The sequence below is a fragment of the Phalacrocorax carbo genome, chromosome 17 (genome assembly GCF_963921805.1).
Source record: "Phalacrocorax carbo chromosome 17, bPhaCar2.1, whole genome shotgun sequence".
Taxonomy (NCBI): domain Eukaryota; kingdom Metazoa; phylum Chordata; class Aves; order Suliformes; family Phalacrocoracidae; genus Phalacrocorax; species Phalacrocorax carbo.
Window position 1 is genome coordinate 7,260,316 of NC_087529.1, and position 72,089 is coordinate 7,332,404.

General features: G+C 45.2%; 1 protein-coding gene across 3 annotated transcripts; it reads left to right on the forward strand.

The window, feature by feature from the left end:
- The first annotated feature begins 2,702 nt into the window (after positions 1–2,702).
- On the forward strand, positions 2,703–36,368 carry WSCD1 (WSC domain containing 1). 3 transcript variants are annotated; one of them, XM_064467735.1, is made up of 11 exons: positions 2,703–2,842; positions 2,931–3,121; positions 3,367–3,411; positions 12,423–13,119; positions 18,066–18,180; positions 19,943–20,127; positions 23,275–23,396; positions 29,816–29,981; positions 31,497–31,661; positions 32,508–32,708; positions 34,659–36,368. In XM_064467735.1, exons 4-11 carry the CDS (start codon positions 12,693–12,695, stop codon positions 35,009–35,011), a joined length of 1,734 nt encoding a protein of 577 aa, XP_064323805.1. In that variant the 5' UTR covers positions 2,703–2,842; positions 2,931–3,121; positions 3,367–3,411; positions 12,423–12,692; the 3' UTR covers positions 35,012–36,368. The 3 variants fall into 3 exon arrangements, with proteins under 3 accessions (XP_064323805.1, XP_064323804.1, XP_064323806.1); XM_064467734.1 differs by having other exon boundaries at positions 2,703–3,121; XM_064467736.1 differs by lacking the exon at positions 3,367–3,411 and having other exon boundaries at positions 2,703–3,121.
- Positions 36,369–72,089: the final 35,721 nt, after the last annotated feature.

Consider the following 72,089-nt stretch of genomic DNA (forward strand, 5'->3'; position numbering starts at 1 on the left):
CCCGTAATGCCAAGCAGGTCTGGCCGCCGCCTGCAGAAGCCTGCCAGGCGTGTGCAGACCCGAGCTGCTGCTCACTCTTGCAGCAAAGGTCCCGAGCGGCCGCTCCTGCCCGCATGCACCTCCAGAGACCCGCGCTCCCAAAGTGTGCCTGCTCCAGCGCAACCTCGGCTCCTGCCGGCACCGGCTCGCTCCTGGCAGGGCTCAGGCAGCCCCTCAGTTCATACCTGCTACATCAGGGAAAGGGCTGCTTTGCTGGTGCAGGTGTTTGGGGGGGGGAGGTTCGCCTTCATGGCTACGATGCTGAACAATGCCACATCATGGGCGCGTGTCTTGTGCTGCTGATACGCTCTAGTGCGAATCCGGAGTTTAGTATATTTTCAGCATCGTTTTTCTCGCTGATAATGCTGGACTTCATTTCCTGCCACTGCTTCACCTGGGCAGATTCCTGTAATTCTATTGATTTAGGCCCCAACCCAGCATAACATTTAAAAACGTGATTACATTAAACATTTGATTAATTAGATTTCAGTAAAATTAAATTAATTTCAGACTTTTACAGCCTTAAAGCTGTACGCACACAAAAAGATTGGATGGGCTGCAATCTAACGGATGCACAACTTCTCGGGGTGAGAACACATCTCCAGCCACTAGTATTTTAAAATTTTAATGTTACATTCCTAAGTCTCAGGGTTCTCCATTAATCTAAATTCTCAAAATCATAGTACAATTGCAGCCCTATCAATACATTGCGTCCGAGAAAAAGATTTGTTAAGAGCAAAAGCATTTTAGCTGTTCATTTTCACATCTTACTGGGTCTGAAGGATTGTCAGATTTATGCGAATGCTGTAACAGCTTGAAATCCTTCCTGGATTTCTGTATATGAAAACTATTTGCAACTATTGCAAATTTGTTCATAGCGAGATCTTCTGCCAGAAACTGCAATTCTTTTCTCATAGACAAAGATAGGCATATCTTGTGGCTAAAAGGATTTGCAATTGTCATTATGGTTTTATATTTTTAATTCTATCACACGGCCCAAAGTACGTGCTCACAGCACTGCGGCACGCAGCCGGACGCAGCGAGGGACGTGACGAGCAGGGCGAGGCACGTGGTGCTGGGAGGCACGCCGCTTGCCCACGGGCACCAGGACCTTGGGGCAGAGCTGGAGGGAGAGCCCCAGGCCCCAGCGACCCCCGGCCAGTGCCAGTGACTGCCTCACCCGCTCCCCTCGCCCCCTGGAAACGCCGCATGCGAAGGGGCCAGGCACAAAGCGCCGTGGTCACTGTTTGAAGAGGCGCTGCCAGGTGCTGGGTGCCGGTGGCAGCAGCCTGGGCTCTGCCTCCGCTGCGCAGTGCCCGCACGGGCTTGCTGCCGGGCTGAGGGGGCTCTGCTGCCCACCCAGCCGCCGCTTCCCGACTGCCGCCTGGGCAAAGCTGCTTGCAAAGGGATTTTGGGGAGGTCAAGGATCTGGCCCTCGGAAGGTAATGAGCAGAAATGCAAAGTCCTTCCTTTTTGATCTGCCATGACTGCAAATTATTTCCCATGTTCTGTAGCCAGAAACAGAAGTTCCTGCATTTGTTAGCTTTTAAGGCAAAACACAACAAGACAAAACAGCCTTCAAAAAAGGAAAGAAGTAGTAAACTGACCAACTGCAGTAGCCAGGCACAGCACAGTTTGCTTCCATAGGTCTAAGACAAGAAACACAGACGTAACTAAGGCAATGCAAACACAAAAGTGGTAAAATTCATCCTTTGATGTTGGTGCCAACTAAAGATCGGACCTTTCCAGCACCGCTGCGCTATTTTTGCAAGGTGGTGAACAAGTGAGATTAGTCTAATGCTCCCATCTCTGTGTGCGTTTCTAATCCAGGTCTGCTTCACAACTAGAGTATTTTGAAATTAGCTAGCACGTGTGCAGAGATCTCAAATGAACAGCCAGGTCCCTCTTCTCCTAAACTGTGTGGGGATGGGAAAACTAAGAGTAACTTCAGTAGCGTTAGCGTCGCGTCGGCAGTTCAGATGCCACTCACGGGACACGCTGTGTGGAGAGAGATCCACGCACACAGCATCACTGAAACCCGCGAGGCTAAGTACTGTGCAGCATACAGAAGTGAAACGGGATCAGTCCCCACGTGACATCCCAATTCCCTCTTTCCCCTCAGATCCCAGAAAACCCCCGAGTGCTGCTTTCTCACAGCCAGGCAGGTGCTTGGTCTGACATCACTGGCCCGCACTCCTCAGCACAGGGAGTAAACGACGGTCCCCATAACCGCATCCAATTTTGGCTCCAAGGGACAAATCTCCACAGGTTTGATTTAAATATGCAAAGACCACGGGGTGCTTCAAAACCACAGACAGTTACAAGTGTGCAGCCTACTCCCATTTAAATGCAGATGCTTTCAGAATAATTATAAATTGATCAATCTCCTTGTGAACCAGTAGCAGAAAGGAGTCTGTATGTGCAGTGAAGACAGCAGGGCAGGCAGTCCTAAGGACACCGAGCAAACTGCCTTTCAGCTCTCACATTTATAAATAATTTACTTCCATCCACCTGTGCCCAGAATAACAATTTGCTGCCTGAAATCTCCAAGCTGGTGTCGGGAGGCTGCCAGGGACTCGCTTTCCCGGGACCCTCTGGACCTGTTGGGAAGGGGTCTGGGTCTCCAGAGGAGCAGCTCCAGAGGGATCTGCCCCTAGTGGGAAGAGGCACTGAGAAACAAACACAGGAGCATCCGTTCAGCTGATCGCATTAGGTCTTCACGCCGCTGCTGCCGCCACTTAGATATCTGCCTATGCAGCCATCCGTGTGTTCAGACAAATATATAGACAGATAGAATGTAAGGGTAGGTCTGGAAACGTCTGTAGCTGCGGAAGGCTGCAGAGCTCTCCCGCGAAGCAGACGTAAAGGAGAGGCTCTGTTTCCCCGAACAGGGGGAGCGTTACGAAACACGAGTGTACCGACTGTGGCTGAGGATTTTGGCAGCGCAGCGCTGAGGCTGCTTCCATCCTTCTGTTGGCGCAGGAGGCCATGGAGCGTTTCTCTCCCGCCAGCCCCTGCACGGTGCAGGACGCCGGTGCCCCGGCCCGGTGAGCCGCAGGGACGCCGGTGAGGGACCGCGACGGTGAGCAGGGAGCATGTGCGGGGCTGCGTGGCGGCTGGGTTAGTTACTGATATAAACAGCTGGAGGGACCGGAGCGCCAGCAGACACAGGCAGAGCACAGAGGGGTGCTCAGGAGGATTACGGCTCTGCGCGCTGGAAGCGGGAGCCAGGAGCAGGATTAGTGGGAAAGGGCAGAGGGAGCAGGATTTATCAGCTTTTCAGAGATGCATTACAGCTTTTTTATAATATTTCACTGGATTGTCTAGGACTTTGCCTGGCTACAACAGCAGTTCCTCGACCATAAAAGAAAGGTGAGTTTTTTCCTCTTTTTCTTATACAGTTGCATTATCTGCTTCTGCAAGCTGTTTGTCAGCTGGCCTTGAGACAAGTAATAACCAGACAACTTTTTGCAGAGGCTGAGGTATTAACATTCATTGCAGCCTGAATGGCTGTTTGATGTATTAAATTTATCCGTGGCATCAAAGTACACAAGGCTTAGCTGCATTATTTATAAAGATTGCAGTTTGCTCTCGAGACGCCCTTCTCTGAGCACCCACGAAACATTATACTTGAAAAGTAGGCATGGATGATGTGAGTGTGTTTGTGTCACACAGCCTGGTGAGGCAGACGAGAATGCTCGGCTTCTCTAAACAGTTTCTGAAGCATCATCGTGCTAAATAAATAGGCTCTAACTATTTTTGGTAGGTGGATGTTGCAGGAATTTGGATGTTGAGGGGTTTATGACACTTCTTAAATACCTATGATTTAGTTACAGGTCTGAATGTTATTTTCATTCCAGTATATTTCCTTGCACCCAGGAAAAGATCTCATCTCTAGCTACTGTGGGCTGAGGCAAAAATCAATACATGGCACATATTTTTACTATAATCTCTCACAAAACTTCAGCCTATAGCCACAGAACTGTATTGGGTTTTCTGGAAATTGCAGATAAAGCATCATTTGCTGGGTGCTTGAGTTCTCAATATCAATGTACATTATGCATGAATGGTTTATTATTGATCAAAATACTTTCTAGGTTCAAGAATACTGTTTGCTGATAGGTCTCAGTTTATCACTGAACAGTGACAGCAGATTGTATGTTTTCTTTTGAGTACGCATCCCTCTGTGCAGAATGCATACACATATACATATATACGTGGCTGTATGTACACATACAAAATGTAGGCATGTATATGTCAGCATCTTTTCAATACTGGCATGGAATCAGCCCTCCTGATAATTACTTTATTGCTAAGCTAGGTAAAAAGTATTGGATTGATGGAAAAAATACCATATTGCCATGGTATGCTTTCTGTTACAAGCTGTCACCGGAACACTTTCCAAGTCAGCACTCTCTCTCACAACAAGCCTTCCTGGACCAGCTGCCTCCTGCAGGCTCTTCTGCATCCCTCAGCATAGGCTATTGCATTCACCAAAAAAATTATTGCCTAGATTTACACCTACCTATGCTAGAAAATTGGTCTCAAAAAAGTGGAATATCTAGCAAAAGAGCTGCTGTGACTGAATTTGCACAAGTTAGCGCTGACTCTCCAGCCTCAGGCTGTAGCTCTGTTCTGTGCCATCGCCTTTCACTTCAAAATTATCTGAATTATCTGTTAACTGCAAAACACCTCCCATATTGTATACAGTGGATATCATGTATGTTTTTACCTTGTGCATTTTCAACTTGATTTGACTAGTTTACCAACTACGTAGATTTTCTCCAGCTTCCTGCTATCCCTGCATAAAGACTTTTTTCTGCTTTATTTACCACAGTTCATCATTATTTAAGAGTTTTAACACGATATCAGCATCAAAGATAACTTTGCAATCTGATTACATCTTGCAGCAAGTACACTTTCAACACAGTGTGGGAAGGGAGGGCAGGTGAGGGAGAAAATGCTAAACTGGCTAGAAAGCACTCTCAAGCTGCAATGTTTGCCGCTACAGCATGTGGAAAAACTGTGGTGCTTTTACCTCACTTCTAGTTTGTTGACAGACTTTATGTTGTGCTTAAAGTAACACTCAAAGCAGCACAGTGTCAGGAAAGAGTTGCCCATGAGGAGAGCATGTGCGTAGAGTCAGCAAAGGTCCATCCTCTAGCAAGTAAAAGTTTGTAAGTTGGAAGAAGTGCTTATTGCTTCTGAAAGCCCAGAGAGTAAGGCCAGATCTTTTGGTAGGGAAGCTGGCATGACACGTCAGAGCTTCAGTGGTCAGGACAGGTTGAAGGTCCCTTCATTTATGTCTCATTGGGCACCTCATTACTGAAAATATCTAGATTATAAGCTTCATTTTGATGGTAAAGGGGTTGAAGAGCTAGTTTCTAGTTAAAAGCCAAATAATTCTCTAAATCAAACGATTGGAAGTGACTTGGAAAGAGATGGGGAAGAAACCCTTCTTTAATATTTAAAACCAAACCCTCAGCAACTTCTGCAGCAGAGGAACTGAATGATGTGATGTGTTTCACATGGAGGGTGATGCAGGATGCGTACGACCAAAGCATGGGCACTATCTCACCCTCAGCTCATGTGCCTGAGCTAGACATCCTGCCTTGGACCAAAGAAGAAAAGCAACCTGAGTTTTCCTCTTGCCCTGCAGGAAGGGCAGGGATGAGAAAACAGGAGAGCAACAGAACCGGCACAAGCTGCAGCAGCTGCTGGAGCCATGCGGTACCTCGCCATGCGAGGCTTGAGCCGCGCCAGCGCTGTCTCCTGGCCGTGCTCTGTGCAGGACAGCTCGCGCTGCTGGGACAGTGGCTGCGGTACTCCAGGGCCTGCGATAAAAGCCTTGCCTGCAGGGTTGTTGGAAGAGCCCAGGGTGAATGTCTGCCCAGGGCCAGAGCTGGAGAGTGTTTCTGCCTCTTCATCTGAAGCCAAATGCTCTGGGAAGGCCAGGCTGTTGGATTCTAGATGAGTCTTGTCTGAGCATTGCATTGTAACTGCCAGAAAGGTCAATGGTCAGGTTATATTCCTTAGACTTGTCTCACAGAAAAGTACATGTTTAAGTTGGTGAAGGAAATGAGTAATTCTTCATCGAAAATTTTCTTTCTGCTGAAAGAATATCCTAGGAAAGGTGACGGAATTATGAAATCACCTCTTTTTCTTTCCTTTGCATAAATCCCTGAATTACATTGTTAAGTTAGTGAGACAATTCCAGATGACACTTTCTTAAGAAGATAGAAGAAGTAACAATGGACCAGAGCCAAAATCCATCAGCGTGAACCTATGTCTTGACCTGAGTAGATTTTGGCTTAAGACAGTAGAGCACCAGGATACTTCTTTTAAGCTTTATTTTTAGCATGTGCTACTTTCCACACAAACGTGATCCACGGTTTCATTATTCTTTCTTATGCTATGATTTGGAAACTGGGATAATGTCGAATTTCTCTGTTGATTCCACTCGAGGTATGAGGGGAGAGTTCAGACAGCTCACCTTTGTTGTCTTTTCAACCCTTTTCTCAAAACTCAAGAGATGGCTCTGGCCACATATGAAAGTATGGCTGCGAGAAGCACTTGCTGTCAGCTGTCTCGGGACTGACACTGGCAGATACTCAGGGCTACTCAGGGTGCTTTTAGCTGTCAGAATAAAGGGAACTGCAAATATTTGACAGGAGCCCAACATTAAATTTACAGCTTCTCAAGAGTTTTTCTTCCTACGTGTATTCACACAGTATGATGTTGGCCTTGACCTTCCAAACAGCCTCAAGAAAATGGCAGTGTGTATCCCAAAGAAAGGCTGTGAGCCAGAACCCTTCAGCTGGGTCCTGACTACATTCATCCTCCAAGAAAGCTGACAAAAGAGAGGAGAAATGTGGAAGAGGGATGGATTTTTCTAAAAATAGTGTTCATGAGTCCAATTCCCTTCAGTTTACAATAGAAAAAGTAGTCTTGCTTCTGTGCCAAGAACTCTGAATTTGCAAAATCCTGCTGGTCTTCAGACAAGATCAACTATTGATGAGCTGCAACCATCAATGCGGTATTGGCCTAAGTTTCTGCACTGAGCAACCTATTAAGGGACAGTCCTCAACTGGGCAACCCTTCTCCTGCAAGTCTGGGACTATTCTTTAGTGTCTTCAGCCTTTACCAGCTTTCATAACATCACTGAAAGTATTCAGTCTTCTCTTAAAAATTTTGTAACTACTCCTTTAGCTTTGGGAGTAGAATTGCTAAGAACAATTTTTCTTCTACTTCTCTTTACAAATATATGAATGCAGCTGCCTAGTGTGACATCTTCTGCCACACTTTGCGAGATCATTTTGGAAGCAAGGTACTGACCTGCTTTTCCTTATAGCAACTTTTTAATGGCAGTTATAAATCTGGTGTTATATATATAATGAAAGAAAAATAAGGATTAAAAGAAAACCAGCAGTTTAAATTGGAAATGCCTTGGGTCTGGTGCTTAGTTCTGTCAGTGCTCTCTGAGACACAACGTGCTGAGCTCACAATCCATGCTCTGGCATTTCTCAGTGCTGTACATAACCTCGCAGCATTGCAAAGACACCAAGGGAGTGGTACATTTCTAGAGTGGTCTGAAATGAGTAGCACATGTAGAGTAGGACAAGTCCCTTCTCTGCCTCCTTCCAAAAAGAGCTTCCTACAGTCACATCAGTGGTGCAGGTGTTCCCTGCCTGTTAACCGCATCATTTCTATGAAATATTAATAGAGCTCTACAAAGATACAATATCCTTAACCAGGCATAGCTGCTGTTCCTAGCATCTGCAGTGAGTTCAACCGGGGGGCTCACATCCCCTCGAAAACTGCCTGCTGACGGACATGGTCAGAGGAGCTGGGCATTACATGGCCGCCAGAGCTCATTTCTGAGGATACCACTAAAGTCCCCTCAGAGATTGCTGCCTCTGCCACCCCAATCTTCTGGGCAAGTCCCCACGGGAGCAGGCTCTGGGCGATGTGGCCTGCAGGAAAGTTGCGGAAAAGAAAAGCAGCTTTTCCGTGGGTGCCCGTAAGGCCATGCCTTGTCCAAGCATTGCAGATCCGTGCAAAAACACTGGGAGAGCATCTCTTACAGCTGGCACCCAGCACCACACACGCTGAAGCCTGACAACACCTGAATAAACAAAAAGCCCACCTGCAACAGCACTCGGGAGGATTCCCCAGCACTTGTACTGTGGTCCGAAAACTTGGCTACCAGCCAGCAAATCCACTGGTGATCAAGTCATGCCAGATTTAGAGGAACCTTTCTTTTAAGATGTTGGCTTTCCCAGAGACACTGAGAAGAATCGCATCATTGCCCATTTTAGGAAACAGATTGGAACGGGTGAATATTTTGGGATTCTAGGATTTCAGGTAACATGCGTTTTTCAGCTCTGCTTTCAGTCCTGCTGCTATATAAAGGTCTTACAGAAAAAAATCCTCAAACTATTTTTCCTAATATTTCCAGACAAAAAATTTCAGGCCAAACAGCTAAAAATGCTGTTCGAACAACTGATGGGTTATCCAACTTCTGAACAGTTAAAAGTTCACCTGTCACTAATAAACTGAATAAATACATATTTTACAAAATAAGATCACTCACTGTTTTTCTGAACCCCATCATATTCTTGCCCTCAATAACCAGAAAGTTATCCATTTTATAAAAACACAGCCACCAGACACATGACCCTTTTAGTGGTACAAGGGATCCTTTCCTTGCTGAAGGCGCAGCACCCAGCAGATCTCTACTACCACTGACCATCTCCAACGCTGACCCTTACCAGTGCTAATTATTTTCTTTTTTTTCTGTTGCAGCATTAACCCTTTCATTGTTCTCTTCATCTAGAGTTCTCCTCTGCTGTTTAGCAGTTCTCACTGCCCATCTCAAAGTCCTTTCAAATATAATGTTATAATTTTACTAACTCAACTCTCAATTAATAGGTTCCTAAAACCCCTTTGGCTGTGAGAACTGATAAATAGGAACAGAAGATTCTACTTTTCTTCTATTTCACTTCATTCATTTTAAGTGAAAAATGTATGAAAAAGACAAATGATACATTTTCTATTACCAGATACTAGTTCGTATCTTCCTTACTCTTTCCTTTTTAATATCATCATCGAAAGTGATGCACTTCAATTCTTTTAGGCATACTTTGATGATACTGCAATATGCAGTTTATGGAAAAATCAAATGACATTTTTTTATCTCAGCAGCACTCTCTGCTATTTCCCCACTAAAAAGCAAGATTTAATTTTTGAGTTGCACATTTGCAGCAGTTGCTGTGGGTGGAGAGTCTGCTTATTTATTTGGTTGGTTTTTACTACAATGTACTGTCATGGCAACTGTAGTGAGGGCGAATGCATCTGGAGGTAATTTATATATGTCATATTGACTGCAGTAAAATTGGCTTGTACAATTTAAACTTTGTCAACCACTGGGCAAAGGCAAAGTTAGCCTTTTGAGATCCAGAAGCAGCTTCTCCTTAGTAAATAAATAAATAAACTAGACAGAGCAACAGGAGCAATGCCAAATGTTTCGTGGTGTTCGGAGGCAGAGCTTGCTGCATACTTAAATTAGGTCGATATCTTGGGCAGTTTACCCTAGTTCTGCTGATGCATAGTAGGCTTTTCATCCTGCTAACGTGGGAGGCAGCGATTGCACCCCACACAGGCATTGCTTGGGCAAGCGGTGGCCTGCCTCCTGTCTCCCCTGGCATGAGGGGGCATCGCCGCATGCTGCCCAGACAGAGGGCAGGTCCTCTCGTCATGGGGACGATGCAGCTTCCAGCTGCTCCACTTTACATCACTGCAAACTTGAAAGAAGCTCACCTGAAGCCCGCTGAAAGACTCAAGTACACAGTGGTTTTAAAACGGACTAATTTGGGCCGCTGATGCAGTTTCAAGCATAACGTGCTCGACCTCTGCTACACAGCTTTGATGGCCCTTCTCCAGCTGAGCTGCCACTCTCGGCATCGCTTATTAGCAACGCCTAAAGGTTCCCGGCTGCCGCAGCGCTGCCTTTCCAATGCAAATGACTTGGACACACTTGAGAACTTTGGCTAGAAGCATTTCTTGATATTGTAACTTGTGAGTAAACCAAAAGAGCTGTGAAACCCTGAATTAGAGTTGGGCAAAAATGATTGCAAGTCTGATAAATTTATCTAGCTTCATCTTGCTGCTAGGGGGAAAAAATAAGTCTTAAACCTTTTGAATACCTATGTGATTGCAGCCATTATCATCTCACTGATGAGGCTTTGCGGCAGCATTTTATTAAGAAGGGCCATCCCTTTGCGTTATAGATGGCAACTCAAACAGTGTGCTGTCTGCTCAGCCGCCAGCCGCCGTGGCGTGCGCTGCCTCCTCCGCTGGCCAAGCCTTGCCTCAAAAAACTGTATGCGGTAAGGAGCATGGTAATTTCCCCATCAGAATCTCAAATGGTTAACACATGCATGTGTCTTTCTTTTAGATTAGACAGCCTCTTTTGGGAATAGCTCAAGTTTCCAGTAGCCCCATTTTAGGAACAACTAGTGAATCAAATCATACCTATGCTGATAGACAATATTTCTTCAGAAAAATTAGCACAGTAACAATCTGCAGTATCTAATTATGGCTAATTTCCTGTTCATCTGTCTGGGTACTTCTGACCCTTTTACTGTAATTCTTGAGCACTCACAACGTTGATCAGAGATTTTCAATAATTTAACTTTAAAGGTCAGCTCTTCAGCTGGTGTAAATCAATGCATTTTCTTTGGCTTTGGAGCCGACCAGGAGGGAGTTGTGATAACTTTTACAGCGAAGACAGTGGTCTTAATTTACTACAGCATGCTATAGCCTCATAGCCCTTTGCACCTACTTGCTCTCTTGAGGTCACTGGCTGCTAACAGGCCCACAGGTCCTGGTGGAAAGAGAGTAGTAAGTCCTTGTCAGAATGAGGTCTTGGAGAAACTGTAGAGATAAACACATAGAATATTTTTGGATATTTCTCAGCCCTGTACAGTTCAGACCAGCATACATGAACCTATCAAAAAAGAAAAAGCATCTAAACCAGGTCTTCAAGACCACCTGATTTATAAGATTAGAAGATAGGGACTCCTGCCTTATGCCAACCCCATTTAGCAATCCAGGCTGAAAGGTCACACAAAAGGAATTCAGGTTCAATGGACAAAAGATTCCACTGAGCTTTAATATATTTTCGGTCCAGAAATTTTTGGGCTTTGTTTTTGATTGCTGCCTAAGATAGAAAGAAGTTGCACTACTACATGAGAAAGGGAATGAGTGGAGACTTAACTGGTAGCATCTATTTTAAAAGGCATAAGTGAATACCCATGAGACTTTAAATCAGATGCTGAATCAAGAGATATAGTGAACGGATGTTTCTTTGCCATGACTGTGGATTTCAAGAGTGTGCCCACAATGCAAGTGAAGCAAAAGCCATAATATTTTCTTTTCTGGAAAACACTGCATCTTTTCTCAACACTTGCCTGGCTCCACAGAGAAGTGATTGACTGGGAAAACAGGAACTTATGGGGAGATGCCAGCTTTTATTTGCTACGGGAGGTTAAAGGTTCCTTAGAGCACAAAGGAGCTTTTACTGCCCAGACAATCCCATCTTGGTGTACAACAGCACAACTGAAGCCTGCAAAGCTCAGAAGCAATCAAGAGAGATCTGGTGAAACTTGAAATTAATTTTTTTCAAACATTCGCTAGTTTTTGTCCATGCATCTACACGTCAATATTTGGCAATAGAAATCTATTAAAAAAAATAGGAGGATCTCTAGTTTCTTTTAAAGTGACATGCACAGCAACTCACACAGCTCTGTAACTATAGAACCCCCAGATATCCTTCCAGCATAGAGCCTGACTTTATTGTGCTGCAAAGAGATTAATAATTATTATCTTATCTATTGTGAGTTGATGTAATTTCTTCTTTCCCCCCACCCACACTGCTGTTTCCTTCTGATCTGCTTTTGTAGCTTAGCTACTGTTTCACTGAAAGGAAGGAATTTGATAAAACCTTCCTAAAAAGATGCCTATACTGTGGCTGCCCATTCCAGCCAGTGACAAAGAATGGAGATGTCGGCTGTTGACAAAAGAAAATAAAGAACTCTTTTTTTTTCCAAACATCCCAAGAGAAATAACCTCATCAAAAAGGTATTTCTTGTGCATTCCAAGTTAAAAGAAAGAAAAAAAAGCAAAAGTAAGGCTGAAGATCTGAAACTAGCTTCTGCTTAATCAATCATTCTCATGGATTATAGTTTTTAAAGTGCATAATTATAAACAACAGATGGAGAAACACTCAGCTGAAAAAAAAAGCAGTGGGTGGGGGAAAGTCACCCTGATGATGGGTATTTTCTCTTTGGATGTAAACCAACCCTCCCCCCTTGGTATTTCAGGTTTCAGCATCGGCTGTTAGGCAGCTCGGCAGAGCACGGGGATGGCGTCGCCCCGGGTGCGTGCAGAGCCCCTCGGCCAGCCGGGTGCCTGAGGCTGGCGGCTGTGCCGCCCCAGGCTGCTCTCTCTGCCACAGCCAACCCGGGAGAAGGCTTTTCTTTGGCAGAAGGCACCGAAGTGATGGGCTGAACTTATGGGAGGAACCAGCACCCGGCCAGGTGGAGATTCAGGGGCCCGTTGGGAGGCGTGAAGGGCCCAGTTTCAGTAAGGGCATGGCCAAAGCTTTCTTCAGGCTACAGAAGTTTCTCCGTCGGACCCAGTTTCTGCTCTTCTTCCTCACAGCAGCTTACCTGATGGCTGGCAGCCTCCTGCTGCTACAGCGGACACGCTTGGTTATCCAGCAAGGTTCACGTGGGACCTCTGCTAATCAGGCCCTGCCAGTGCCGGATGGGATGGCTGGGGTTGGGATCATAGACCCCAGGATGCTGCAAAACCCCCGCCCCGGTCCCAGGCTGTTGGTGGGCATGGACGCGCTGCAGGAGCCGGCCCTGGACCAGCGGCACAGCCCGCGGTGGCTCGTGTCCCGCAACTCCGAGCTCAGGCAGTTGAGAAGAAGGTGGTTTCACAGGTTCATCAGTGATCAGGAGCCCGTGCAAACAGTGGGATTTAAAGCAATGAAGCACACTGCTGAACACAAAGGTAAGGGACATACCCCCAGACCCATTCTCTGGCACCCACATAAACTGCACCTCCTCCTAGGACTGTCCCAGGCAGTGACTGGCGAGCACCACAAAAAGTCTGCTGGCAGAAATGCCTTCCTCCTGGCTCATCAGTACTTTCTAACCAGTCCTTAAGCGTATGCATAGGCCAAAGTACGATCCTGACATCCCTGGTCATGCTGAGCTGTAACTTCCTCCAAAAATTTATTTTTATTGATTGAATGGAAGCCCAGACAGTGAAATATGCTTCCCTAATTTAAATTATTTTCTCTTCAAGCAGGCAGAGATGAACACTGTGTAATTGATTTTCTTTCTTAGAACAGGGAACACTTTAAATGTGGGTTTTATTAAATTAACTATCCAAAACCACACAACCCTTTAAGTCTATGAGTCCCTCCTCGCTGCTACAGCATTCTAGTGTGTACTAAATTCTGCTATGGTAAACACATTCGCTGTTTGCATGACCTGCATTCTGTGACCATCTCTGCAAACACACTGTTGTTAAGGGGACAAGATGTGGGCCATACAACCCTTCTTCCCTTACCGAGGGCCAAACCTGCACCACAATGAAACAAGGACTCCTGGAGCAGAGACAATTTCCTGGTGTTTGGTGAAATTGCTGGAAATTTGCAAGAGGCCAAGGGGGACGCAAGGGGAGTTCACTCTGCTGCACGGGTGCAGCCCATCAGTGACCAGAGCAGAGGGTACAAAACCGTACATTTTCCAATTCAAATGGAAAGCCATTCGGGTTTGACAGAGATCTGCGTTCACTTCACTGTGAGCCTGCTTCTGCTGCCCTAACTGCTGCTGATAAATACGTGCATGGACACGTGCTTTGGTTCGTTCAGTAGGAAAGCTTTTAAGAAACTATTTGCTAGACCAAGCAAAGAATCAGAACAGGAATCTGTAGATGTTCACATTTCCCGCATGGGTTTATACCCTTACGACCCAGCACAGAGAGCTGCATCATCCCAGGCTAGTTTGGGATGGCACCCCCTCGCTGGGCCCAGGACACGCTCCGGGGAGGTGCACAAAGCTGGGCGCCCACGGTGTTGGGCTTTACACAGCTGAGCGGCTCACTGCGCCGCGGGGAGCTGGAGTCCAAACTCTGCAGTCACCTCCGCGGGCTGAGCAGCCCCAGGGAGCAGACAAGCTCCTTAAGGAGCCCAACGCAGAAAGCATCAGGATTCAAGCTAGGTGACTGTCCATGCCCTTGAGGCTGCAGCATCAAATTACAACTTTGCCATCTTTGATCCACTGCCTTTTAGAAGAACTAGCTGTTCTTGGAGATATTTTACTGATAATAAAAAAAGGAATGGGAGCTGGATGGCTAGACACCACATCACTAAGCCACTCTTTAGTTTATTACATAAATTTACACAAACAAAGGGGCACCTTCTGCAAAAATCCCACAAAATGGGTGCCACCTCATGACTCCTACTGAGAGAATTGTTAGAAATAGGAACAAGAAGGTGATAGCGATGGTGTATGGGAGATGAGTCACAGCATGAGTCAGGCAAACTGTAACCGCTGGAGCTTCCAAGAGTGCTCCACAGGCGCTTCATAACACCCCATTGCTAGCAGGTTTTGGTGGCAAACAAGAGAGGCTGCAAAGCACAGATGTCCCCAAGAGAACCCCACTGCATTTCGTGACTTGGTCCAAGCACAACCTGCACGCTCAGAGCCAAAGAACAGCCCCCGTGCTGGCATGAAACATGAGGTTGGAGCTCCTCCATCCTGCACGCCAGCGCCCAAGCCTGGTGCAGGGGAGTGGAGAGCTTTGGGGAGGGGCCCTGTTCCTGCCAGGAAGGGCTGGATGCAGACACTACCAGCTCTCTGCAGGAGGGCGCACCTTCAGCAAATACATCTTTGGCCAACGCTACCTACTTTAATAAGCTCTTCATGGACAGCTGCAGAAAAGAATCACATGAACCCTCCAGGCTACCACTTTTGTACCTGTGCCTCATAAAAACAGCATTTAATATTCCCAAAGTATTCTTTTTTCACTCTTTTTCAAGCAGCAGACACCCTGGTCTCAGCTGCTCAGTAGAAGCCGACAGCTTAACCAGGAGGGGCTCAGGCAGGGTGCTGCCTGGGCAGGCTTGCTCTTCCATGCTGGGAGATTTGAGGGGGCAGGGAGGAAAGCAACACAATAAAATAGGGCACATTACATTCCCTTGCTCCGGATGCCCTGTGATTTATACTTCCATGCTGCACATGCTCTGGCAGCATGGATAGTTTTGGTGGGTTCCATGTAAAGTAGTAAAGAAGTAAACATGGCTCACTGAACTCAGTGAGTGCCCACAAGCCCTTTGGCTTTGCCTCTTCCCCAGTCCAGACCTGTAAAGACAGCACGCCAGGTCCTCCCTTCACAGACTGCAGCTGCTTGGGCTGCTCTAGTCCCCTTCGTGTTTGGTGATTTCCCCCCCCAGCGAAAGAAAGAGTAGATAAAAAGTAGAGAAACATGGTGAGTCTTTATGAGCTGCTCTAATGCCAGGCAGAGTATGAACCTGTTCTTTAAAAACTTCAAAGAAAACAAAAAATATTAATTTTGAAAATTACCCATAAAGTTAGTTGAGGCTAGTGGCTGTATCAGCCATTAAGCTAGTGCCTTGCTCAAGTTCTAACTGCTGACTGAGAGGAGCCAGAAGGACTATTTATTGCTACATCCCACTGAATTATGTTGATTCAAATATGCATCATTTGAATATCTGACTGAACATGAAGCAACATTATTAACAACAGTATTGTTAACAAGCATTGGAATGCCTTTGAAAATTAAGATAAATTAAAAACTTAACTACCTACATAGAGCATGTTGTCTTCCCACACCCACACTTCTAGTAAACTTACAGGCTCGTTATTTCATTATGGATCCCTTCCAAGATATAATGAACAACCCCGTGGTTATGATGCATGTGAAAGTTTCAGCGCTGCCCTGTGGTTCCCGCTCAGTAAAGCGGGACGTTGCCTTACCACGGAGGCTGTACCTGCGCTTTCCTCATCAGTGCCATCCCAACAGCGGCCGGGCTTCCCGACGCAGCATGGCTGCTCCGCCCCTGCTCGCGCACGGGGACTGCAGGCCACCCCTCGGCGGGCTTCCCGGGGCAGACCCTTAACCTGAGAGGAGAGCGATGGCATCTGCTCCGGCATATGTGAACACCTCCTGGCTCTCTTTGCCTTGCTCTCTGTCCACCCAGGATCACGCAGCCTTGGGTGAGAAAACTCATGTCCTTTTTCTTTTCATCTCCACATCAAGCTATCTTGCCTGCTTACATTGCAAGTGGCTCAGGGTGGGGACCACGTCTAATCCTGCCAGGAAGACTGGCAAATACTATTAAAGCAACAAATAAAACCAGGAATTCATTAGGGAAAATATTAAAAAGTTCTGTTACGAAGGCTTCCAGTGGATGGGGTGTTCCATACTGTTTCCCCTGGCCTGGTTATGCCATTGCGCAGGACACAGAGGTGGCGGAGGCTGGACCGCTGGCATGGTGTTCAGCTCTAAGACCACGGAGTCTCTCCATGACTCATTCACAGGAGGACGTGAATGAGCTATTGATGCCAGGGCGGCGGCAGCAAGGCAGGGACGCAGGGAGGAAGGGGAGATGCCGCCTGTGTCGGCTGGCCTACCCGTGCCTCCCGACTCGGGCTCTTTGGCCCCACACGTGGAGTTTTCTTCTGCTACTGGTTTGAATCAAAGAACCGAAATTGAAATTCTCCAGTAGAATGTAGAACATCCTCATTGCGGGTGTGTGACTCCCATCTTGTTGACAGCGTGCTGTGGGTGTACATTCACAGCTTGTGAATTTTCTAATTGAGTGTTTGCAAATTGCCAATGTGCAGGTCTTTGAATCTGCTGTTGTGGTTGTAATATTTAAGTGTTTGATTTATTATTCCTAGATCAAAAAATCTGTTAGAGTAGCCTGAACCTTCTTTTTCTTGTGGATTATTTTATTGTTAATATAATGCTTTTTAGTTTCATTTTTCATCATATATTCTCTTCCCACCCACAGTTCATGTTATTTAATTTCCCTGTGTTATTATCTCAATACTGCTACTTCTAAAATAAATTTTCCTTTTTTCCTTCATATTTTAATGATAAAATGTACTTATATACAGACAATTGTTGTTTAATAGTGGGTCTCTACATCATCCTTCCAATCATTTATTAAAACACGGGCTGGATTTTTATAGTATTTTGTTCATGGCAACAAAAGAGAGGCTTAACATAGGATGCAGTCTAAGAGAAATATTTATCTTTCATATGCTAAGTAAAGCAAGACAGTCTAAAAGATTCATTTGCGCTGCAGAAAAAGAGATAGTTCAACGCGATAGCTAGACAGTACTGCCTAGTTAAGACTGAAGTTATCTTTCCATTATAGCTTTCATATAACTCTATGTACCCAAAGAAAATTGATTTTCTTAATATTTCTCTTGTACCATCTTATTCTCAACTGGAGATTTTCAAGAGAACTTGGGAGAAATCCAACAAGATTTCTCAAAGTTTATACCATTTTGAAGACTACCTTCTCCTTTATTTAGAAATCCGCCCTGCTTTGTCACTGAAGGGAGTCGAGCAGGCGGCAGCTGCCCGCCCAAACCATAGCACCTGGGCGGCTGCAGACTCTGAGTCTACAAAGACAGACCTGCTTAAAGCAACCTGGGTAAGGGAAAAGTCTCCTTTCCCTTCTGTTCATTTCCATTGGACGTTTGAGCCTACCCCTTCCATAGCACCTACAAAGATTCAGTGCCAGCAGACAGGTCTGCAGAGCAGGCAGGACCCCAGACAGACTGTGACTTGATCGAATACAGCCCCGCTTGCAATTTATGGCAGTGAATTGCCACTGGATATTCCCCCCCCCCCCCCCTTCCCCCATCTCCATCCTGTGCGCGCCGCCTAACTGTGGTCTTGCATGCACACAGGCACCTACATGGGATGCTTCAGCGATGATTCCAGGGAGAAGACACTGAAGGGAGCTGTGTTTTATGACTTAAGAAAAATGACAGTATCTCACTGTCAGGAAGCTTGCGCTGAGAGGTGAGTGGTATTTTTTTCACGGCAAGTTTTCTCTTTTCTGACAGTAAGTGGAACTGAATTTGAAATGGGAAAAGCATCCATATGTTAAACATGTAGCATCTCTGAAAACTGTGATTATCTCATACCTTCAGGCATGGCGTATCTCTGCTACCTTGCTTAAAGTAGACTATTTCACTGCTGCCTACCCTATCCTCTTTATTATAGCATGACTACTTGCAATATACTTTCTCTTGTCCTGGTCAAAAATTACTGTTTTGTTAGATAATCTCCATTAGATATTTGTTAGATGTTGCCCTCTAGCACAAGCCTTTGATCTAAAATATTTAAAAAAACCCCAACCTATGAATAAACTAGCACTCCCAGAACCAGGAGAGAGACGATGACCGGGTGCGTGGTAGGGAGCCAGGCTGTTCCCAGCACAGCCCCAGCAGCTGCTGGCCATCGGGGAACAGGCAGGCACAGCTGCTGCCGCTGGTCTGCTCGCCCTGGTCAGCCAAGGCAGGGTGCGGGCTGGGGACAATCTTTAGTTACTGGGGCAGGACTGTAAAGAAATATTTATGGAAAAGACTTCCTGTTGCTCCCAAGCACAAGAGAAAGCAGAAGAAACAGTGCAATTTAGAACTATTCCTGAGAAATTTGCTCCCTTTGGTCTGCAGGGCAACACAGTACCGATGGAGCCCTTTGCTTTAGGGGTGCCTGAATTGCAGCTTAACCCCATGTCACCGGCTTTCAGACCCCCCCATTCCAGCCCAGTCCCCTGCAGCCACACAAAGACGACCCAGACAGAGCTGTCCCTTGGGTGAAGGAGCAGTACTCTCCTCTCAGGTGGACAGGCCGTCAGGCCTCGTCAGACAGTTTTTGAAGGACACAGCTGGCGTGGTGTGGCTGGCAGAGGGGTCAGCTGTGGGGTCTGGCTGGAGGGACCCTCACGCACCCCACACAGGTACGATGCATGCTTGCCTTTGGTGTGAGAGGCCCAAGGGAGCGCTTTGCCCTGCAAAGGGGACTCAAGCGTCTGCACACCATGACCGCAGGCTGCCGCCTCCATGCAAGCGCTGGCTCCCGCACTGCGAGCCCACCCAGGCCGGGCGGTGGTTTCACGCGGTGTAGGAGGCGTTCATGGCCTGCAGCGATGGATCCTGGAGCCAGCGTGGTGGTGGGAAGTGGGCCATGGCTTGGGGACCTCAGGAGAGGCAGCAAGCCCTGGGTCTGTTGTTTGAGCAACAGTGTCGCCTTGGTCGAGCATTTGAAAATTGCCTGACTGGATCCAAAATGTCCAGCTCTAAATGCCAGTTAACAGAACCTTTGCAATGGGCTTTCATCTCTGTCACTCTAAACCATCTTAAATATTTCTGACCAAAACCTCAAGCCTCTGGGTGGGGGTGGCATCTCCCCCATCAGTAAGGCCATCACATCTGTGGTGCCAGGTAGGAGCTGTGGCTCCAGTGGGAATGGCACGAGCACATCCACGCAGACAGAGGTGGGGTTGTTTCTCAGATACCCACAACGGGAGGCAAAGCCCACCTCCCCTCCCGAGGACTGCCCTGGGCAGGCTCTGACCGCCACCACTTCGTGCCGTTGCCTGTGGTACAAGGTGGCTGCCTGCCTCGAAGAGGCTGTGCTGGCCCCCGGGCTAGCTGCATCTCCGGAGCAGGGCAGAAGTGTACACCGTGCGTGGGGACAGGCCTCTCCCTTCGTTAGGTATAAACTCAGGAATAGGCAGGGTGCCAGCACTGACAGCGCCCGGTTTTGTTCCCTGCAGGGCTTACACCTACGCGGGCCTGGCGTACGGAGCAGAGTGCTACTGTGGGAACAAGCTCCCAGCGACCGCCTCGAAGCCTGAGGAGTGCAACAGCGAGTGCAAGGGGGAAAAGGGCTCTGTCTGCGGAGGGGTGAACCGGCTGTCTGTCTACAGGGTGGAGGAGCTGCGAGCAGGAGCGAGACGACGTAAGTGGGTGTGCGACCGGAGAGAGGAGGCTGCTCTCCCCAGGAGTGACGCTTGCCCCACAGGGAGAGATGCCATGGCTGGGCTGAGCATGTGGGCTGCCCTTGCTGCTCATCTCACTCTGTTTGTCACCAGAGTTTGAAACGGCAAAGGCCAAAGGTGCCCATGGGGCATGGTGTCCATTTGCTGCTGGGTCCTGGCTCCTTCCCCGAAAGAGCAGTGCTGCTCACTGCCTTGGAGTGGCGAGACGTGTCTGGTGCAGCTGCCTCTGGGCTGCCAGATAGAAAGTTAGTGTCACCAGGGAAGAAACAAAATACAATGCAGAGCGTTTGCAACCACAGCAGAATTTCAGCTGAAAAACTACTCCCTTCCACATCCATTGTGGGGGAACAAGCCCACGTGTGTTTAAGAAACACCCTTGAAGTGGGTGCCATAAAAGGAAGGGCAGAAAAGCACTCGTATCAATACCACCCTAAGCTCAGAAATTATCCTAAACAAAGTGCTGTGTGACTGAAGCAGGAGAATAAGTAGAGGCCAGAGAGAGAGGCACACCGGTCTGTCTCCTAAGTGAGAGAAATGAGACCAGAGTTTTGCTCTTCCAAGGACTTCTGTTCTAGCAGTGGTTGGGGCTTTTGTTTCATCTTTAGATGACAACACTTACTCTACTTGTCATTCAATTAGCTGCCATGGGAGATGTGTTTTGCATTGACCTTTGGGCCAACACAAAGCACATATAATATCTAAACAGCTGAGCAGTCTTTACTTTTGGCAAGCTCACACAACCTCAACGGATGTTATTTGCTGAGAAGAAGCACCAAGACCTTAGGCTGCGCCAGTATTGATGCTACTTCATTTCTTCTTAAAGACAAGTCAAGGTTTGTACAATAATCCACCCAGCTACATATAAATTATATATCAAAGGAACACAGACCTAAATTGCTAGTGTCAGGCTGACAGGCACATTGTCAGGTTTCCCGGGACATGCATCACTGTTTAAGTCTTCAGCATAAAATATATATACATATTTCAGAAGAAAAAAATTAATGCCACCTTTTCCTAAGCATTAATGAATTAGTCACCAAATTAGCCTAGCCTGGAGCTAGATTTGTATTTTGTTTGCCCTTAGTAATACCTGATATTTGACTGTTTGAAGAATCCCACAGACAAGCTGAGGGACCAACAGAAGCATTAATCACGATGAACAAGTATATTGGAAAGTAACTCTGAAACTGTAATGGCATCCATGATTTACGCTATGTAATATAGAGAACAGACCTTGCATAAGGCTCCTCCTTATGCAAAACAGATCCAGAGGCATCTCTATTTAAATCTTCCTAGACATGGGGTTTGCCGGCTCCCCTCTGTTCCCACCTTGGCTCCCTGGGTGCCATGAGGTGTACAACTCCTGTGCTGTTCAGCTCTTGTGCTGTGGGGCTTGTGCCCCCATGTCCCAGTCAATCCAAATAAGCTCCAGTTTGCAGCTTTTGCAGCCCGGGGACCATTGTGGCACAGAGTGCTGTTTTCCTTGGAGCAGGATTCAGCCACCCTTCCTCAGAAAGCAGGCAAACAGCATAAATACAGCACATTTCCAGTGCGGTCTGTGGGTTCTCTGCAAACCCTGCTCCCTCCCAAGGGCCGGTGTGGTCAGTTCAAGCTTTATTCGTGACCTGCTGAGACAACTCTGAACATGTTCATAAACCTTTTGTTTCAGGAATTAAATACTAGTGTGAGATTTAGTAGGAAGTCTTTCAAGAGCACCCTGAGAAGCCAAAAAACTTGTTTCTTTATCCTTTAGTGCCATGCTTGCAGTGATCTTGTCCCAGGGAGACTCCTGTTTCCCCCCCAGCTTGCATGAAGTTATTTTATTTTCTCATCTCCTGAGTGATCCCAAAGATACAGCATTGCTTTTAGTAACTGGTCTGAAGAGTTATTAGAACATTTTTTAAGCAGCTTCTCCTTAGATTTTGCTCTTGGCTTACACTGGAGAATCTGGGCGCTTCTACCAGGAAATTCATGCAGAACCAAATTTTTCCTTCAAAACTGCACTGCATCTCTCCTATCATCTAACACATTTCCCACATCAGTTCTGGTGAGTATTAAGTTAGCCACTGGGTGTGGATCTGGACTCAGACAACCCAACTCATTCCCAAATCCACCTTTCTCCCTATTGAGTCATGCTAGCCAAATTCTGTCAATAGAGAGCACACGGCAATGAAGTAAACATATTTTCCACCTTTGTGGAGCCCACAAAATCCCAAGAATTACAAAAGTGTCATAGAAGAAGCAGACTTTTCTTTCTGTAACCCCACACAATGTCATTTTCTTCATTACCATTAGTTCGTCCTTGCAAATACATGGCCTTATTTGGAGCAGTGAGTTTCCATGTGAGCTTTGAGGTTTTGTTTCGTTCTTTCAGGGGACATTTCTCTCTTAAGCAGGAGGGAAAATTGTATTGCTGCTTGTAACAAGTAATTGGGCCAAATCCTGACTTCAATCACAGTGATGCAAAAAATGGAGCAATTCTGCCAAGCTCACTAGCATTTATACAGAGGCAGGTGAGATCAGAGGCTGTTGCTAAAGACTTGAAGAAAGCTGTTCTCCCTGAACAGCTTACAGAAGCCTAGTTTAGATTTTGAAGGCTCCAGCAAACTCCCTTGCCCTGAAAAGAAAGAGTGGGAAGAGGAGAGGGATAGCTCAGCAACTGAGCAGATGTGCAGGAAGGTGGCTCCCTGTGGGGGCTTTCAGGATTCGTTTAAATTCTTTTCCTTTTCCGGTGCAGATCATGGGAAGCTTTGTAGATTTTTATCAGGGCTTTTAAGTCTTTCAGGGGAAGGCACGTCTTCAAAAGAAAACTTGGACTTGCGAACAATAGCAATGCCCTCCACTGGTGGAATTTAATTTAAACTCTCTGCTGCAGCCCTGCTTTCAGTGGTTAGTACAAAGCTAAAGGCATGTGCTCCTTTCAATACCACAAGATTTGGTACACATTTTTCTAGTGTATATCGTGGTTTCTCTTATTTCTACAGCATTTGGAATATAAAATTTATTTTGTTATTTTTATCTTCTGAACCTAATATTGTTCTTTGTGAAAGAGGCAGGATACTACGGACATTGTTTTCTCAAGAGAAACCTATTTCATATCCCTGCAGGGAGGAATGTTATCTATCGAGGATGTTTTAGAGCTCCAGAAAATTTAACAGACACCTTTCCAGCCTCTTTGATACAGCCCAATTTGACGGTGGAGATGTGCTCTGAATTTTGCTCCAAGAAAGTAAGAACAGTTCTCATTTCGCATCCTTTCTTCTTTTTTGTTATTTTAAATTTTGATCTACCAAGAGAATAACAGAGATTAGTGCCTTAGAGCTTTGAATTTGTAAATGAATTTCTAAAGGACAAAACCCATCAGAGTAAATACCCAGTGATGCATCTGTCTGGTCCAACTGCTCTCTCGATTGGGGAAGGTGGGAGGGAAAGCCATCAGAGTGATGCCACTAAACATAATGCACAGAAAAGCCATTCCAAGTGACGAGTATCAACCATGAGAAAATCGATACCATTTCTGTGCCACATTCAATCTGAGCCCAGAGCCATATTTGACCCCGGGGGAGACCTGGGTGGATGAAGCTCATGGGGAAACACGCTGCTGGAGGGTGGATGTGGGCTGGCAGCACCCAAAACGTAGCTCCAGTGCCCCCTCGGGAGCTGGTCCCCGTTCAGCTCTCAGGGAGCCACTCGAGGGTGCTGCAGGGAGAAGCGATCCCCAGCACCCTCCATGTGTGCAGCCCTGCGTGCTTGCTTCCAGGGTGGTTGTTGTGGCCTCAGGCTCCTTGACAGTGCAGCAGCAGGCACTGCCATAGCAAATGGGGATTTAATGCTGAGGTATCTACACACAATTTTTACACCGCTAGGAACACGATACAATCTTAAATATAAAAAAAAAAAACCTGCCAGAGAAAAATTTTAGCAGATAAGCACACTGAAATCAGGTGGACTTTCCTGGTACTTTTATACCAATGTGTCTCTTTCCACACTGGACAAATTTATACAACTTTCACTGGAACCTATGTAATTCAAATCTAACTTATTCTAATTTAAAATGAAATTATTGTAGAACTTCATGTGTATACATAAGACTAGAAGAAAACAGTGAATGAAGTCAGTTGTGTGCTTACTGCCTTTTGGACAGAAGGCAAGAAGGGACATACCAACACCTGTTGTCCTTGCGCACACTCTTGGCCTGAAGCATCACCTTGGCTCATCCTCCACACTTATCGCAGAGTAAGACCACAGATTTGAAAACTGAAGGAGTTTGACTCTGACAGACTCAGGTATCCTCACAGGCAGGAACGTTTGGCCCAGGGCACCCTCTGCTTTAGTGGCTGTTGCTGTGTTTGGCTCCCTTCCCTTCCTCCCCATTCCGATGGGGCTTATTTTCTTTTGTACGGAGAAGGGTTCACTGTGTGGTCAGATTTAGCCTGCAGCCACGTTCAGCCTCATGCACTAAACAGAACCTTCAATTACTTTGTCTTCTAACATCACAAAATTGATTAAAACTATTAAGGCATGAACAACAAATCTTCTTAATTACTAGGCAGAGTGGGGAAGATTTTCCCAGTCAACATGTCCTCTATATCAGCTCATCAGTGTTTTAAGCATGCATCACGGAATTAACTTTGTGCAGCGAATTGCAGTGAATCACCCATATACCCTGTGTATGGTACCTTACAGACATGCATACAAACACACCCTCACACCCTCTATGCATGTAAGTGCTCAGTAAAGCAGGAATTAATGAGCAATTCTTCCCAAGCTCTGCCATTAATCTATTGTTTAATGGTTGAAAAAAGTATCTTGATCTTTCTGTGTCAGTTTACCCACATGTAAAATCATTGTATTAATAGTTACTGAAGAAGTGCAATTAATTATTGTTTCTCTATCTGGGAGAATGGTATGAAATATCTGGAGAACTTGTTTCCAGACATGCTCTAACATGTGGTTGATGTTTTTAAGCACAGTCATGCCATTCTGGTTTTGGGACATGACTTTTTTAAATAAGTAGGTTTTTCAGAAATGTAGTACCTTCAAGGATTTCTGGTCATGGAGCCAAAAAGTGGAAGCATCTCAAATTACTGGTGACTGAGAAGGACAGGAACAGGACCACAACCGAAATGTGCCACATTAGCATGACACTCTGCACAGAGGGCATGGAGAGGGCTGCAGAAATGTTAATGTTAAGAGGAAAAGGTACTGAAAGCAAGTGAAGAAAAGGTTTGGTACTGCCCTCATTCCTTCCCTAAAACGGTGCAGGTAACCCCTCTCTTATCCTCCCCCACCCCCACTTTAGCTCTGCTAGGCACCATTGCTACCCTTTGGGAAATAGTAGTCTCCAAAAATTTTGGAATATGACTATTAGAGAATATTTTCCTACAAACAGACTGGCAAGGTCTCCCTCCACTTAAGCAGCAGCAACGGCGTATCCGCAAGTCCAACTGTTACACACCGATTGCGCTTTAACTCTAGATACCACGACAAGTCCTGTTATGACACTACAAATGTTTTTTCCAACTTTGGTTCCTTTCCTTTCAAATATAAGATGGACAGCTTCCTAGCCGATAGCAACATACTCAGGCCTCCTGAAGGGAATTATCCCACCAATTTCTATGTAGTCTGACAAAGCCAGTGGGCTTTTTAAAAGGAACTAGTTGGATGCTTAAACACATGAATAAGTCTTTTGCTCTTTGGGACTTAGAAGAAAAGCAGATTGAGGCACACCATATTCGTTTGTTAGCCCTGCAAATTGCTTTGTGCATACGAAATGGTAGGGCCAGCCCCTGGAAGCATTTGAGATATGAATTTGAGGTAACAACTTCAGATGAAACCTTAATTATCAATTTCTTTCTTAATTAACAGAGTGATGACATGGCTTAATAGCAACCCATTATCACACCACAACACAGATCCAGGAACGTGTTTCTGTGCTAGGTCCCTTGGCCAGAAACCATAATTTTCATATATGCTTTTTTATAAGCCAACCTGCATACTAAATGAGCTGTCTCCATTTGAGTTTGTATTTTTAAATAAACAGTCCTTTTACGACTCAGCTGCCATATGCCATTGGTGACGATAAGAACACAATCCTGGAGAACACTGTTGAGGAGAGAACCCCAGTATCTCAAAGCATCCAAAAGCCATGCCAGCAGGTTTGCATACCTGAACACTACTAGCTCTAAAGTGCTTTTTCTTTTCTTCATACTGCAAGATACAGAATACAGCAACCTTTTAGTTTCAAAAACAGACCTGCTGTTTTGGATTCCAGATGCAGCTACATGCCATTATTTACCCATAAACAAAAGACTCCTTAGATTTTGATCCATATCCCGTTGTAGAATTCATACAAAGTGTTTCCATACATTCATTTTGATTTTTTATTTTTTAAAACACAATAAAACAAAGGTAAGTAGGCCAGAACCTCAGCTGGCACAGATAACCACAGCTTTATGGCAGCAGTGAGAGAGGAGTATTTCAGATGAGGGTCACACTGGGTGTAATAGTGCACTGAGGAATTGTCCCCTGACCTCAGCAGATCACAGCGTAAGACAAGGATGTGATTGCCTTTGTGGGATTTATTCTTTGCTCTTAGAATAAGCAGTTCAATGTAACCTTCAAGAATGTCTTCCAGCTTTGTTGCACAATGAACGCGCCCACTTTTAAATAAACCAAACCCATTGTGTTTACTTGGGAGACAAATCTCCTTCCATGATTAGCCCCCCATCTCTCACTCTTTTTGGTAGATTCAGAGAAAAATTTTAGCTGCATCAGATAGGAGAGATAGTATAGGAGTTGGAAAAGAAAGGAATTCAGCAGAGTGATTAGAGTAGAAACAGATAAGTGTATTTTTAATCTATCCATAATTCTTAATTTGGATATGATCTAATAAAAAACAGTGATTGTTGTCATGTGTGTTGATCATGTATCATCACATCATCTGTGTTGTTACTGGAGAACAATTACTTTCCTTACAGCACTTAAACTACCTGTTGAGGCTTCATCTAATTCTTATGTAAATCATTCCACTGACATCAACTCTCACTGAATGAGAGTTTGCAGGATGGGACACCTGAGCCTGTCAACGCATGCTCAATCCAGAAAAATGCTTATCCACAGACCTGCAGATTTCTCTGGTGGTCCGCCTGTGTTTAACTGAAGCATCGCAGATTTGGACGCCTGCTCAGTTTAAGGACTAGCCCTGAACTTAACAGTTACATGGTTGCTTAAAGCCATAACCATGCCTTGGGGCTTACATAAACGCAGAGGTGAGCAGAGTGGATGGCTGGTAGTTTTGATTAAATACTGTAGGAAAGTCAAGACTGAATACATTACTTTGCAATTACTTTGTGCACCGCGTCAGGTAGATGCACAGTCCAAATAATCAGCCAGCTGATTACAGCGCTTTGCGCCGGCACTGTGGATCCTGGTGTGATCCCCAGAACTACTCTCGTGCTGCTTTCCCTGTCTGTGCTGCCACCACTGAAACTTTCCCTTGTGAAGCCTGCTCCCTTTCTCCCCTTACCTCCAACCAATCGCTGCCCGAGCAGCAGAAAGGCTGCGCAGGTGGGGGGCAGCCCGACCACCCCGCGTCCCGAAGGGCCGAGCACCTTGCACCCCCGTTGCCCCGAGCCCCAGGCAGGGCGGCTGCAGAACAGCTCCGTATTGACCCGTGCTTCCGCAGACACACAAGTCCGGGGAAGCGTTTGCTTAGGTCTCCACAAAACCTCCAGCCTCCCAGAAAAGTCGATCGCTTGCAGGCGCCACTTGGCATGAGGTACAAGGAATATTTTTATTCTAGGCTGTGTTTAATGGCGGGGACACTTAATTTCTCAAACTGAGAAACACTGCTTTATTGTAAAGGAAAAATTTCTGTTTGCAGGCAGAAACAGAACTATTTTGCCCTTGGATCAAATCTGTAAATAGTTTTTGACAATGTCATATCTCATTCGCTAAGCAAACGTTGGCTGTTTGGGCACAGATGGCACATGTGTTGTATTTGACTCCTTATCAGAGGATGAACACGTGGGGAAGAGTGAGAGATAAGCTGCTCAGCAGTCCTGTCATGCAGTCCCAGACTCCAAAAGACTTTTAAAAGGCAAAAAGTGTTGATATGGAATAGGCGGAACTGAACGCTCTGCGCTCAAATAACCCCTGAGCTTCCTCCAGCCATTCTGTGGCTGCACCAAGCCCATCTCTGCATGCCGATGCACCCCTGCGCCGCTGAGCAGTCCATCGGGGGGGGGGTAGGTGGGGGGGGTGGGGGGGTGGAAACTCAAGGAAAAGCAACCCCAGCTGTCCCAGTAAAGAGGAAAAAGACTGAATTATAGGGCCAGATTCAGCAAAGTAGTGAGTGTGTTTTGCCTATAGACCACATAAGAAACTGCTAATTTCTTCAGCAAATAATTAGGACACGATTCCCTCAAACTTCTCTTAATTGTCACCAGTATTAGCCCAGCCTCACTGGTCTGCCACCCAGCAACACTGCTTTGCAGCCTGTTGCCTGCTTTGGGTAAGGCTTGTATAAAAAAACCTGAATTACTTTTCATCAAATCCATTGCAAAGAAATTTCTTACAGGCAGAAAACTTCCTTGGGAATTGTTTCCTTGAAATGAATGCTACTTATAATTTTCCTGTAGTTGCATATTTTACACCCTGCTGAGATACCTGTCATTTGCAGCGGTCAGTCTGGATTTTATACGTGGTTTCCCTACCTAGAAGCAAAGTAACATAGAACAAGAAGAGCCTGTGCCTAAAGACAGAGCTCAGGTGCCAGCTGAGCTAACCCTGCGTGCACCAGCAGGCAGAGCCGTGCATGCCCTTAGCTCACTCCCGGCACCGGGTACAGCTACGGCTGCACTCAGGCACCGCAGGTCCCCCCGCCTTTCCTGGTGCAGCCCCACGTTCACCACCAGCTCAGTCCCTCTGAGTAGATGTACCAAAAATTACTGGGTATCGTATTTCTAAATAGCTTTTCCAAAAATATACAGAGTAGCTCTCAAATTCTATAGCAGCCCCCCTATGCACATTCATTTTTTGCAAACTGTGAAGAAGTCAGGCTGAGACACATACTTTTTTTTATGGTTTGACTTTTTTCCTTTTATTTTTAAACACGATTGCAGCAGTTAGCGGGTCCAAATTTCCTTCTTCGCTTAAATTCTTTAAGGGCAAGTTTCCTCCACACAAACTGGTAAAATCAACTCAATAAGGCAAACCTTTTAACATCTGACTCCTCAGTTTGGGGGAATATAAATGGAAGTTTAAAAGATGATACAACTCAAAATGCTCATTTTTGGGGGTAAATAAGAACAACTTTTCCCATACTGATGTTTTGCAGGTGGAATTAGGTACTAGGTGCTGCAGGAATATTATAAAGTTATTTGTATGAATAATGAAAAAAACCCAGAATATTGTGAATATTCAAGCTTTACAAGGCTTGTGTCTAGAAACCGATTTTTAAGCAATTGCCGTATGAAAGACAGTAGTAGTATAAGCAGCATAAGCTTTACCATGATATATCAAACACTGCTTTGATCTTGACAGTGGCCTTGTGAAGATTTATTTTTCTTTGTATAGCAGCAGCATTCCCCACAGGCTGTTGATGCCACGGCATTTACGCACTGATCTATTTTCTCCCTTTCGTAGGAGTTTCCCTTGGCAGTCATCCGAGGGCGGGAGTGCTACTGCGGCTACCCCACCGGGCGCTTCTCGCTGCATGACAGCGCAGACGGGCTGCTCTGCAGCGGGATGCACAATGCCAGCAGCACTGCCGACGGAAAATACTGCCTTGTCTATCAGACGCCGGTGCAAGGTACGAGCTCCAGACTCGTCGTGCCAGGGCCAGACCCACCACTGCTGGAAATAGCCCCTGTGCCCCTTCTGCAGTGGGTAGAAGTGACCGAGTTTACAGCAGTCTTAACCGCAATGGTTGGTACCACAATACAGGCAGGAATTTATGTAACAGCCCTTAGAGAAATCCCCGCCCTTGCAATCACACTTGTAAATATGCAGCTTTCCATTCTCTCATTAAGCAGCACAGCCTCCCCCAACCCTGGAAAAACAGAATTATTTTGCAGATGGAGAGGACAAGGCAGACCCTGGGAAGGCAGACCCCAAGCCATGCAGCACCCCGGACAGCCAGGGCCGAGGACCCCATACTCTGATTCCAGCCACAATCATTAAATGCACACCCAGACCCCATGCTATGCAGCCACCAAGGCAGCTCTGCAGGCTCTAATTTTGTTCTACCCATCTTCCTCTAAAATATTCATCTGCCTACATGTTTGAAAGCCAGAAAATAAAGCAGAGAGTAAGGCTCCAATCCAGTAAAGCATTTATGTTGCACTGGCAACTTTACCCATGCAATGAGTTGCATTGAGTCCAGTGAAATTTCTCACAGGCCTAAAATTAAACAAATTACATGCTTTTCTGAATTGGTGCTGACCTTTTTTTAACCCGACACCTTTTTTTTTTAATTATTTTTTCCATCTCCCAGTCAGAGGTAAACTGTGGACACCAGCACATGCACATGAAAAGATCAAGAAAAAGGCTTGCTTTCATGAAATTGCTAGTACTTTCCACATCTGTGTGGATCAGTAGTAGCAGAAGACAGCCTCATCTGGACTGTGCTGGCACTTTCTAGCCAAGGCTTCATCTAGAGGTTGCTTTGAAGAATGGAGAGAGTAATTCCTAATTTATTTTCTGGCTTCTCGTTGAATTGTCACAGAGGGTCAAGACTGGTTCTCATCCTATCCTTGCTTTTATTGGTGCACTAAGAAAAAAGGTTAGGATTTACAAAAGCGTGTATGGAAACCAGGTGTCTAGCCCTCATGAGAGACTAACAAAACGTGGGCTTGTCACTGCCTTGGCCCCGTCAGAGAGGAACGCCAACCTAGAGGTTTAACTGACCTCCAGCTCCTTTCAGTAGGGGGGCGTTTTCCTGCATTATAAAATTCACAGTTTCCACATGTAATGGCACATTTCAGGTTTCATTGAAGAGCCAACCTGCCAGGCAAATAGCCATTAACAAACAGGCATCAAGGGGCTTTTATCACAACTTGCTGGCAAGTACAATGGTTTGCCGCAGCTCTATCAAAAAAGCGTTGCCTAACACAAAACCAGCGAAAACCTCTTCTGAGGATAATCTCTTTGGCCTCTTATGGCTGAATTAATTTTGGGAAGTAGCTGACTCACAACTGGACTTAAATTGATATCCTATATTCGTAAGAGAGAGAAGAAAGAAGCAATAAACCCTGTAATCAAGAGCTGTCAGTGGAATTATTAAAAAGCCACAGTGCTAACAATAAAATATCTTCTGTACTCACAGACACCCGCTGCACGGACAGGAAATTCTTAACCACCAAATCCAAAGGGTTCGTTGCTTTGTCGAGCTTTCCTGGGGCTGGGAATACATGGGCTCGCCATTTGATAGAGCATGCTACAGGATACTACACGGGAAGCTATTACTTTGATGGAGCTCTCTACAACAAAGGTACTGTATCCGGAGGGATGGGACACACAAAGCCCTTCCAAGGCAAAGCTTTATTTACCCTCTCTGGCACCCTTCTCCTTGGAGCCAGCAAAGGCCGGCACTGTCAGCACGTTCGGTAAAACTCAAACGCGTGCCTGGAACGAGCAGTCTCACATGGTGCAGACAGCAGCAGGGACTGCTCCAGCAGCAGGGACTGCTCCAGCAGCACGCTAAGCCTGACAGGCAGCTACTTTCACGAACAGCCAGGCTCTCAATTTGCAAAATCTGTGTGTCGTCTGCATCGGTGCTGCTGTGCACGTGTGTGCACGCAGCTCCCATCTAAAAGCCTGGTCCAAAAGACCAGATGACTAAAAAAGTTGACTAAACCCCGAGGGTGAGACACTTCAGTATGACATGAAACACAAGGGTTGGATTTTTGAATGTTACTAATTATTCTGGGAGGACTGTATCCTGATGGGGCACAGTATTTAGCAAGTGCCAAGCATTGGACCTGTGAAAAACAGCCCTTTTGCAGCAAGGTCCTGACAAAGTTCTCCCAGTGGAGGAAAGCCTGCCTCCCTGCGTATGCCCCCACTCAGCGGCCGGGGCTCCAGCCAGGGACAGGCTCCTCCTTACAGCAGGCTTGGAGAAGCACACAGGAAGATGGTTCCAAATCCAATAAAGTCAATAAGCCTTGCAAGGTCAGTGGGAGGTCAAGAATAACATTCAGCCCTGGTGCCAGGTCCTGGGTGATGGGTTTAATTGACTGGTACTTTCACAACAGTTTCACACAACTGTAGAGAACATTTTGGAGTGTGAAAATGCACAGACAAATAATCGGGTGAAAAATCCTGTTTTGCAAAACAGGTTTTAAAGGAGAAAAAGACCACTGGAGAAGTAGAAGGACCATCTGTGTGAAAACACATGAAAGCGGCAAGACAGAGATTGAAATGTTTGACTCGGCGATCCTGTTGATAAGGAACCCGTACAAGTCGCTGATGGCGGAGTTCAACAGGAAATACGCCGGGCACCTGGGCTACGCCACCGACCGCAACTGGAAGAGCAAAGGTAACCCACTGGCCTGGCATGGGCTGGGGGCGCCCGTGCCCTGGCCAGCTTTGGACGGTTTGTAGCTTGTCTTCTCGGCATGCTGGGAAGGGGATAATGCACTGGGACCTGAGCGAGCGCTGCAAATGAATTCAGTGGGACATGAGTCCCAAAAGCACTCAGACCTGCACTTTGGGAGTGGTTGTGGTCTTGCCATACACCCACCACCACAGAGAGGAGGATAGTGCAGCGCCGATGTTGCGGCCACAGGCATTCAGCAACATTGCTGGCATCATACAGTTTGGCAGAGAAAACACATCCAGGTACAACCCCCCTGTGCAGAGCCCATTTGCCAAGCTATGTGAGGTGAAGAAAATTTGCCCCTGCAGCATTTAATAACTGTGAGAAATCTAATTTAAGATTTGGAGGATTCAATGGAACATGACATTCCCTGAAGGAAACTTTACAGCACTGCACAGGTGCTACTGCACTGCAGATAAATACAGACAATAGCAATAAGGGGGCTTGAGAGTCAGTGTTCCTTGACCACATGAAAAGGCTTCAGAATATGCCTGCCATGCTTCATGCATTTGACTGGCAAGCTGGATGGTGTGCCTACAATTTCCCCACTGAACACACTGCTGCTTTCAGACTCTGCAGCAGAGAAGAGATTGGGCTTGCATTTCTCCTCATGTATATTTTAGGTATTACAGCTGTAGCTTGACAAACCACGCAGCACGTGGATGTGGAGGGTTAGGGGAAGTGTCCTCTGTCACAGCATATTTCTTTCCCTGGTTCCTGTATCACCTTTCATCAGTCACAGCTAAAACCTATTCAAAAACAGACAAAACAGCCCTTAGAAAAAGGAAAAAGTCTGGAGGGAATGGCTTTCCAGTACTGCAAACTACAAACTGTTACATTTCAGCCACAAATGTTCTTTGTCCAGCCCAAAAGCTTTAGCTAAGACTATCTTGACCCTCAGAAAATTAAATTATCCCAGACAGTAAATAGAGATTGAGGTGTCATTAACGCCCAAGGCAAAAGTGGGAAAATAATTCAGTAAATTTTGTCCCAGTGATCCTGGCAAGTGACCTTAAAGCCCTCCCACGTGCCAGGAACAGAAGAATCTTCCCTATTACTCCTATTTCCTTACCCACTCTCCCCAGAAACAGGCCGGTAAGCTTGCAGAAAGATATGTTATTCAACAGATTTGGAAGTCAGGAACACCTTGGGCCCCAGCCAAGATCAGTGTCTTAATGCTGCATTTACTTAATAAAAAGTTAATATATTATTATATAATTGCTATAGATTATTTGTTTACATATATATTAAAAATTAACCTGTCTCTTTCTCAGTCTACACTTGAAATGGAGGTAGAAGGGTAGGAAAACCACAGAAGTAAAAGAATCTTCTTGAAGTTACATAGCAAAGAACTCCTTAAGGCACTATCCAAGCGGGACCCGCTGCCCTCCCTGCTTGTACCCCTTCACCAGCTTTCAGTCAAACTCTTCCCCTGGGGGGTTCTGCCCTCCCCGAGCCCCTGCACGGAGCCGCCTGCCTGGTGCACACGCTGCTGGTGTGCAGAGAGAGCTCAGCTCCTACAGATACGGCACAGTAAAGATGCAAAGTTGCAGCTCTGCTTACTTGGCCACTGCCATGCCCTGTCCCTCCCCTGGGGCCTCCTGGCAGCTCCATGACCTCCGAGCCCTGTTAAGAGCCACAAATCCTACACGGTTCAGGTGACTGGGAGGCAGCAGGTTTAAGCACCATCTGTCTCCATGCCAGTAGCTGCAAAGCCCTGTTGCTGTGCCCCAGCCGCTGGCCACACTGCATTCCCCCAGCACATGCCCGTCCAGCGACATCAGACCATGCCCAGCAGCTCCAGTCTTGCTGCGCAAGGTAAGACTTGGAAAACTGTTGAAAAGCAGCACGTCTAACACGGTGTCATTTTCCTGGTTTCTGGTCCTCTAGAGTGGCCCGATTTCGTGAACAGCTATGCCTCCTGGTGGGCCTCCCACGTCCTGGACTGGCTGAAGTACGGGAAGCACCTGCTTGTCATCCACTATGAGGACCTGAAGCACAGCCTCATCCCCAAGCTGAAGGAAATGGTGGAGTTTCTGAATATGACAGTGACAGAGGACCGACTGCTCTGCGTCGAGAACAACAGGGATGGGAATTTCAAGCGGTCTGGTGCTAAGCAAAAGGATTTTGAGCCATTCACCCAGGAAATGAAAGATCTTATCAACAGATACATCCTGACAGTGGATGAAGCCCTGAGGGGAAGAAACTTCACAGGGCTGCCCAGAGAGTATGTGCCAAGATGATAGCCTGGTAACACTCTGCTGTGTTTAAAAAATATTTTTTTCTAAAAAAAAGAAAAGAGGGGAAAAAAAGAAAAAAGAAAAAAAAAAGACCAGAGCTTTATAGCAGTTAAAGCAAAGATACTGTGGAGTCTGCTGAGCAGTGCAAATTCTCTCCACTCTTGGGTGTTCTTCAGGGCACTAAATGCTCCAGAAGGCAAGTAATGAAGGATGGAAATTGGGTTATAAACCAAGGCAAAGGCTATTAGCGTCCACCTGCGTGTGCCCCTCCCTGCACAACTGGCTCAGAACTTCACAGCAGAGCACCCCTGCTTCTGCGGCGGGCATCCTGCCTTCTCACCCTCACTGCCATCACAGACCTGCCAGGGGCTGCCTGGGCCTTCACAGCAACTGTGTTGGAAATGCACATACGTAAAAAGGGAAAGGAACAAAAAAACCCACCTTAACACTGATCAACAATTTTCATCTGGGCATTTAAGAGAATCAGTTGCTTTCTTAATTTGCTGGTTAGGTCATCCACCACAGCAGTGTCAGAGGTGCAGGGGGAGAAAAGCACCAGTGGGCAAAGGAGTCCTGATGCTGGGTAGAGAGGTGCCCAGGCTCCCCTGCAGGAACGGCATGGGCCTGGGCCATGTGAGCTCCACAGCATCCCCCATGATGAGATGCATGGCTGGGGACATGTAGGAGAAAGCAGAAATTCAGCATGGCTGGAGGTGGAAATGCCTGGGTGTCACCAGACCCAAACCAACCCAAGACCTGGCCCCAGGGGCAAAGAGAAGGCTCTAGAGGGGTGGGAGAGGAGGGGCTGCCACCTATGTGAGGGGCTCTGCACAGGTTTCTGAAGAGTCACTGTGGGTCCTGGGAGACGCTGGGACCAAATGTCACTGCACTGAGTGCGCTTGGTGCTAGAGGTGGCCACAGCCAGGCAGCACTGACATGAGCCCCAGCCCTGCCAGCTCCAGCATGGGCAAGATCCCACCTCTCCTCCCATCCCTGGAGGAAGACCTGGGCAGTCCAACCTGAAAAACATTAAGCTGCTTATCGCTGCTCTCCAGAGCCACCCCAGCTGCAACGCGTGTTTTATTTCTAACTCACTGCAGTTCCCTGCGGTTTGTTTCATCCCGCGCTGGGCCATGTGTGCTGTGCGGAAGGAGTGTGGTGCGATGCAGGGGCGGCCGGCCTCGTGGTCCTGCCCATGGGCAGGAGCTGCCGGAGCAGCTCGGAGAGGGCTAAAGCGCACAGCCCAAGGGGCTGCCCTGCTGCAAGATGTTTTTGTTCATGTGAAATAAAGGATTCCTTAAAAACTTGAGTGAAAATACTAGTTTTAATAAAACAAGACGTTTATATAAAGGGAGCTGGACTTCCTCTGCGTGTGTATCATTGGTGCTTTAAAAAAAAAAATACAGGACATGGAGCACATTTTGGCCTGAGGGTCTCCCTGTTTGCTCTCCTTGCATGGCTGGTCTTTGTGTTCAGCACACCCGCTGGCATGGGCCTCACTGTGGGGTATTGTGGCCCTGTCTCCAATCCCCAGTTCCTCCCTGGAAGCAAAGGCCCCAGGGGCTGCAGGGAAGCAGAGCGGGATTGCAGTCAACTGAGTTGGTTCACAAGGAAAGCCAAAGTCTCCTTTTGTTCACCCAAGCGGCACAGCTTGAAGAAAAGCCACTAAGTTAGGATGCTGCAAGTCCAGATAAAGGCAAGTAGGGGGAATTTTTTAAAAGTACTTGCTTTGAATAGCAAAGCTAGTCATATTTCTAAAACTATAGACGCAGTGCACTGTACATTGCCTTCAAATCCGCAAATCCCGATTTCAGTGAGCTGGAGCCTTCTCTGCCCTTGCCGTAGGCCCGTTAGTGCGTGCTTGCAGGGTAGTGGGCAGGCATCAGGGCACAGCGTGCATGAGGCTGTGCGCAACAGACACTGCGGCACCGGCACGGGGTGCACCCCTTCCCAGGGCACCGTGCGGCTCCCACGCAGGAGCGTGGCTCACACACAGGCACGCATCCTGCGGGAGCAGGGCTTCCCGGCAGCCTGGGCCGGGGATCCAGGGAGTCAGGGTGCAAATACAGCCATTAGAGCGCCTGCTGGGGAGGAGATGCCAGACACCGGGCTTGCTCTGCCTGGGACCGCTACCTTGCTGTGCACATTAGTCTGTTTTTAATATTGTCTCCACAGGTCCCCTACTAGCCTCAAAAACAAACCATATTTTGCTAGACAGATGTAGCAAACACCACAGAGAGTATATAAACACACAGATACAAAACATATGCATGAAGTCGATAAATTAGGATGCCACAAAACAGGACTATCATCATGTGACTTAGTAAAGAGCAGATTCTTTTTGAAACAAGGCATTGAAATGCTTCAAAGGTCCATTTGGGCACCAGCTGCTGTTGACAGATATGGGTCATGCCCCATGGAGTTTGAGCCCAGCCTGTACAAGGTGCACAACTATTTCACAGAAAGAAGTTGCTCTCAGCCTCACCGAATCACACGCATAGACCACAGGCCAGAATCTGGGCCCACCACAAAACCTTAAGATTATGAGAATGACATTTTATTATATTGCTTTTCTAGCCTGGTATAGCTTTACAGGATCATTTAAAATTATTTTGATCATTTCAAGCCTGTAAGTGTGGAGAGAAAAGACAGTTTGCAAACTCTCAAGAAGGCTATTTAATTGTGTGCATGTCCTGTAATGAAGGCTCTAGGTGGCTAAAATTAGAACTGGCAAAAATTGTGAGTATTCATTAGCTCTGTGAATGCCAAAAGTCAGCGCATTTAAAAGAAATTGTAGATAACCAGTTCTTAATAGATGAGGTACAGGGACTGCCTCTTTATATTTAATATAAAATATATACACACTTCATGTATATTATACATATCTACGTATACGCACACATACATACGTATCAGCTTGCTATATATTCTGCAAGTGTTCATTTAACACTGTAGGAATAGGCAAGGACTTCTTGGGCCATTGCACACAATCCCTGCTACCACCTGCATTGCCGCATGCAAGTTATTCACATAAATACATTGACCTCTATCTTTAAAATATTTGCTATAGTTTTACCCCTCACTCTCCTAGGAAGAGGGTTGCAGAATCTTTTTCCTGTAATGGTTAGGAACCATCTCCAAACCGACAGCCTGAACATACATGTAGTTCACACTGCCCTTTGGGGTTTTTTTTGTTTTGGGGGTGGGTTTTTTTTGAGGAGGAGGGGGGGCAGCATTGTCTTTTAGGTTAAGTAGCCCATCTTATTTGCCTTCAGATGTGCTCACAGACCTCAATTGTTTCTTCTCTCAAGGGCAAATAATCTGTCTTGCTTTAGCCTTGTATTGTAAGTCAGCAATTCAACAGCATTTGGAAAGACAAAGCTCTCAACCACAGCTGACCTAAGCACTGCAGTAGGTTTGCACAGCTGACGCTGATGCTGGCATGCTGCACTGCACAAATTTTGCACAGATATTATACCCATTCATGGAGTATGAAAATATGCATTTCTTACAAAAAACAGTAGTTAAGTTGCACTTATGTCACCGCTGGGTGCACACAGTCTTGTCAGACATGCCAGAGAAGGGAAAATGAATCACCGCGTGCAGCTACTGCTGTCCAGGTCAGAGAGGAAAGCTTGTGTCTGCACTCCTCTCCTGGAAGGCCACCTCCCTCTGACCATAGAGGACGTCTGGCAGATTAAGTCCCACAGAACTTGACTCAAGTAGCTATATTTGTCCCATTTTCTCCAGAACTTGGTTTAGAGACTGCACATCCTTGACACTCTATCGGGTTATCTCTAAATAGACACTATCCTAAAGTAAGATAACATTTTAGACCCTCATACATTGCAACCTGCCCAGGTAAACCTCTCCCTGTATCTGAGCAGGTGAAGCCATGGTCAGAGTCCAAAACCCATCACCAGGATCAAGAGGACAGAAGACTCTGAAGCAGATTGCTATATCCAGTACAGATTTTGGACCAAATTTTACTGAGACTCCTCTGCTTCGTGCCAGGTCAGGGAGTGACACTAGCATTAAATCTACTAAAATCAGCCAAATTAAGTTGCATTTGGGACTGTCATGCTGTAGAAGCCGATTGGTGCATATTAGGTTTCATTGAATTTTTTCTCCCCCTGCATCCATTTTAATGGAACATAGGGGTAGATGAAGAAAACTACTAAAAAAACCCAAGCAATTTCCCTGCAAGGCAGGTTTTCCTACACTCAATAAGCTCTACACTTATCACGCTGAGGTTTAATTAACCAGGATGTTTTAGCCAAGAAAAGAAAAAAGCTATCATGCCATTAAAAGCCATGTTGATGTTCACTCCATGCACATTTTCCTTCTTATTTCATATTCAATAGTAGCATATTAGAAATGGAAACATGCATGCAATTCCCTCAAGCTTTCAGTTTTCTTCAGGAAGTTAAGGCTATGATGAGTCATAAGTAGGCAGCTAGAACAAAGCAGAGATGCTACATTTGAAAAGGAGAAAAGTTTAAACATTTGAATTTTTCAAAGTGAACAACTGTCACAATAAACAAGTTGGAATCGAGATTCTCCATTACATTGCAGCTACATTTTGTCTTGCTGCACATCTGGATTCGTGTTACACTGACCGGTCTCCTGTCTGATCCCAGCCTCCCTCCTGTTGGCTCAAGATCTCAAAGCCAACCTCCAGCCACACCACCAAGTTCAACCAGCTTTTCTCTTAAGGAAAGAAGTTGCTCACACTTTGCCTTTCTTCTCTCCTTCCACAATAGCCACTGCCGGGACCTACAGGACAAAACATCTGCAGACGCCCTCCCCACCACCCTGCAACGTCCATCTTGTCAATGAGCACGTTCCCCTGGTCGCTCAAGCTACCATCCCCACAGATGACAGGCAGGAACAATGCAGGTGTACACATTCCCTACAAACCAAGCCAGATATGAAACTGCTGCATGCACACAAGCTTACGACAGACACACCCTGCAACGGCACAAAGCCAAAACCAAGTTTCGCCAGACTTGGTTTGAAGACAGGAACAAAGCTGTTCCCTGTCAAAGCTGAGGTCCTGGAAAACTTTTACATGTAGGTGGGAGACAACCTATGTCTAGAGAGAGACTGGTCTCAGATATCTACTTACACCTCAAGTGCATTTGCACTCTTCTGGGGGCGGGGGAAGAAAGGAGGCAAACCTTACTAGAAACAGAGAACATAATAGGAGAGGAAAAGGTTTTGCTTCCTGGAAGCCAAATGCAAAATAAAGCCTTTAAAGCAATACTAAAAAAAAGCGTGGACGTCATCACCAGCCTTCCTATGCAATTCAGCCCTTCTGCACTGCTTTATTAATTTTCCATTAAACTCATTTCTACTAAAACCTATTATTCACTTCTAAGACCAAGCTACTATCTACTACAGCAACATTAACCTCCATAAAATAATTAAAGGATGGATTATCAGCATGAGACCTTACGTGCCACCTCTCTGGAACCTAATGTGTCTTTCAATGGCCTAGAATATAATGAGATGTTCAAATATAGAAAGTTGAGTTACCACTTTTCACAGTTGTGACATTTATTCAGCCAGAAAGACCCAACTTCTCAACTGCATTACTTATAATCTACTTTTGACCCTGGGTAGTTGAGAGTAATCTTTAAGGAAGCTATCCCTTTGAATGTCCTTTTTATATTAGCATTTAATTACTCTAACAAATTTCCAAATGTACAAATTATAATGGACTGTAAATCAGCTCTTGCCCTTTGAACCACAGTGTTTCATAGGAAGACATTTTTTAGCTTTCATCATACTCAGACCAGCAAACATATCTCTCTCGCAGCATTTGTTCTTGTTCCTTACAGCATCTATTTATCTTCAATTAATGGTGCTCAGGTCAGAAGTTTTTCCTATCACAGTACTCAGCCTACCATCCAAACACCATGGGCCAGTTTCAACCTGCAGGCCTCTCAAGTGGAACCGTGATGCTGTTTTTCTTACAAATACAGCAACTCACATATCTGTCCAAGAAAATGCAAGTAACATATCAGACAGGATATAATTTCTCCACGTGGAGCATGTCATCATTAATGGATGTGTATTTCTGACCAAGCTATCTGTGAGAGCAAAGAGAAGAATGACTGCCTTCGGTCATGTGTAACCGTGTCAAGCACTCCCATACATGAGAAGAGACATGACTAAAGTGCATTATTAAAATGAAAAGTTTTATGCAATAGTTAAGATGGTGTGATAGGCCCAAAGATTTTAAAGTTAAATCAATTTTAATTAATGCAATCTCATCACATCCAGCTGGTCTCTCCCCACCCCACCCCTTACCACAGAGCTGTGTCTCTCCCCTATTTTTGGAGCCTACTCCTCCCTCCCTGCCCAGGGGAGGGTAGTCCACAGCCACCAATTTGGCTCCTGACCACCCTGGGGACACCAGGCAGGATTTTTCTGAGGTTCAAGGCTCACCAAAGCCTTAGCTAGAGCTTCTTCAGGTCCTTCCTCAGTGCAATGAACATCTGGTTGCCCACCTGGTTACTGCTGTTGCCTTTCAGCAGCACCAAACATAAAGCACTGAGATTTGCAGACAGGAGATGCTATGTAATTGCAAGCTTTTACAATTATTGAAAAGGAGAATAATTTTCTTGTGTGGACCTTAGTGGAGAGATCTTTCAAGGTCAGTTCTGCATCAGTGGGGCGGGTCAGAAGAAATACTGTGTAGCTGGAGCAGTTCCTGCAGATACGCATTGACTGGATTACAAGCAATTATCATAAAACCACTGCAGAGGCAGAACAAATGATCGTAGCCTTTGGTTTTTCAAGATATGTCGAAAGTCTGCATTAGCCTATAATGCTTCTAAAATAAAGCACTTACCACTGTCTTTGCAAAATTATACAGCTCATTTCGTAGAAGAAAATGCATGTCACAATGGATAAAAAATACATAGGGAAATGATTTAAAGGAAACACCTTGTTAATGACAAGAACATTTCTTTGACGAGTAGGGTTATAAAGGAGCGGTCTGAAGTAAAACTGCATCCTTCATGAAGCATCAAATATGCTGGAAAATAAACCAAATCTTCCATACTGCCTTACCCTATTAAAATGATGTTCTGGAAATTGTCAAATGCATGTGAGTACGTGCACATGTGACCACACGAGCAGTCGGTCCCACGTCCTTTGCAAAGGGACCAGGAGGCTTGTCCCTGCCTCAAGTCCCCTGGAGCTGCCGCGCTGCCTTGGGGTGCGCAAAGCCAGGACCCCCACCCCATGTCCCCCACCGGGCTCTGCCATCCCTGTGCGGGGGAGGGCGCAGCTCAGGCAGTGCCATGCGGAGCACCCACCGCCACAGAGGATGGGAAACGGCTGCATTTCAGCCACCGTGCTCCAATGGAGTATTTTTTGTCAAAAGACTCTGCAAAACATTTGTTTTCTTAGAAACTATTTCTTTTACAGTCACTCATTTAAATGGAATCCACTGCCTGTTTTATGCCTCTCTTCATTCCAGCAGAGACTAAATTAAGCTTTGAAGTTTAGTGAGAAATCCCAAAGGCATAAGACTTCAATGCTATTTCCTGAATCTTGGGAAATTAAAGAAAGAGGGAGAGCAAGAGAAAAGAAACCACTCTTTTATTGTTTTCTACAGCTTGATCCTGAAATGACTGACTTTGAAAATAACCTTAGCGCCTAAGTTTATGCATTATTCATATATACTAAAAAATGTAAATATAGTTTTCAAAGGTTAAAATAAGAGTCCTTTCCTATACAGGTTACAATTATTTAATATTTTGACACAGAAACTTACATTATTAATATTAAACAGCAGATGGGGAAAAAAGTGACCTAAAACAAGCACGTACTTTTCTCCTCAGTACGGAACATCTACACATTGCTCAGAAAACTGGCAGACTACAAATGTGCATAAGGTTTTCCAAAAAGGAGGGAAGAATTGAGCATTTTAGTTTTGCATAAAACTGTGTAGCTGCCAGTTTGCTGTTGACTAAGTATGTAGTCTGTCAAAATGTCTATTTGCAAGGATTTTCCTGGCATAGTAATAGTCTTAGGAGATCAAGTCATAGTATTATTTCAGTTTTGAGGAATAATAATGTCAATTTAGTCCCAATTAGAAGCTAAATTAAGGGTTTGTGTTTGATTACTACAACAATAAATAGGATGCACCTGGAGTGTACCTAGTACACACAAGTCTGGACTAATTTAAGCCTGTCCCCTCCTATACTGCAGAACTTGCATTCAACTATGTATGGAGATGCTGTGAAGTTTAGATAAAATACTTGCCTCAAGGAGCAGATCAGCTGATGGAGGAATCTTTTAATTTTTATTGGGTCTTATTATAAAAGACACACACATTTTGGTGGGTTTATATTTTTCTTCTACTCCAGTCCAGCTCAGCCCATGGCCCCAGCAAAGTGCGAGGAGGAGTAGGAGGACCAGGGGATGCTCCCTGGTCCATGCATCCCCTGGTGCCAGACTGGAGGGTGGGAGCAGCGAGGACGGGCAGGGCTGGTGGGACGCCAGCCTGCCCACACACCCACGGGAGCTCACAGACCACCAGCACAGCAGCCCAAAGCCATGGCCTGCTGCCCCTGCACACCTATCTGCTTTCCAGGGCCACTGTGAGCAGTTACGCAGATCATGAGAGCACGTGAGAGCAGTCACGATGCTGCGTGGGTATCCTGATACCACGCTAGTGAACGGCTTCTGCATGACAAAGAACGCGGCTGAGGTCAGAGTCCTTATCCCTTGAAATGCTATGTCTTGCTGGATATAGTGTTGAAAATTGTGCTCCAGCAGCGGTGGCTGGAGGCACAGGCGCTGGGTTAGCATCCCTGCTCTTTGCAGCAAGCATAGAAACTGATAGAGCAGCAGCGTACATTATTTATTGGAAATGCATTATGCTACAAGCACAGAGAGATGTGGCAAGCACAAAAGTTTCCTGTGTATGAAGGACCTCTCTAAAAAAGGCATGGTCTTAATTATCCGCTTTAACAGCTGTTGGATCATGCCGACTTCTCTGGTTTGTGAGGCATCATAAAAGCTAGGACCTGATTCTGTCTGCTCACACTTGCGTAAACGAGAAAAACTGCAGAAGTCAGCTGAGTAACCCGCATAAAGAAAGTGAGAAGTCTCACCTTTCGACAGGCCCTCTCAAACGAGCATGTCATTTAATCATCCTTTCTGAGACTGGAGAAGAGTGAGGAAGCACTCTCAGCAGAACACCAAAGACCTCAGCCAAACCACGGGAGACCCGCTCTGTACAAAGCTTAACAGGTTCTACATCAGGGGACAATAACTGTTAGTGATACTTGCATCATATTTTGAATCCACCCAGGGCATTTATACTGTAGTCAGGTATATTATTCCTGAAAAAGATGTATGGATTGTAGACAGACCATTACTTTTCTTACAGCACATTTGCTATCGAGAAGGTCAACCTCCTATAAATAAGCAAAAAATGTCTTTCCTATTCAAAGTACTGGGAAAGTTAACTTTAAAGGATGAAATTCACTTTCAGACCAAATGGTAGCACCAGCCCTTTCATTTTTCCGGTCTGCTAAGGTCAATTTTGAATGTTTAAATTGAGCTGTATTAGTTCAGAAGGCCAATAAAGTTCCATTTGCAAGACAGTTTTTCCCATGACGTCAGGACCCTCAGCACAAGAGATCTTCTCTCACAGCACCTCAGCTGCAAGAGATATTTCAACAACAGCTCAAACTGTCCATGCCTACTGCTTTAGGGAAGAGGAGGAGGAACAACCATCACTAGTGGAGTTTAGTCTGCACAACACTTCAAATTTGCAAGTAAAACAGCTCCTGAAAGGAAGGGGCAGGAGAGGTCTGACGTAACTGCACGCCTACTTTCCCTCCCCAGCCTCAGTATTCAAGGGAGTGAGATGGTAAGGTAGCAAGGCAAATCCTGTACTTTTCAGAGTAGCCTCAGTCTCTTGCTCTCACCTGGAGGCTGCAAGAGCAAGATTCTCCTGTTCTGCAGCATTTGAGCAGCACAGCGCCACTCACAGCACCCTCCTGTATCACCGAGCCCATCGGAGCAGATCAGCACTAATGTGTACGGACCGGGCAGGTTTGCTGCGTGCACTCATACAATCGTCAGGACAGCCCACCTAACCCTACCTGGATTTACTTAACCCCAGATTTACTTAACCCAGTGTCAGCTATCTCCATTCAGCCCCTCATGGTTAAGGCAGAGGACCCTGCGGTAACTCATGCAGCAGAAAAAGCCTTGGAGCATTAGTAGTGTGACAGGCACAGGAGGAGGAGGGGGTTTCTGTGAAGGTACTCACTTGTAATCGCCTCAGCTAGGAGAGCTTACTGTGGGATTAAAATTAAGCATGACTAATTTTCAAGTTCCAGGATGAAATTTAATGGGCATATTCTAACTTATTTTGTCTATAGCAAGTTGGTTCTCATCTGGCTGTCTCCAACACATGTACAAGAAAAGCATGCCAAAGCATGCAAAAGAGACAGTAGCAGCTTGCTTTTAAAACCTTTGTGGTCTGCAAGGGCGAATGCGTATAAAAGTGATGAATGTGAGAGTCCATGTTTTCTGCTATACACAAGCAAGCCAGGAGATAGAGAGAAGAACAAACTGATAATGACAGGCTTCACAACTTGCCGAGTCCCTAAAGACCCTGGCGTGGATGCGGATGGAGCAATTCCCCATGCTAAATACATATACAGTGGGGAAAAAGTCATTAAAATTTCATGGAAACTAAAATAAATTGCACTCTCAAGTGTGATTGTAACAAACCAACCAGAAAAAGAAAAACTCCTCAGGGTAAATCAGTCCATTTCATGCCTTGAGATACCAGATAAAAACTATTCTAAACCCAAAATACCTCTGCAAATTCTGTGCTCTTTAGGCAATGTCAAAGATATCATTTCACCCACCGCTGTCATGATTAAATTTCCTTATTGACGGGTGAAACAGGCCTAAGCTTTAAGCATGCATTCATTTCTTCTAATGTTCATTCAGAAAGGAGAGAGACAAGAACTTCTGTCTTTGACAACTCTTTACCAGCTGTGAACAGGATTAATCCTAATTACCAGGGACAGAAATCCTGTTAGGCTATCCAGCCCAGAAACTTGATAGCACAGGATATTCCCCCGGGCTTCTAGGTTATTATCTAGTGCTTTGTTTAGTCTGTCTTTGAGTTTTGCATTGATGCCCATAACCAGTACCCAAGCAGCTCTCAAGGTAATTGTTAAGAAAGACCAATAAATTTCATGGACTCTTCGGTTCTCCAATTCAGGTCACTTAGGCGCACTAGGCGAGGGGTAAGGTACCAAATACTGGATGCTGACAAGAATATCCTACACCCTTTTCCTGTTCTGTCAAAAACTTCTTGCGGAAAAAGCTGTTCAAAGTGCCCAAATTAAGGAAATAGACTTGGGGGAAAAAATTGCAACTTCCATTGAAAGAGATTTGGTTTAGTTCAAAGTACACTAGCTTTACAATTTCAGTTTATGATGGTTTGGTTTTTAAGCTATCGAAGGTGAAGCAGCATCCTTTCCAGGCCTGTTTTCTTCTGCAGACTAATTACGTTCGTGCACACGTAAATTGTCCTTTCTTCTCTCATTTAAAGCAGCAGCAATGTGAGAGAGTAAAGGAGGTAAATAAATTGAAATCTCACATTTCTTCTGGGACAGGAAACAAAATCTTCTGCTCATACCTCCAGCAGCATTAAAATGAAGTTCTGAGCTTTTTTTAAACATAGAGGTTTCTTACAAAAGCTTATACAACCTCAATCTACTCTCCAGGTACAGTAGGCACAACAAAATTATTTTTAATGTACTTTTTGCATTATTTGACCAAGGATTATTAACGATGTTTTATTTGCTATTGCTGTAAATATATGGCCAGTCATAACTGGAACAGAAGACGCAAACCACGAACCAATGTTCTCTGGAGTTGTGCGAGAAAGACTCTTAGTTTATAGGATAATCATAACCTGGTGCATTTCTTTCAGTTAGAAAAGCTAAAATGCTTAATTTTATCACACCCGGCAAGATATATACTAAGTGTAAATATAGCCAAGTTGGAAATTGCTGAAGCATTAGCATATATGCAAAGTACTTTTAATCAGAACCATGCAGAGTGGAACTTCCAAAACAACTTGTTTCCACAGCATTTTATGAAAACTGATATTGCTATTTGTACTCGACTAACTTCCAAAAATAAAAATAGGCCTGCATATACAGCGTTGAGAAATAAAAATTACATAGTATCAGAACACAAAATTCTGGTCGATCCTGCCAATTTACCTGTACTAGGAACATAGTAAAACTTAAAAAGTAGCAGAAGGAAATATGAGAATGGCTTTTATTTAAACAATCTAAGAATTAATTAAAATAAATATTTTATATTAGTTGCAAGCATCAACAAATGAACACAACATTATTCTAATAATGGCTTATTAGGTTATTTTTCTGCTAGAATGCAATATTGATTGGAAGTCCTTGGGATGGAACAAATTGAATATTTGAGCAAATTTAACAGCTGTTTACTTACAAAAACAGATGCTTATTGTTTAATTTGAAATGAGTCTATAGGCAAGTTCTAGGTGCTGGAAAAGAGGCCCCAGTACAACACAGGTCTAAGTGGTAAGACCTGTGATTAATTAATCCCAGGCAGTTTTTCCATGTGCAAAATCATGACTTAGTCCAGCCTTTCCCAAAACACACCATCTGAACCCACGTTTTACTGGGTGGTATTTTAGTCGATTAGTCAGCCCCGTGGAGTCAAGCGTGCTGAAAAGCAGGGCTGGCATCCAGGGCACGGCATCACCCCCTCCTGGGTACCTGGCCCCACCGTGCTGCTTGCCAGCATCTCTTGGGGGGTCTCTGCCAGGGTCCTTCTCCTCCTCAGCACCCAGGCAGCTGAGCACAGAGACCGAAGCAGTCCCAGACCTTGCCCTTTGCTTTGTCATGTATTTAACAAGAGATTCACTAACAGCTTGCTAGGCACAAATGCTGATCTACCAAGAACTGCGATGATGCCGAGCCAGTAACAAACATACATACAGAAATAATTACAACGTCCAGAGATTAGTTACCCTCCATTTGTGCCTATTGAATCCACTGCACCTTGGACTAAAATTTCTGGATTCCACAGCTACAACATAATCAGTGCTGAGGTCTCAAGGCTACAAACGTTTAATTATCCTAATTCAATAAAACACTTTTCAACCAGCTTGCTGAATTTTTTTTTTAAAAAAATCAGAAATAACACACAGCAAGACAAAAAATTCACCTTGCTTCTCAGTGTGCAACACAAAACATTTCTGTCTTGACCCTGGAGAAGTGTCCTTTGTCACAACAGCATGATTTGGTCTACACGTCTGCTTTGATCAGTATTACTAGCAGCACAGAACAGTCTTCCTGCTTCCAGTGGGGCTGGCCCCAGGTCGTAAAACAGGCAGTGCACATATTTAAATTCGAAACAATAGCACATAAACGCTCTATAAATAATCTTCAGTGTGTCAGCAATAGGCAGAAGCCTTAGGAGGCAGCTAAAACCTCTGATAATGCCCATGTTCATATCATTCCTGCTTTCTTAGGTTTTAATTTCTGCAATATTTATGCTGATTTAAAATTTACTAATATTACCAAGCTTAATTGCATACTTTTAAATTAAACAAGTACTTGCAAAGTAGAAGGTGATGGTAATTAAGAGAACAATACCACAAAACACCAAACTGGCTTATTCTACATGAGCTACACATAAAATACACATTTTGTTTTAAACACACCACAAAGACCTTAAGACTGGCTTCTTTTTGACCAGTAGACAAAAGTAGTAGAGAAAAAGCTTTCTCCTGACTTCAACCTAGCTGCTAAATCTGGACACGAGAGTGGCACCGGAGCCCCGCTCTGTATCACAGCCCCGGTGCGCCGCACAGGCAATGAGAGGATGGGCTCTACACCGGCAGCCACCACCGAGGCTGGAAGGGCTGGCTGGGACAGGCAGCGGCTCAGCACCTGCAGCAGTCTCTGCCTGCTGGCTCCCTCCACGCTATCAGGTCTTGGTTTGTAGAAGATAACAGCAAATTTGAGGAAAGGCATTCAAAAGAGACAGCAGAAGGGTGCCACAGCATCTACTTTCCAGTCATGGAAGAAAGCATTAACACAATTGCATCCACAAAGCTTAAACTCCCAGTTTACAAACAGCAGTTCTGTTGTATTACTCAGTATTTGGTCTTACAAGAAGTCAAGAAGAAAAGAGCAAGCAGGTTTTTAGTAGTAATTTGTCTCAACACAGGCTTTAAACCCTTAATTTATCTCTGTCATTGACAACATTTAGCTTAATCTGTTGCTCTGTCTCTTTCTTATTGCTAAGAATCCCAGAAGGATAAGGAACTGATATACATAAAGAACTGAATTTCAATTAATGCAGGCTAATTTTTCCAACACATAACTAAAACATTTTAACTCACTATTTTCTCATTGCTGAGCCTCTAGAGAAAATGCTTCTACATATTTATTTTTTCCTGCAAGTTAGTATTTATCACCCACCATGGCTATGTCAATGCCATGAAGGTTTGCAAGCAACGCCTCTACCTTCCACCTTCCCAGAAGTAAATATTTCAATTAAAATAAGAAGCAATTTAAATATTAGCATGAGGTTTCCAAACAGATTTATATAACGCCCCAGCTGCACAGTGTCTTGTTCTTGTTTGGTTCATCATTTTAAAGGAGAACATACAATATTAACCAAATACACTTCATGTTCTTTCTCCGCAGCATCATTAACAGAACGAACACCAAAGCACACATGGAAAGCACGTATCTTTCTGCGAAAGCGACAGCTGTTATATGTTTAAGCAGAGCCGCTGCATGTGTTCCTACATCAAGACAGGATGAGTCAATAATGCCAGAGCAGCTCCCAAGGAATGGGTGTGCAGGAGGGGCCACTGGGACCCAGCTCCGAGGGACCCCTCTGCTTCCCCAAAACCAGCAACACTGAGCTCATCAATGCCATTAGCAAGGACCAGTGTCCTACCAACCTAGAGTCAACAGCCAAGAAATCGTCCAACACAACAGTAACAGCTGACCCTAAAGACAGCTGAATTTCTAAACACTAATTATTTTTTGACAAAGTCATTGAAAGGTTTGTTATGCTGCTCTAGTGAATCTGAGCCTTTAGCCTGGCTGAAAGCTTTCCTAGATCTGAACATGAAAAAAAAGGCAATGTTTTACTTACGGAACCAAGCAGAGGCTTGACAAACCCTCAAGAGCCAGCAGTCCTGCAGTTCTTCAGCATTTCCCAGTTCATCAGGAGTTTCCTTCACCAAAGCGCCCACTCTCTGCCTCAGCCCAGGCAAGCCGAGCCTCAGGACACAGCAAAACCACGGATACGAGCCCCTGCCCGCAGAGAGGCAGACACCAGCAGCTGCCACAGCAGCATCCCCACACCACGGCAAAGTCCACCAACAGCAGTGAAATGACCCACTCAGCTGCAAGCAGAGTCCCTGCTCCCCCTGAGCACAGGAGCTGGGGCGGTCTGAGCCACCCATGGTCCCACCACGATCTGCTTCCACCCCATCAGCACTGCCACCCTCCTGGAACCTGGGCACCAGCCCAGCCCCTAAGCAGCAGGGCAGAGTTAGCACCTTCTTTAGAGGAAGAGAAACTGCCTCAGCTGTGAAGACCTCTGGCCTTATTCTGACCTCTGAAAAACAGCTGGTGCCCCAGAAGACAGGTGAAGCATTTCTAAAGTGAGTAAGTCAGTTAATCCTGATAGGGAGGGAACACTTCCCTTTCTCTTCCCCATGACGACTGATTGGAGGCAGGAGTGGGAACTTTTTGGCATGGTGTTGCTAAGAGTAACTCTTGCTGATACTGTGTTTGTTAAGGCTGCATGGCCCTTTTTGGAAGGATCTAACACCAAGCTTAGTCCTGAGGACTGTGAGCCCCGGGGCTGAAGGTAAACCTGTGGCTAGAGGAAGCTCCCCTGGACAAAGCACCGCAACCCAGTCTGTTAGTGTTTCAGCAGGAAACCAAACCCTGGTAATGTCAGTGCAAGGGTGATTCTGCAGCCTCTCATGGTGTTTGTAGCTCAAGCACTTTTATCACTCCACTTTGTTTTCTCATTCTATCTCCATAGCCATGATGTGCCCTGCCAAGGGGCATGGAGATGATGCCTTGATGCCTAAGGGATGGGGCACATCCATAATGCTGGCAGGGCAGGGAACCGTGGGGGGAGCCAGAGCCACAGGGTTCTGTGGCAAGGGTCTGCCCAGGGAAGAGAGGGACAAGTGGCTCCATGCTGGCGTAGGAGCTCAGGCACAGACGAAAATCACCACAACCATGCTGACCTAGGGACTGACCCTGAATTACAACTTTCAGTTTCAGCCTGTTTTTAACAGCAACATAAACAAAATAGAGCCCCAACCTCAGGAAAAGAAACATATCTTTTTAGTTAATTAGGCCAAGCAGAGCTTTCTACTATGGCCTCATTTTCTCCCAAATTAAAAACAGCCTTTTGATTTTTTGTCACTGAACAGTCTTTTCTTTCTAAGAAGTCAGTCTAGAAATAACTGCATTGCTATCTGACAAGCGTAGAGATAAGGGACTGTTCAGGCCCTTTCCAGAATTGGTACATGCTTTGCATTTCTCCTTTGTGCGACTAATTCATTCATCCCCTGTATCTGCACCCCATTCAGATTTCTTCCCTGCTGTTTTCCACATAAAGTAGTGCTTTGTATCTTCCAAGTGTCTGTTTATTGACTGAAATAAAGAAAACAAAACTGTACAAAAAAGGCCATGAACATCCTCTTCAGCTTCAAAAATAATCGTGTTTCTTTTTGTCTTGAAACCATAATTAACGACTTAGTTGAGAAACCCACTTTAAAGAAATTATATTCTTCCATTGTGAAATCTTTATTTTTATACCTCTTATTTTTTAATGTCAATTTGAAAAAGAGGATGACTTATTCTCCCCATCAGTTACCAGTTTTAGGACTATTTGGCATTTTCTTTTGGTAAGAACTGGGACCAAACCCGTGCAGGCACTTGCTGCAGGAAGGGCTGTCACCACCACAAGCTGCTGCCACAGATGGCTGCCAGGACGTGCTGTACCTGGTAGTGCTGGCAGGATTTCTCCTCATAGGGTGGCAGTGTCTCTCCTGCTAAAAGTCGGGAGATTTCTCTTTCCTTCACTTTCCCACTAAATATCCACACAGAAGCGCATAGACTGGTCACAGTGCGTGAGTTACACACGGAAACCTTTGGAGGATGCTTTTCTTTACCAAAGTGTCTGTTATTCCCTCTCCGTACAGTGCTTAGACTGGGGGTAATACTGCCAGGATCCATCCTGTCAACACCTGAATCAAATAACTTTTAATAAAAGCCATAAACTGTTTTTAAAAGTCATGAGCATGTCTCCAGCAATTGATAAAACAAGCTTGTTATAACCATGGAAAGACTCCAAACACAGGAGATGATCAGGCTGGATTCCCTAAGAGTCAGGTACGTGCACTTTGAGCATCCTGTGGTCTGCAAATAGACTTTGGGAAGAAGCCAGAAAGCTTACAAAAGGATGACTCCATTAGTCTGAAGGTAACTGTATACTCGATATTCACCTACTTATGTGAAAGGGTGCAGCCAATGATAGTTAGAGGGTAAATGGGGCATTTGGAAAAACATTTGAGGAATGCTCCTGAGAAAAAATGTCTCCAGCTGGAGAGCTGCACTGAGACATTAATGGAACTAAACTAACCTAACAGCCATTAGGAAGCAACATCAAAGAAGCAATGACACAGCCTGACCTTCCTGGGATTGAAAATGGTCTTTCTGGTTTCCTCTGAATTTGATTTTAAACTAAAAGCTCCCTGGCATGGAGTCTTGCCCTGCAAGTCTATGGGCAAGAGGGACAAAACCTTCCTCAGGATGCTACACTTTTAAAGGATGCCACACAGGCTGGGATCACTGGGGTCGCTGGCTCCAACGCCCCTGCCCCCAGCTTATGAACACCTGCTTGGCAGCAAGATGCTGCAGGACAAGACCAGGAGCAATCAGAGGCTCTGGGATCCACCAAGCTGGCAGTGGTTTAGAAAGGCAGCCCCTTAACTTTGCAATCAATGAAATAAGGGCAGTCTTTTCACCTACAATATAAGGATTTACAAACAGTCCTGACTACCCTGTGGACACTGGATGCCCCCTGTGCAGTCCCTAGGCCTGAGGGGGCCGTTGTTGCTCCCTTCTTGCCCATTTCTGCCCTCTTCCCAGCAGTGCTCCCAGGAGCTCAGTTCCCACCGGATGAGCACCCACAAAGGGCACCACACAGGATAGATGGCAAGGGGTAACAGAGGGTGTCTGCTCCCCGGCGTTGCCTTCAAGGACACCAGGCCCTCTCATCCCTGCACAGAGCAGAGGACTGAGTGCTGCTCCCAAAGCAGGGGGCCAGGGCACAGGGCCACCACAGCAGCTGGCAGGGTGCACCCCACACTGCACACACCCACCGTCAACATCTGCAGGGCTTCTTCAGGAAACTCATGCCAAATGACTGGTGACAAGCGGGAAGGTCACCATAATTGTCAGAGACAGGCAACCTTTGAGGCAGAAGTGCTCAGCAAGAGTTTCACTCCCAGCCCCAGTCAGGCAGTAAGAGAGAGGAGAGCAGTGGAGGGGAATCCCATCTCGTGCAACGTGTCATTGCTTTGGCAGCACTCTGCTTTCCCTGCAAGGAGAGCTGTCCTCTCTGTGACACACGGGGGATCCCTGAAGGAACAGACAGCATTAGGTCTTAATCAAAAGTCTCTGCAGGCCAAAAAGATTTTTTTCCACCTCTTTCTAGGAGTGAGTCTCACAAATCATGGTACAGTATCACCTACTAGGTAAGCAGATTAACAGCAGCTTTCTCAACCTATGAAATAAGACCAGTTGTTTTGGGTTTCCATCCTTTTATTGTATTTTTACTTTATGGGCTTTGTAGCCAAAGGAAGTAAAAAGGAAGGGAAGAGGAAGCAGCAATGCTACTGCTCAGAACACCTCCTTAGAGAGCAGTAATCCCCCTCGTAGTGCAGGGAGGGCTGTTATCCATACACATTCATACCCACCACTAAAGGTGCTATTAAAGACAAAACTACATTTATTATAGCAAAGATCAGGCATGTTAAAAGCTAAAATTTCTGCTCCATTTCTGTTGGAAAGATGAGTAAGTCTGTGCCACAGAGCCCTCAAGATCCCTTTTCCCAGAAACTCCTCCTGTCACCTAGGCTATTGAATCCAAACCCCAAAAGCAACAGCAGAGCAACCTTTCAATTTGAGACAAGACTAAACAAATGGTGCTCAAAGAAACCAGATTTTGAAGAAAAAGCATGCCAACAAGTTTGGAAAGCTTCTGTCGCTTTCAAGACCAGATAAAAAGCATCTCATTCTCTGCTCTCACCCCCACTAAATTCACCTGAGTTTTGCCATAAAGTTAAATGGCTCAGGAGTCAGTCATCCTGCTGTTCTAGTGCTGTCAAGGACCATTTCTTGAGCTGGTAAAAGTTAGCACCATTCCGTTGACTTCAAACAGATTTCTTTTGGTTTATCAACTGCTGAGGATCATATCCTTCAGCCATTTCAGGGTAATAAAAAGGTTGTTTAAAAAACCCATTATGACTGATAAACAGCCCATGCAAGGAAACATTAAAAAAGATTTCTAAGTACAAGTTGTAAGTCTGCCTCAATGATATTTTTATATTGCTATTTGTGCAATAAAGCAGACAAGGGATTCATGAAGTGACTTGGGTTTGGATACACAGAAGGGCAAATAGAGGGGGAAGTGCTGCACTGAAGTAGCATAGATTTCAGAAGATTTTAATGATCATGAGATTAGGAAGAGAAATGCAGTATCACAGTCATTATAGTCACTACCTCTTCCAGGACAGTCAAGCAGAAGGAAGGGGATGACCCACATGTCGGCTTTATGTGAAACAAATGAGAATTTAAAAGGTAATGTTTACTTAAATTATTATATATACTAGCTGTCATTCATAACTTTATTATGTTTGAACGTAAAACAAGTATTCACAGAAGTGACATGAGTTCATGTACTTTGCCCAATATCCCATCCCAACCTATCGGAGCAGTTAGACCCAAATGCCAGTCACTGATCAGAAGGACAGATGGTAGTTTTCATTTTGCAAGGATTAATGTATTGGCAACAGGCAAGGTTCAAAGACACTGTCTTCATTGAACTTTAGAAAAATATCCAAAAGCAGTAACAAATTAGACTAGGTCTTCTGCGTGTGGCTTTTGCATCATGCAATACCCAACTTACTGCAAAACAAGTAGTCTGTGTCCTGTGAGCGGAATTTTGCATTAATTCAAAAGTTTCCCATGCTTCTGTTAAGGTTCTCCATAAGTATGTCAAGGGATTGTACAGGATCAGCCCACCCTGTTCCTCTGCTCTGGGTGAAGACAGTCCTGATTTTCTGCTAGCAGACCTGTCCGGACCAAGACGTCTATAGCACAGGCACTCACCTTTCAGCCTCAGCAGCTATATACCCTTTGCGGTCAGTCGAGAGCATTGGGCACCATTGCTGCATGACTCCTTTGATGCACGTTATACATCTACTCTAAGATAGCACTTGCACTCCTCCAGACTTTGTGTTTTGAAGTTACTGTTTTTCAGAGTAAATAGTTGTTGTTCCCATTCAGTTTATAAGTTTATACCAACAAACTGCCTGAACCATTCACCCCTTCTGGCCTGCAGTCAGAAGTCACCAAATCAGCACTTGGCAGCAGTGATAGAAGAACACCACTGAAAACATGGGGCTTTGTCCTTTTATGACAATGTGGTTATACAGTAAGGTCCTCACAAGTGCTTAGCATTTGGTCTTGTAAATGCCCACTGTCCCCAAGACGGGGTGCATACCTGTACCATATAACGCAGCTCTGTTACAGACACCAGCTTGTTTGGCACCAGCCTCATCGGTAGATGCTGCGCTGTTAGCCTCACATTTGAGCAGGGTTGTCAAAAGATTGGCAAAAACAGGGATGCAGTTTTACAAGGAAAAGCCTCAAGTGATAAAACTACGGTCTAGTAATTTCCACAGGCTTCTGTCTCTGTTGGGAGTGATAGTATAATAACTGCCAAAACAACTACCAGACTTTAGGAAGAAGAATTTGTAACCACCCTGAAGAAGGAAGTATCAATAATTCTGCTGTTTTAATATTCAGCACAAAGTCGCCCTTATATTTGTATTTTGGCCGGTCACAATGACTGGGGTGAGAAGGTCTTGGCACCTGAAACAAGGAAACAGCTCAGCAGCAGCAGCTTACCAGAAACAAGTAGGGCTTTCACAAGCAATAAAAAACCCACCAACCCCACCAAAGGAAGTAAAAAAATATTGCAATTCTTTGGGCTGAGCGTGAGCCCTGAGGACCTCCAAGAAATGGAGGTAGGAGAGGTAATGTCTATTAAAAATCTCCACAGAGCTGTGGGCCTCAGCACCCTCCAGACAGCTCAGGCTGGCCAAGGTCATCCCAGGACATGCAAATTTAAAGGCTGTTGAGAGATCTTACAGTCCTGAGGCAAACAATATGCTCTGCTGGACTCAGCCAAATGCAGCATTCAAGGCTAAATTCCCAGTTAATCTAGATCAGCCACGGATTTGGCAGAAGCACATTGATTTCTGGGAACCTCCTTCTACAGATGATGGCAGAGAGGCCAAGAACATTATCACCAAGCCACAAACCCATTTTGGCCAGACAAAGCCAGTTTGAGCTGCATAGATTAACATCCCATGAGCTCTCCAGGCAGGGTTCCTTTCCTGTCTCCTCTGTCCTGTCATTCATGTTTTAAGTCCAAGCGCATCATGTTACTCCCCATGACAGCAGCTCTCCTGAGCCTAATCCTGCACCTTACTTTTGACAAGGAAAAGGCCCCTGCCCCTTGCTGGGCCCAGCAGACCCCCTCCCACCGCACACACCCTGCGCCCCAGGTCCCGGCTGCGCAGAGCCAGCTCAGCTCCAGCCACCGGCTCCAGTGGCTGGGCTGAGAGGCCGCAGCTTCCGAATGACCTCGCACCAGCCGCTCCCCGCCACGGGTTCCTTGGTTATCCACTGCTTCAGTGCTGTTCTGCTGGCAACGAGGGCGTGCTATTTCAGACAAAACCCAGGCAGATAAAGAATGACCCTAAATAGAGTACAAACAATTCCCATTTAAGAAAAACAAATTGCCTTCTTTGTACTTACTTTCATCTGCTAAATCTGAAATTAGTTGGCAGTTGATGTCAGCAGCTGAGGAGACCTGGGTGGGGCCAGGAGCAACAGCAGGAGATTTGAACATGGTGTAGCCAACACTAGGCCTTGGGCTCCGAGGCGAGCACCCCAGTGCCGGCCTGGTCCGCAGCAGAGCAGTGCCCTGAACTGGGAGAACCTCAGGGGAGAGGAGAGACCCTTCGGGAGCCTGCAGGTCATGCGACAGCGGCTGAGGAGACCTGGGCGGGGCCAGGAGCAACAGCGCTGAGCCCCCCACACCTGTAAAAGAAATCCCTGGGGAGCACCAGCAGCAGGGCCTGGCACGATGGTTCACACAGCAGACTGAGGCCTTCGCATTATTATCCAGTACTGCTTTTTCATGTAGGCAGCGATGAAGTTGCAATAAGCCCAAGGGCAATCAAGAGAGACTTCAGGGCCTCAGGACAACTGGTCAAGGGATCAGGAGCACAAGTAGTGTTCTTTATCCTTTCAGTTGCAGAGAATGGCGGGGAAGAAATAGGAAGAGCCAGCAGATCCATACCTGGCTCCAGCACAGGTGTCACCAACAGAACTTTGACATTTTGATCACAAGTCAGTCTACATGACACCAGGCCTGCTGGCGACAGATGGGGTGCACCTTTCTCAAAGGGAGAAAAGGATCTTTGCCCAGGAGTTAGCAGGGCTCATTAAGCCTTAAACTAGATTTGGAGGTAAGGGATAACACCAGATTCCCTAGAGATAAGCCTGGGGGCAGCACACCAAAATCTGAGGGACAGTGTGCTAGCAAGGTCCTTTGGTCTGCTCCATAATGTGCTGAGTACACTGGAACACATTTGAAATATCTTTATACTAATGTGTGCTCATGGTGAAACACTGGCACAGGTCACCCAGAGAGGTGGTAGATGCCCCATCCCTGGAAACATTCAAGGTCAGGTTGCTGATCTTGAATAGTTGAAGATGCCCCTGCTCATTGAGGGGAGATTGGACTAGATGACCATTAAAGGTCCCTTCCAACCCAAACTGTTCTATGATTCTGTGAGGAACAAACAAGGAGTGAGAAGCTCTGGCCCAGTCCCAGAGCTACATCATCACTGGCATAAGCAAAACCTGGTGGGATGAATCTTGCAACTAGTGTGCCATGATGAATGCCTATAGGCTCTTCGGGCTCTTCACCCCAAATGAAGGCAGATTTGTTCTTTGGTGCCACTGAAGAGAGATTTTTATCTCAAGCTGTGCTGACTATGAAGCAGGAAGCTAGCATTAAATAAGCTCTATAAATTGAAAGGTACAGAAAATTGTTGTGTAGTTACTTAAATGCAGAGGCTTTGCATTTTACTTTGTGGCCCATTCTTCCAGCCATATAAGGTCTTCCCAGAAATAAGATCCATCATTTAAAATGAAAACAAGCCTTTTTTCTTAAACTGCTCTCAGAAACCTTCCAAATGAAACCCAGCTACATCCAGCACTGCAGACTGACAAAGCCTAAAATAGTAATTCCCAGAGAAACAAACCACTCCTGTTAATCAGAAAAGCATGTTTACTTGGCAATGCGATTATGACAATTTAAATGTTAGTATTAGCCATTTTGCCGGTGCATTTGTCATCAATAAAACAGACACAAATATGTTAAAACTCTATTAGAGTTTTATAATTCTAATAGAGTTGTAAGTAAAAAGAACATCCCATTTTCCCAGGGAAAAATAAAAAATTAAAACCTAAAACACTGAGATCCTGTAAAAAAACCCACTTAACACCATATGCTGTTACACCAGGAGTGACTTCTGTGACTAACTGGGTAAGAGGACTAATGTCTCCAGAATTTACCTGGATGCTATGCAAACTCCCACAGCAGGCCATCTATGTCAGCTCCAAGTTGCTGCCTCATATTTAACAGTTCAGTTTTATTTCAACATACACATATAATTCTGTACAGCTGTTACAAACATGTAATTAGAATGGTGAAGGCTAAAGAAGCCCATTTGCCCTTAAAACCAAGACTTGCTTTTGACTACTCTGCCTCTCCTGCACAGCTGACTCACTGCCAGAGACTCAGCAATCAGCTCCTAATTCCTCAAAGACAGCATTCCTGCCCATGAAATGGTCTCTTCAGGCCACAAATGACTGTAGATGGATTTTGCTGAGGCATTAGTATCTAAGAACCAATTTTTATATAGTACACCAATACAGACTACCATCTTAAACCAAAAGCACACACACATATAAAAGTGGATTCTCTAATACTTGCCAAAGTGCAACACATGGGTTTAAAATGCTAATTTCAACATCAGCAGTTTTCACATTTGAACTGCACGAGCAGCCACACAAGGTCACCACCAGCCAACTCCCCCAGGAAAGCCATTGCTTTGGATGGGCTGCAGCAGGACAGGGTTGAGCAGGGAGCATGGACCTCACGTGTTGCGGAGGGACAGACACGAGTGCTAGAGATCGGCACAAGCCCATCAAAGCCTTGAGTGCTAGACAGGAAGCCACAGCTCTCATGTCTGTGCATCTTGCCAAGGGACAAAGCCATCACTCACAGGTGCATGGTCTGGAAATGTCCTTGACTCCAGGTCAAAGGGGGACCATGGCCACTGAACCACAGGAGGATACAGGGTCACTTCGCCACTCCCATGATGCAACATGTGAGGGTGGTCAGCGGAAAGTCTCACACATTAAAACCCAAAGCTTATTTATATTTTTAATTACACCAAGACTAAAAATATGACCTTGGTCTCTGTCCTCAAGACACATAGTGACCATGACCCAAAGCACTCCAAGACTCTCTGAACTTCTCAGCAGTCACACGCTTCCAGGTCAATACAAAGGTCACACAAAAAGTGATTTTGTTTTTACCTTGCAAGTATCGGGGATCTTCAGGAGGTTTGCCTAAGTCTTAGCATGCTCCTGCAGTATGTAAGCAGCACAGAAGCATTCACCACCCTGCCACAAAATGCCCATGCAGCATTGCTACGCTTGTCATCACTGGTTCATTTTAACTGTAGGCATAAATAACACAATGAATATTAAGATCTCTGCATACACATTGCCACTCTGAAGAATGCTAGTAATTATTGTTAGTGAGATAATGCTATATTGCTGGAGAAAGAACAGCCAAACTTACCTTCCTCACCAGCCAACACCCAACCGATTTCTAACCCCCACAAATTTATGTACTATAAGACACCGTGCACTGATTGAAAAGTGGGGTTGAGCACTTTAATTGTTACTAAGTTAAAATTATAGCTTTCCAGTTGGCCATAACCATTGTATTTCAACCTCAAGCAACAAGTGTGTGGTTTTGTGCATGTGCGCATATGTGAAAGGGAAAAAGAAACCTATGACAAATAACTGTCTTCTCCATTTATTAGTTTTTTCCTTCATCCTTACATTGCTGCATTTCCAAATGAACCAAAGAATCTGCAAAATTTCTGCCACATTTGCAAAAACCTAAAACTCTTCCTTTGAACTCTATTTTCAAGGGTTTTTCCAAGAACACTTTTGGTTACCAGATTTTCAGTGAGCGTCTAACTTAAACAATGAGATTTAGTTATGTTTTAATCTTATTGGAGAGTATTATATATAGCATCCAACAAAAGCACCAGCAATCATGGGCTACACACAGCAGGAGCCAGTGAAAACTACCTGAAGCCTCAGTTACCTGCTAGCAGCAGTTTGACCACAGCGACGGTCCAACAGATCTGCCGAGCATCTGCAGCAGCAGCCCCCATGTTGCCCTCGAGCCACCCACCCTCCCACGCCTGCTGGCAGCCAGCATCCCCCTCCCAGCCCAGGATCAGAGCCTGCACCCTCTCTGCCACGTCAGGCCACAGCACCGTGACCCATTAGTCATGTACGGTAGCCATTGTATAAATTAACTCAGACATTCAGTGGAAATACAGTTATGATGTGAGCTGGCCTCCACTGAAGATTATTTACTCACCTTGGGTGAAAGACCAGAGTAATATTTTTAAGTTTGTTTCAATTTTGTTTCAGCTACAACAGATTTATCAACAGTTTTGCATTTTCTAAGACTCCAGAGTTCTTGAATTATTCAGAAGCAATCCTTTCTGTAATCAATCTTTACAATGAATAGGTAGCATACGAGATTACTCTTAACAGAGGGGAAAAAAACCCAGTATACACACAATAGTTGATGTACCAGTAGAGCATGCGTCCCATTGGAATACCTGCAGTCACTGGAGATGCAGGCAAGTAGGCTTTACCCTACACTCATTATCACTGTAGTATCTGTATCAGAACAATTTAAGGCAAGAGAAGAATTAGCAAACACTATAGGGAATCAGTCAGAGTTAGTAGCCCCTGGGGAAATCTCTTTCCAAATGGCTCCTAGTAGGAGGCAAGACCTGTGAGATAAGGGGCAAATAACCAAGACGATCTTGGATTAAATGATCTCAAGGAGGGGCTTTGGCTCAGCTAGCATTGAGCTAGCTTCCTTAGGGGCTGGTTTCTGTTCTCACACTTCCTAAGGTGAGAAGAAAGCGGGGGGTGGGGGGGGGGGCTTCCCCCAGGTGCTGGTTGAGGGCAGCTTTAAAAGGTCTCCATCCTCCTCAGGAGGAGACACATCTGCCGGTGTCTCTCTCCAGTCCTGTGCAATGTGAAAAGAAATGACAAAACAACTGCACAAGACCTGGAAGTTAAAATTATTGCTGGGACGCATATGTAAATACAAACCAGATTTAGCTGTTAGGACCTGAAGAATTGCAGAGCCAGACGAGAAGTCCTCCAAGTCCCAGCACAAGGCTTTGAGCCATTCCACTGTCTTGGAGGAGGCAGGAACCAAGAGTCACATATTTTTCAGGGCACACTGTAATGTGCCTCCCAAGCTCCAGCTGTTACAATACAGGTGCTGTTATAGGTGGAGTTCAACCTGGTGCTGACAGAAATACATGAATAAATGTTTCATGTGCCATATTTAACAAGAATTTAATTATGTTAGTGTTTTTTACAAATGATAAGTATCTTCTTCAAAACTCCTGTGCTATATATAATTGATGCAACTGATGAAAGGCAAAAAATGTGAATAAATTTGCTATTTAAAAGTCTGTTTCATTTTTTCCAAGAGGATGAGAAAATTCACTTCATAGAAAAAATGGCTTAATACTGACATATAGTAAAATGCAAGCTGAATTTTTACATAGAAAGAGCACACTAACTAGCAATGAAAATCCAAACTAACAATAACTAAAGAAGAATATACTTATTGGGCCACACTGATCTCTTGTAATCACTTTGGCCTTCTTCCAGACATGGCAGGAGTCATTTTCACCTGGTGAATTTGTTTCTTGTCTGTGACAGGAGAAGTCTGAAGGAAGAAAGGAAGAAATTAGTCTTAGGAAACTGAATTAGCAGGGATTTTCTGGATCACTCATTTATTCATTATGTCAGTTGTCTTTGAATTCACCTTTGTATTGTGCTGGCATTAGAGTTGTGGGATGAAAAGGTGGAGTTTACCCCAAAACCCCTTGAGCCAGAAGAGGTTGCTCCTCCTGGTGCATCTCGAGGCCTGCCAACGTACCCTCAGATAACAGAGAGCAGCAGCCATTTTGCTGCCAGTCAGCCAGCGGAGATTTGAACATAAATGTTTTTCTGAGGTAGTCTGCAGAGTAGGCTGGGAAATCACTCAAAGGCTTTTGAGATGTTTGCTTGTAATCTGGAGCATCTACGGAAATGATGCCTGGGGAGGAGCAGGGGGACAGCCAGCCACCAACCCCAGGGGACACGAGCTCACCCCTCCACATCACCCCCCAGAAGATACAGCGGTGTGGCTCATTTATACTAAGGCAACCTGGATCACCTTGACTGCAAGAAGGGGCCTTAAAGAGGACACAATTCACATCTGCAGACTCCCAAACATCCTTTTGTGTTACCAGAACAGTCAAAGGCAACTGCAGTGTAAATAAGAACAAAGTCTTTAAGGCTGGAAGTAAAGACCAAGTAAAGTTATTTTACTCAAAACACTGAAAGTCCTCTTAAATTCAGTCCTTTCTCAGGTCTGTAAATTACAGTAATTGGAGAGGAAAAAAGGTCAAAGCTTTTAAATAATTTATTTCAGTAAGTAACAGCTTCCCCACTCCTTGCAGCCTGATAAAAAGAAGAAAAAAAGAGGCACAGGAATTACACCTATGGAGAACAATGTAAAAATAGTCATGTTCTCCACTAACGTTTCACATCACTATAACTCTGAGCTTACCTCCCTCAATGAAAAATAATGTATTTTTTTGCTTTGGCAGGGAAAACTCAGAGCTGTTGTCCAGCAATCAGTCTGAAACCTCCTGTGCCTTGTAAAGATATACATACCAGAGGGACGCTCAATAAGGTAAAGTGTCAGCTACCCTTTCAAAAGGAGTCAGGATTGCCACCGGTTCTGGAAAAGCAACCCAGTATCTATCATTTTACTCTTTGGTGATAATATTTTGCCCTCCCTTTCTTCCACACAGTTAAATTTACTATGGTGAACTGGCATGCAAAATTGCCCCTTCATATACATTGTTGTTAAATTACTCTAATTAGTACTAACATACTGTACTTATAGCATTTACTATGCTTGATGGTTCCATCAGCATAACCTTACTGTGATCTATAGCAGTAAGGATAACAATTAAAATGGTATTACTCAATTTTAAACAGCCACTGACAAATTCTACCCACATTTACAAGCATCATTTCAATCATATTTAGCCACATCCATAAACGCTATTAATATTTCCATACGGCCTTTTTGCACTGTTTTTCCTGTGTATAGGGAGAAACAGGAAAAGCCCTCCAACTGTTTTGAGCAGGACTGGGAGACAGAAGGTCCAGGGCCATGATGGGGTACTTGCCTCCTATGGAGGTAAGACTGGGAGCTGTCAGGAGCCCAGGAAAACTTCTGGCAACAGTTTCATCAGTGCTGGAATTCCCCCATACAGCTCAGTAAGATTCAGGATCCTATGTCCGTTAGGCCCTTCTGCAAGTCCTGATTTATTGCCCAGGAGGGATGCACTGACTGCACCTGCCCAGGTTGGGGATGAGTGGGACCCGGCAGGGCTCGAGGGCAAACACGTCACAGCTGCACGCCCACGTAGATGGGGTAACCGTGGCAGGAGCCGGGAGGGCATTGCTGGAGGGCACAGCGAGTATAGCACCCCAGACCTCTTGGCATACGGGAGGGGAACAGCCTGCTGCCGCACCACCCGCCTTCACTGTGGCCAAGGACAACTACAGGGACCCGAAAACCAAGGGCAAGCACCAACCGCAGCGATCTTTTTTCTTTAAAGGAAACACACAGGCTATGCCCTGTTTGCCACTTTGCAAGCTGAATTTGACCACCGAGGATTTTGAGGGAGCTGTTATACTTGGTAAAGCTGTCAGTATTTAAAGCCCATCCCATCAAAACCCAGCATAAAAATAATTGTAATATTAGCATTTCCCATTGGAAACAGCAGCACAGAACAAGTTTATGCAGTGGTGAACAGCTGGCAAATGTGAGCTTATATGTTGTGTCTGGCCAGATTTATATATCAGGAGGGTGGAATAAATGACAGGTTCTGATGAATGACAGAGACATAGATTAAGCTTTGCAACAACATTCCTCCCTGGCATTCCTGCATTTCCAATGAAGCTAAGGGTGGTGTTGAAACTTTTCGGGGAAGGACTGAAGCCTCCTTTGGCCAAAACGGAAACTAGGAGAGATGCCTTAGAGGTCACTGGGAGGACCACACTGTGCAACAAACAACTTGGACCAGAGCGCAGGCCAGAGATGCAGAGCTCCAAGTGCTGCCAGCAACTACCACAATCAAAGAGGGATTTATCCACTAGGGTCAAGCTTCTAAATAATTATTTTATGGCCTATGTTATCTAAAATGAGGTGCAATTTCAAATCCCTTAGCTTTTGGGAGCCCAGCTAGAGACACTGCGCCAGGGATTGCTTCGTACTGCTCCACCTCTCAGTTCCCAAAGTCATCAGAAGTTAGGTACCCCTGGGACCCAACAAAACAGAGGAGTAATTCCTCTGTTGGAATTATTTCCAGTCACATGGACCTATTCCCTGTGCAACATCTTAGAGCCAGAGCCAAGATTTAGCCCTTGGTTAGAAAGAATATTTATACACCTAATTCATACAAGTTGAGTGCAGGACCCACCATAAATAGGTAGCTTAACACTAAAATTACTTCTAGAACTGAAGTCTTCCATTTCTCATACAGAAAAGGAAATCCATTTAAATACTAATAGCATTAATCTTTCCATTACAAGCAGTGTTTCAGATTTGTAGTCTGGTACAGGAGAGGAGGGTGAGGAGGAGGAGGGGTGGAAGTGACCTCAATTCTGACAGTCACATAATTTTGCAGCTCAGAAGTTATTGGAACGTTTCAGAGCATAATGCTCAACAATTTGCATTCCAGATACCTTCCATACAAACTGAAGGATTGCTAAAGGTTGCATATCTCAACTTTAATGCTTGTGCCCTTTTCTCAAATTAGCGATACTGTCAAGCTCTGATGAGATCATATCTTTGACACAGAGCAAAATTATAGTAACATTCATGTGTTATCTTATCCAGTACAACTCCTATTTCCGTGGGATTAGAAGAGGAAAGAAAGTCCCATTACACTATATTAAAGAAGGTGATGGTCACCCTGTAGCTGTAGGAATGTATTTGAGCACTACATATCACATCCTGTGAAAAGAAAGTAGAAAATGAAAATTCAAAAGCAGCAATAAGGATCTACGCAATCGTGTAATACAATCCCAGATACAATTTAGTGCTGATTATAATTCTAGGTTCCCACACATAAGTGAAGAAAATCAGATGAAGTCTGGGGGACTGTTTCCACATATATAATTTAAAAGGGTGCCTATAGCAGCTGAGGATCCAGCGTATTTATGTGAGGCAGGATTTGAATAGCCTTTACAGTTTGAACAGTACTTACCCATCCCAGCCCTAGAGCCAAAATCAAATGGGAGTCATTCAGCCGCTGCCTTCCCTGGGTTGGTGCAGCACATGAAGCTCACCAGGTTCTATAGGCTTGGACAGGCCTTCAGCCCCTGCTCATCAAGGCCAAGACCACCTGTTTAAATGCTACTGGAAACCAGTACTTACCTGCAGCATCACCTTGCACTTCAGCAAGGCTTTTTCCAGCTCCCACTGCCACAATAAGCACGGCACCCCACAGCCTTCCCACAGGCTACTGCCACATGCAGGGCTTAATGAAGCTGCTCTGCTGCCTAATGAGGCCATGGATGTAGGGCTCAGATTGAGTGAGAGTAATAAAAGCACACAAGGATCATGCCACAGCTGAATTGTGGGGTGTTATTTAGACAGAGGCACTTAAGTGTGATAAAAAAGGCTGGGTTTTGTTCTGTCACCCATCCTGAGCCTAGAACGGTTTTGAGTTTCAAACACTCTGAATTACTATATGGGAAGACATACACATGGTCTATGCCCTTCACAGCACAGCCATTACACAGGTCTAGTTTCCCCACCTTATTAATTCAGTTGCTTTCACAACAGTCCAGTCCATATGAAAATAATGGGATTCCTCAGGATTCCCACATTCCTGCCAGCACAGCTTCTGGCCGAGCAAATAGCAGAAGTTCCAAGAGCTTCTACAACTCCATGGGACTGGTAAGAAACTGGGAAGCCACCTACAGGCTGGTGGGAAACCACAGCATAATGCACCCAGCACTCAGTACTGTTTATCTGGACCTACCAGGTCAGCACCCACTCACACAGAGCACATCCTTGCTCGCAGCTTTGACTCCCTTTTCAGACAGTAAAAAACAAAAAAAAATTCCATGGTAAATAAAAACCAGGACGATACCCCAGCCAGAAGACTTTTAGAGTACATGACTATAACCATCGATAGTATAAAACCAGAGGTGATGTACCAAGCTGATCCTAGCCTTGAAACAGAGGATGCCAGGCCAGACCCCACTGCATCTCCCCAGTACTTCACCGCTCTACAAATTAGCAGAAGTTGGCTCCTGCTGGTTTTTATAACAGCCAGGTGCTGCTCAGGCCAATCATTGATCTCTAAGAGGCCTGAGATCCCTCTATAAAAAAATTAAGTGTTGTTTTTAATCCCAGTTTCTATAAAATAGGGCTAGAATTTTTTTTTTTGCATACTTCTGTGCCTGTTTTGAAGATTTGTCAACAAATATCTACACATAGTTTTGAGAAATCAAATGAAAGACAAAAAAAATAAAGTGGCCCAGGATACAGCTAGGCCTGATCAACAAGCCTAAAGCCTATTGAAAGCCTTGGAGTGCCTGCAGACAGCAGGAAAGCTAAGAAAAAAAATTCTCATTTGATACTATGGAACAAAGGTGCTTCGAGCAAATGCTGTAGGTTCTTTCTGAGAAAGTTTCTTTGTCATAAACGGAACCACTTTAAGTGACTTCCCCCAATGCAAAAACCTCCCTCCAGAAAGCTTTTCTGTGTCCGAAAGAGAAGGAGATGGAGAAGCACTGGGGTGTTTCTCATGGATGATCCTCTATACTGGGGACTGGCTTGAGTGTCCAGGGCGAGGCCAGCGTTTCGATTTCAGTGTTCAGCAGGCGGCACGGTGCCACTGAAACGGAGGGAGCTCTGCCAGGTCACTGCAGCTGGGATCTGGCCGCTGCTGTCTGCTGAGGAGGTGGATGAGCAATCCCTGCAGAGCAGCTGAGGTTTAGCCATCTGATGAGAACTCAGAGCCTGCTCCCCAGGCTCCTCTGGAAATCCCCAGCCATGGTGAGCGCCGGAGAGAGAAAACATTTGAGTGATGGAAAGCTTTCCTCAACACCTCCCAGTGAAACCTGCTTGCCATTCAAAATTTTTGCAGTCAGTAAGCATGTAATTTCCCACTTCTTGTGCATGAAACCGAGAGGCAGGCTTTCCCAATCCCCTGCATCTTTGCTATTAGCCTGCTGTTTTCACACAGCCCCTCTACACACCAAATGATTCAGGCTGTGCATTACCCATGCCCAGATCTTAACTGCCACGCAGTAATTGCAGGGTTGGGAACGAAAACATTACTCAGCTCACCATGACTGATGTCTCTTAACGAATGGAGAAAATGCAAGCCAAGCACCCTCAACTTGCACGCCCAGACATGCAGATGGTTTTGATAAACAAGGTGATCTTCTCTTTGAAGAGCCTCAATGTTGGCCAAAGTCAGCTGGTGGCCAGGGGTACTCAAAAGAATTCCGGTGGCTTGGGCAGAGTCCGTGATCAGCTTTGCTGAAAAAATATGCTCTGACATCTGCATAAGAATAACTGGGAAGGGAAAAACGAGCAAATGTGAAACGTAATTTGAACATAACCACACACAAAAGGAAAAACAGCAGTTATAGTGCCTTATTTCAAACCCTTTCCAAAAACTGTAGGTGAGAAATTCTTGTTCTTCTGATACGAGCCCATGGGAAAGGAGAAGAGAAAGTTTAAAAAAAGAAAACGAAGTGTTACCAAAAAAGGCAGAAAAATTTCAGACAGGAAAAAGTAGTGATAATATCCAAGGTTTTTAAAACTCCGACTGAGCGTGGATTAACCATGTTGTGTATGACCAGCATGAGGTGGGGCTTATTTTTCTTAATCCTTCATAAACTTGAAGTGGCTCATTTTGCATGCCTGAAGCAAAATTAATTACCACTTCTGAAGAATTAAGCTACTGTACACAGACACACATATGGCATGGGCACACAAGACTTAATCAAAATTTCTGGAAAACTTGGGACAAAAAAATAACCCCATGCTCTTTGGAAAGGAAAAGAGAAGGAACCCTGTGAGGTTTACCTCATCTGTCAGCATGGCCTGTTTGAATACTGACTTGAGAAAGAGCATCTCCCTCCCTCCCTTCCTATCCATCCATCCAGCATCTGAGCATGCCAATGTATCAGGCTCTGCAAGACAGACCCTATCTTGCAGATAGGTGAATAGACCCTATTATTTTATTTTAAATAGGCTTTTGGCTTGGAAAATTTTGCTATTTCCTCACATTTCTTGGCTTTGACTTGCTGGTGCCTTCCCTTGTTAATAATCTGAACAAAGTACCTGTGTAATCGTAGCCTATGTTGTGCTTTCAATCTCTCTTGGGTGTATTTAATCATTACAGAAAAACCAAGATCATAATGAAAATGCTGCAAATCGAAGTTTTTAGTTAGGTATCAATATACTAGTGACATGTTGATAGACCCTATTCCAAGTATTCAAGTATATGCTCGATATCATGCATACTCCTTTAATATCAATTAAATATTGTCTCTGGCAGAACGGCAAAAAAAGAACTGATTTAAAGTTAGTTAAGAGAACAGACGTTATTTGTCCAAGAGGAGCTTAGCAGGAACTTGGCTTCCTGAGAAATTCGTCCTTCCTTACACATAAGCATCGTATTTCCTTCCTGCTTACGCTACGTGCTCACCCCTAAAGCTGGTTTCACTGGTACTGCTCATGGACCAAGAGCTGCACATCTGCTTTAGTAATGCACAGAAGGGGGGTCCAATTGGCAAGCAGAAATATTACTGCATGATTAAGGACCTTATATGATTGGAAAAATCCTACTTTCAGACACATGCGCACCCTGAAGCATCAGTTTTGATTTGATGGCTGGGAGGGGGTCTAGCAAGAAAATGGAGAGAACCAAACCCTCACTGGATACAACTATAAATGTATGGTTGTGTACAACTGCACTTAGCCAGCCTAAAGAAGCCTCTTTTTGCTGATGCCCATAACATGCCAGACCATCCTTGTTCTCACTAAATCAAGGCTCTGTAACACCTGTTGTGCCACACGACTGAGCCTGAGTTTTGTGCCAAGGGAAGGCAGCAACGACACCCCTGAGGAGCGAGGCAGCCTTGCAGGGGGTCTGTGGCTTCCCTGCTCTTGCAGTTGAGAGTCTAAGAAGGGCAGGGCACGGCCACAAAAATATTAGAAGCATGTATGCCCCCCTGGGGATTAAGAAATAAAGGTTAGCATTTGACTTATATCATTAATAAAGAGTAGTTTCCAGAATTTTGCAGCGTGCACAGTGCCAGGTGGGTTTAGACAGGTAGGCCTTCAGCTGTGATAAGTTTGCAGGCAGTGGAAAAGAGAACAAACTCATAACTCAAACCTAAATATTAAATTACAACTCCACTTAATGCTACCTCTGAAAAACGGATGGATGCAGGGAAGGAGTTTTCCACAGCATGCACATCCCGCTGGCAAAGCTGGGCTGGCCTGATGCTGCAGGAGGGGTGTGTGAGCCTCTTGACTATTTAAATCCCAGACTTTGAGGGCTACAGTTTTTGCAGGGCTGTGAATGGAGAGGAACATGCCTGCTTGCTTGTCCTCACCAAATGTCCCACCGTGGCGAGGCAGGGGTTTGGGAGCCCGCCGGCATCTCATCTCACAGGGGCAGCCGGTGCGGTGCTGACCCCTCGGGATTCGGGGCAGCTGGGGACTTCGTGTGAGGTGTCAGGTTAAATCCTCCTCCTCTGCAGCAATGCGACTAAGGGCCCCTGGGAGCGGGCAATTACATCCCATATGCCTCTGCTGCTGTCCTTTCATCCCTTTTTTCCCCAAATACTGGATTCTGTTATATATACCTCTTGATGAGGCCCTGATTCAGCAAACTTTGTAGGTCAGGCAAACAAACCATCCTGAAGGCCAAAGTTAAAGCCGAGTTCATCTTGCTGGGGTTGGGGACAGATTTACTCGTAAGATGCCAGTGAGGGGAGGACTGGGCCTGTTGTCACAGGGTGTTAAATGGGCTCAATAAAAGTGGAGCCATTAACCCATATATTTGCTGTGCTCAGTGTCAGCCCTCATTGATCCCTGGATGCTCGCAAGGTTGGAGTTTTACATATTCAACTATCAGGGGAGAACATTTAAACAAAAACTGGTAATAGAGTAAGGGCAAGAAAACTTCTGATATATCAAACCAAGGTGGATCTGAAAACCACTCACCATATATTCCCAGATGTTTACTATGCATTTATAGAGACAGCACTTAAATATGAAACGTTGCACTTCATTTGGAAAACCGCTGCCAAAAACATAGACGTTTCATAACTGGTCTTGTTGAGAAAAGGATATATACATCTTCAGTCTAGGAGAAGACAGACCAGGTGAGAGCCATACCTAGACATCGAGAGCAATAATTTTCCTTCATTACTTATTATTGCAAATGTGTGCCCTTTCTTGGAGAGCAGGCAGAATAATTTAAGCCTTACTCTTTCACTACTCACCTATATTATCAGAAATTATGTTGCCCAATATTAAGGACTGAAGATTCCTTTCCATACCATACCCAGCAGCCAAGATGTTTTAAACCTTTCCATTTAAAAATGGGAAGAAAGGGAGACAGAAAAAAATTGGGTATGCATTGCTGTAAGAAGTAACTGCAAGGAGAATCATAAACAGACTCCTTTTTCCTCTGGACAGCCAGCCCTGAAGCAATAAAGAGAAGAAACACTTCCATTAATTTCTGCTTGGAGAGATCAATACCACAACACCAACCAAACCAGATCCTTTTCTCTCCTGATCCACTGCAGGGCTGGGCAAAACTCCCATCGCTGGAAACAAAGCAGCACCATGTGCCAGCCCCCCGCTGTGGTCACCGCCCTTTTTCAGAGGAGAGAGGTGGCTGCTATCGGGAGGACGTGGCAGCCGCCCCGGTTGCGACAAGGTCCCGTCGCAGAAGCACCATGCCAGTTGTGCCGTGCCCTGCTGCTGCCCTTCCCGCAGGCTGCTCTTCTCTCTCATTTACATTTGCTTCGCATCTTTCTTCGCTCATCACTTAGGCGCTTTGCTCTTTCTGAGACAGTGCAGGAATATAAAATAAATAAAAAGGCCATTAAATTAAAGTCTAAGTGAGGAACAGTTACACTCCCATTCTGCAACCCTGCTG

Coding starts and splice junctions, on each gene's coding strand:
- WSCD1 (XM_064467734.1), top strand. CDS start 12,693: ATGGCCAAAGCTTTCTTCAGGCTACAGAAGTTTCTCCGTCGGACCCAG. Junction 29,982..31,496: donor CTATCAGACGCCGGTGCAAG/GTACGAGCTCCA, acceptor CTGTACTCACAG/ACACCCGCTGCACGGACAGG. Junction 31,662..32,507: donor TGGAGCTCTCTACAACAAAG/GTACTGTATCCG, acceptor TTTGCAAAACAG/GTTTTAAAGGAGAAAAAGAC.